This window comes from Ostrinia nubilalis, chromosome 16 (genome assembly GCF_963855985.1).
Source record: "Ostrinia nubilalis chromosome 16, ilOstNubi1.1, whole genome shotgun sequence".
Lineage (NCBI taxonomy): Eukaryota > Metazoa > Arthropoda > Insecta > Lepidoptera > Crambidae > Ostrinia > Ostrinia nubilalis.
This window is the reverse complement of record NC_087103.1, coordinates 11,631,460-11,703,548: the sequence shown is the minus strand read 5'-3', so window position 1 is coordinate 11,703,548 and position 72,089 is coordinate 11,631,460. Positions and strand designations below refer to the sequence as shown.

Below are 72,089 nucleotides of genomic sequence, written 5' to 3'. Positions count from 1 at the left end.
ACTTTATTACGACTACATAAGAGTCCACAGTGTCAAGCTCAATGTGGTAGAGCCTTTACTTAAAGATGAAATATGGCTTGTCTAGAATTCGTTAGCAAAGAAAATATTAGTCCAACTGTACCTGTAACTATCAGTAGTCACGCACATCGCTCGATTTTAACGGATATCTGTAAAACAGTTGAGAATAAACTGTTAATAGGTAGTGAAAAAAGTATAAAAATGTAAAACTGATTGGATGTATTTTGAATCCTATTTTTATTGTCACGACAGTTGAGAACTTGACAATGTTACATTTAATTTTACGATAAAATCTTGTGAAGTCGACATGAAGTCGTTATCACAGCTAATTTTTTTTTGAAAATTAGAATGAACAATGCTTCACGATTTATGAGCTGTCAAACTTTTTTCAATTTTATTAATTACCTACTTACCAATATCTAAAAGTACTCATTAGATCTTACTAATAGGTACTATGATCTGTTAAAAGAAACAAATAACAATAATATTGATAATATTATGTATAATGGAAAAACTTATTAAATATTATAGTTAACTTTCGTTGTCTAATGACTCTGGCCAGTAAACATTTTTAATAATTGCAATTTTATTGTTACCTCAATGAAAAATTTTACCTACTCGTTCTTCCTGCTATAAGTAAAAACAGCCAGCAAAACACGGTAATGATAAAACCCAAGAAGTTACGGCTTTTAAAATTTTAATTGAGCAAAAATATATTTTACCCAGTAAAAAGCGAATCTTTTTGTTTTAGTACTCATAAACAACGCGTAATAAGAGAGCAGATAGGCCTTTATACTGGCGAAGATAATGGAAATAATATTGAAGTATATTTCATTTTATTTAAGGAAATAATTCATGTTTAACGACGGGCTTTAAAATTTAATAAAGGCTACTTTAAATAAGTGCAGTAGCAGTTAAATTATTTTAATTATTTTACTCTTTTGTGTTTTCACTGACATGCATTTTCACACTACGATGTCAGCCAAATGCTTATTAAAGTCATACTTTGTTCTATAGAATAATCAAATGATACTTTACTTCGTTAGAATGATTAAAGCAAATGTCAATTTAAATTAATATTTTAAACACTCACATACACGTAAATATTTTTAAAGTATTAATTTTCAGATATGAAGAAATAAAATTGAAAAACTTAGAAAATAATGAAAATACGTAAAATGATGGTGACCCATGTTATTTATCATCCTTAGTACTTACTAAATTGATTTTTGACGTATCATGTATGTGCATAGGGTAATTCCAGGATACATGCCCCAGTGGGATAGGTGCCGCGGTTTTAAGTACACTATGTTACAAGCAACTTAGCAAAAAGTTATAGTACGTATAATAGAAAGGGACCTCCCCGTACCACTTTTCGCCTCGCAAACCATCAAAGAGTGCGTTCGTTTAGCCAGTGAGAGCAAAAATCTTCCGCGGCCAGACCTTAGCGAGCGTCGAAATAATATTAGTAAGTATTTTTTAATGGATAATTTTTTTGTCAGCTGTAAAATGAAGCAAATTTTTATATAATTTGATAGACTATCTTATAAATTATACGGGATAGATATGTTTAATTCGATTTTTAGTGTTATTATATTTTTTATTAAAAACGGCACCTATCCTATGCTAAAAGGATAGTTGCCTAATTTTTTTTGGGTATAGATGCCCTTAGGGCCATGTCCGATGCACCTAGGGGCATCTATCCTAACCTGCTCTTTTCGTCACAGGTAGCAAGTAAGAAGAAAAAAAGAATGTAATACGGCTAACCTTAGGAAAGTAATAAATAGAGTGCCCTTCTGATCGAATTACCTTTTTACCCGACTGCGCTAGAAGGAGTAGTATTATTTTTAATAAAAATATTAAATTTCATTTTTAATTCATTTAATAACAAACAATCTTAAATAATAATACTTGGCTTGTTTGCTTGGCATCTATCCTGGACTTACCCTAATAATGTAGTGTCATTCTATTGGCACCGACCTATCAACTTTATATCCTCACCAAATACCTAAAAATGTATTTAATTCCATGGAAATCACGAACAGAATCAATCATTTCATTTACCACCACAACACACACTTTCAATAACAATAATCACCGCTTAAAATAACTTTCAATGAAATAAGACATTATTTCCATTCTGTATTGTTAACCGTTGAATAAAAATTTCAAATTCGCATACACCTGAATAAACTCGTAATTAAGTATGCAGTTATTTACACTATCATTTCTTTTTCGCAGTGCAGACCAACAAAAACTGGACTTCATAAAGATTAAACTGTGGAACTCTTTAATCTTTCCCGACCAAATCTGGGGCTTGATAAAATACGTTTTACGGCTACCTACCGGTATGCAATTGTTGCGGGCGTTTTTACAGCGGTAGATACATAAATTTTGACCCTATAGGTCGGGGTTACGCTGGTGGAGAGCTAGCGGATACGATAGCGGTGTTAGACAAATCTTTTTTTACAAGCTTTTTTTTCCTCTTGTATACTTATCATTCATCGCCATAATTTTCTGAACCTACTTAAGCATTGTTCTAAATAAATATTTTAAACTTACTTATTGAAACATTCGATTCATTCCCTAATTTTCGTTCGTTTGTTTCAGCCAAACGTCGTCCATCTCTGGAAAACGAGCTCCTCTATGGATTCCAGAGGTCCTGCATTGCACGCGACTTTCACCGAATCATCTGTCCACCGAGTGGGATCGTTTTCCAGTCAATTCTTCAATTTTCACTGGTAAAAAATATTACTTAGCAAAAAAGTAGGTAAACAAAATAGGTTACAGAAAGTATTAGTAGATATTTTGTTATTATAGTGAACCTTAGATGACATCGATTGATCGATTCAATCAAAATATTCTCCATTAATGTGACACGTAAGGTAAGGTTTTAAATTAGCATAATAATAAGTATATTTAAGAATATGGTAACTCTACCTGCATTACTGCAGCATGAAATTTTAAAAGCTCTCTCCCGCACCCTCCATTGAAATTGTTCAACACACACTCATTGTTCCGCTGAAATCTTTGCGGCTTCACAAGGTAAAGTCGCAAATTTTATTCTCGTTTAAACCCGAGCTTTGTCCTAAAACATGGTCCGAGTGTTAAATAATAAAAAGGCAGAGTAACATCTCCGGGTTAATTTAGCAGTCCCAAAATAAATCTCGCAGAATTTTCATTTGTTTCTTTTTTGTTTTGGTAAACCGGATAAAAACGTGGGTGTTTGACGGCCATTTGTAAGTATGGGAGGGTGCATCTTTGTGTAAATGTTTACTTGGAGCGTTTTAGGCCTGTTTCATTTTAAAATGTACCATTGCTGGTGGCATTTTTAACTTTATTTACCTCTAGCTTTCCGCCCGCGTGGTATTTTGTCTATCACAGAAAAACTTTATCGCGCGCGTCCCTGTTTCAAAAACCGGGAAAAAAACTATCCTATGTCCTTTCTCGGGCCTCAAACTATCTATGCCAAATTTCATCAAAATCGGTTCAGTGGTTTAGGCGTGAAAGCAAGACAGACAGACAGAGTTACTTTCGAATTTATAATATTAGTATTAGAAGTATAGATTACATTTGGTCATTCAAGTTATGTGGGTAAATAGATTGTAATTTTGTTGAGTAAGTATAAAACACACATAGAAAAAGTTATAACTTCATTTATTTCTAACTACTATCAATTTCGATTATTAAAACTTACATAAATAGAAAGATATAATATTAAAATGGAGCAACTTAGAAGTGGTCAGCGATGTTCGTTCTGCGCGCGAATAAAAGGAGCAGCAATATTTTTCTTTCAACATCTGAATCACATTTCGTTTTGAATGTTTACTAAATTATAATAGGTAAAGTCGTATTTTTATTTCTACCATAATGCAAAATTTTTGAAATCCAGCAAGCTAAAATATTACGACGACAATATCACACAGCTTGAGCGCACAGCGATATGACATCGCCTAAAACTCTTCCAAGACGAAAAATCTAGCAGATGGTGCAAATATTAGACAGCTTATAAAATAAGCTCTGAAGCTGAAAGCGCATAGCCATTATCATCCACTAAACAGATAAGCTCACATCGGCACACTCATTTAACGCGTTGTCCCGGACTGTGGAAATAAAGGCTTATTTTCTCGCGGCATTTGTTCCCTTCCAGAAGATGTATTTCGGATGCGAGACTGTTTATCTCGGGAGTTAGCCGCCTTTGACACACGGTTTGGAAGGATAGCCAGCAATTTAAGATTTAGCGTTAAGTTCAAAAACTATCATTTTGAGATTTGAATTTGAACTTTAAACTACTTATACTCTGTTTTCTGTCAACAATTCTTCACAGAGATTACAGTTACAGGTGCTCATTCACAGTCAATTACTTATTAGTTACTAGCGACCGCCTGCGACTTCGTACCGGTAGACCCCGTTTTACCGCCAGGGGTTGAATTTTGCAAAATCCCGCCTTAGTGAGCACCTACGTTATAAAAGGAATTTGAGACTCCTAGCACTTGTAGTTTCTGAGATTTCGTGATAAGTGAGTGAGTCAGTCAGTGACCTATCGCTTTTATAGTTATAGATTTGTTGCTCTTATGAGAGACCAGCCCTAAATCTAAATTAACCTTATCTAATTTTCTTGGATTATTAATTTAGGGTCCATCCTGACTTTATTGACTAGTTGCGCAGCTAGAATTATGGAATGACTTTTTCATGGACTCCCTAGGTAAACTTTGCAATTTTGCAATTTGCAGAATAATTCAACATTTTGTTCTTCATTCTACACGCCCGTCTGTCTCCTAAGTTACGTATTGTCGCCAAGAGTGTTAGTAATCTGTTTTTATTGTCGCACCGCTAATGGCACGTTTTTTGATGCGGTACCTTCGACTTAATAAGTTCCTATTTGAATGAGAATAATATTATTATTGTCGCTCTTAATCATGAAGAATGTTTGTAATTTGGTCTTATTTGAAAATATGCTCTTTGTGAGACAAGTTTCATTTCGGGACGTAATTTTATAAACGTCTTTGTTCTTTCATAACGTCCATGCGAAATTGTTTTGTGTACTGCAATAAAAGGTCTTATTCAAACATAATATAAAATGAAATTACTAAAATGTGAGCTAGCTCCACTATTTGTAATACCTACGGCTTTTTATTTGCTTCATATATCATATTAGTAATCGTATTAAACTACGTTAAAAGGTATTTGTCTTTAACCTTTGTCTCTAAAATGTGAGCTAGCTCCACTATTTGTAATACCTACGGCTTTTTATTTGCTTCATATATCATATTAGTAATCGTATTAAACTACGTTAAAAGGTATTTGTCTTTAACCTTTGTCTCTAATACTTATGATGATTCCCTATTCTCTTGTAAAAATTTTTTTTGAAATATTTACACATCCAAGCAATCAGATAGGTAGCGTTTTATGGCTTAAATGCTGTAATGACTATACTATACAGGGTGGAATTTTGTAATGCCACCTGGAGGGAAAGTACTCTTAATACTGTAGATAGAAAATTTTACTGAAAGAAAACATTCCTTTATTTTTGAAAAGAAAAAGAACTGCATTCATAGATTTTCGAAAATTTTTCGAAAATTCTCTACAATACCATACAATTTTCTGTAAATAATGAAGATAATTTAAGATTTCATGGTTTTCCTTTCATTTGATTTATCAAGTTTGTTGGAGAGATTTAATCCTTATACTTAACCCTAAAGATCGATACAATAAAAATACAGGGTGTAATTTTTTACAGATTTTAGTTGGTTCGATTCCCGGGTGTAGCATGCAAATTTTTGAAAATCTTTGAATGCAGTTCTATTTCTTTTTAAAAATAAAGGAATGTTTTCTTTGAGATTTTTTTTCTATCTACAATATTAAGAGTACTTTCCCTCCAGGTGGCATTACAAAATTCCACCCTGTATAACCTAATTAATTAATTATGTACTAACGAACAGTTGCTTGGGTCATTCTGAGAAACCTTTGTTACTTATGACACAAGCTGTTCTACGTTAAATACTAATTGTTAATCATGAAACGGATGTTGAACGCAGCTAGCGCTAACTAAACGGTTAATGTATTTTATAATTTAACTAGGGCCATATTTTACGAGTGTTTGTTTGTATTCGTGTTCGTTTCAACTGAAAGACGTCCACTGCTGGACAAAGGCTTCCCCCAAGGATTTAAACAAAGACCGATCTTACGCCGCTCGCATCCAGGCACCTCCCGTGATACCCTTTTTAGGGTTCCGTAGTTCTGACAAGGAACCCTTATAGTTTCGATATGTCTGTCTGTCTGTCCGAGGTTTTTTACGAGTAATTAGAGACTATTATTGGTCAGTTACATCTTGCACTCTTTATCATTAATAGTTTATTGTATAGCTAAATACAACTAAGGTATGACTCACTGGGCAATAAACTATCTTTCTTTTAATCTACCTTTGTGATGCCATCAACTGATTACGAGCGAGATGAGCAGCTTGCGCCTGGCTATTACTGAGCTGACAGAGACAATTAAGACGCAAAATAGTCGGATTGAGCAGTTGGAGACCAGGGTGCAGGAACTGGAGAACCAAGGCATTAACCACCCAAGCATCGCAGCTCTCGAAAGCACAATAGCTGACCTGCAAGCAGAAATACATGACCGAGACCAAGTGTTACTGCTCAACGACCTGGAGATAGCTGGGTGTCCGGAGGAAGCCAACGAGAACAGCACCCACGTAGTTATCGCTCTCGCAAAAAGGATCGGGGTTGACTTGGATGAGAGGGATGTGGTGAGTGCGGAAAGAGCGGGCCCGCCGCGGACGGCGGCGCGGGGTGACGGCCCCGCCCGCCCAAGGCCCATAGCGGTACGTCTGACCCGCCGTTCCACTCGTGACGCTCTGCTGCGGGCTGCGCGCGTGCGTCGAGGTGTAACCACTGAAGGTCTGCCATCATCAGGTCCACCACGCCCATTCTACGTCAACGAGCGGCTTACCAAGTACAACCGACAGCTGCATCAAAAGGCGAGGGAACTCTCCCGTACTCATAGCTACAAATATGTTTGGACCCGAGAAGGTAAAATCTACATACGTCAGGATGACGGTAAGCCGCGCCACAGATTGCGCTCTGAAGATGACCTGAGGCGAATTTTTAGTCACCATTTGGTTTGAGCTAGTGATTGTAGCGTGGAGGTTCTTATCTTTTGATCTTTTTGATCTTTTTAACGCATGTTACTTTTTTACCATATTATTGTCCAACATTTATAGTCTTTGCCTTGAAAGATTACATTCTATTGAAATATTTAACTTTAAAAACATACTTAATCTTAACTTAGATTTTTGTTATTTAATTTTGTTAGGATGCAAAGCATTATTTTGGATGATCTACTGTCTCTTTTTGTACGTGTTTCCATTTCATGTTATACTGGATATATTTAATTTTATTGTATCGTTTTATTTACAAGAATATTGCCTTAATTTGTTAACTGTTTTGTATAAAAATACCTATAATGTCGCTAATTACTGCAGCTTTGTTATTATATCTCGCCAAATAGAGATTCAGTGCCTTAAAACGTTTTGTGTTTATCAAAACTTTTGTGTATTAAAAGGACTGTTATTGTTAAAGCTACTTAAGTCTATGTCTATGTGCAATTATTATTATTATGTGCATGAAGATGACCATGTGTCTTGCTGCATAATATTATGTTCTCTGGTCACTGCCACATCGCTGTTGTTGTATAATTACATGTTATTGTTAAGGCTACTTAAGTCTATGTCTATGTGCAATTATTATTATTATGTGCATGAAGATGACCATGTGTCTTGCTGCATAATATTATGTTCTCTGGTCACTGCCACATCGCTGTTGTTGTATAATTACATGTTATTGTTAAGGCTACTTAAGTCTATGTCTATGTGCAATTATTATTATTATGTGCATGAAGGTGACCATGTGTCTTGCTGCATAATATTATGTTCTCTGGTCACTGCCACATCGCTGTTGTTGTATAATTACATGTTACTTTATGGTAAATATTTAGAAATCAAACAATATGTCATAGATTTGCTGAAAACTTTATTGCACACAGCATACTTTCACCGTATTACAGTAGTGAGTGTTTTGAGAGCTGATAGAAATTATGCATTTAGTCGTTTCCCAGAATTTTTCACGCGCTGTCGATTGGCTTGGAGACTGTTTCTTGACATGCGGCATCTGACAATAATTAGAATTCACTTAAATAGTTCCAAATTTATTTTCATCTCGTACTCTTTTGTTTTTCAATTTATTAAAAGTAAATACTTTACAATTGGATTCCTAAACCCTGGCTCCCTAGGCACACGGCACGAGGAGTTTGTGGTTGCATTGGAGAATCGTTCAGTAGACATAATGGCCATAAATGAGACGTGGCTCAGATCGGGTGAGGAAAAACGGGCACCAGCGCCACCTGGTTATAAACTTCGCCACATACCGCGCCCCCCAGGCGTGCGCGGGCGAGGCGGAGGGGTTGGTTTTTATATTAGGGATGGTATTAGTACGCGACAAATAAAACCCCCACACTCAGACTCGGTTGAGCAAATGTGGCTAAGCATCACATTGGGGGGACTCAAACTGGCTATAGGAACAGCTTATCGCCCTCCGTGGCTTGGTGTGGACATTTTTATTGACGCTCTTACTCAGTCAGTTGGCGCTCTCTCAATGTTCGATCACATTATTCTTGTAGGGGATTTCAATATTAATATGCTTGCTATCAATGATACTAACACAAAAAAGCTCACGGATTTCTTTCGGTCCTTAAATTTGGAACAATATGTAACTCTACCAACTCATTTCACAGATCATTCCGAGACACTTATAGATATTGTCTGTAGTACCATTAAAATACCGAAAATTAACGTTGATTATATCCCTGATTTAAGCAGTCATGCCTTTATCTCGTTTAGAATACGCCTTAACAAACCTAAAACGCCTTCGAAATTTATATGTTACAGGCCTCTCAAGGATATCAATCTAGACGAGTTTGATGCGTTTGTGAATTGTATTCAATGGGAAAAATTGATTGGCGAGGATATTAATGAATCCATACTGTGTTTTAATGCCTATATACTGCACGTATTTGATGTATATGCTCCCGTAGGCCGAGCATATATTAAGAGGCCAAGCTTCCCTTGGATAACGCCAACCATAAAGCAAATGATGAGTTTGAGGGATAAAGCTCACGTCAAGTGCCGTCGTACTGGTAAAGATGCTGATATCAAATATTATAAAGAGTTGAAATCAATTGTAAATAAGGCCATGTACAGCGAAAAGGCAGGATTTTTCCGCAAAAATATTAACCAGCACACTAAGGATCCCAAGTTGCTTTGGAATAATATTAAAAGAAATATTGTGGACTTTAAAAGTAAACAATCTGTAATACCTTCTCACATTAGCGACCCAGATATTATCAATAGGCATTTTCTCCTGGTACCTGGTAATGATAACGCCACCATTTCGGATCTTACATATTTTGAATACCATCGGTTTGGTTCCTCTTCATTCAGCCTTCACACAGTTGATGAATCATACATATTAAAAATAGTCACTAGTATATCAACTAATGCAATGGGTGTCGACGGGATCTCCCGCGATATGATCATCTTAACGATGCCAAGGACACTCAAAGTAATCACTACAATGATCAATATGTCTATTCGAACTGGCATTTTTCCTGATATCTGGAAGGAGGCTCTTGTCAAGCCTATACCAAAAACCACCACCCCAAGCGAACTAAAAGACCTTAGACCGATCAGTATCCTCCCTTTTTTGTCCAAAATAATTGAGAAAGTAGTCTGTCAGCAGTTAACTGATTATTTGAATGCAAACAACATCTTGCCCTCTAAACAGTCTGGATTTCGTGCCGGTCGAAGCACAGCCACGGCCTTATTGGATGTAGTAGATGATATTTTAGCAGGACAGGATATAGGACACGGATCTATACTAACCCTTCTTGATTTTTCGCGGGCGTTTGACACTATAAACCACAATCTTTTACTGTCTAAATTGTCATTTTATGGGTTTGACAGTGGGTCACTTAGATGGTTTGCCAGCTATCTTGATGGACGATCGCAGAGGGTGGAGGTGGTTGGTGTGGATGGTACTAGCTCTTGTTCGAAGCCATCCCCAATAAGTCGTGGAGTACCGCAGGGATCCATATTGGGCCCAATTTTATTTATTTTATATAGCACTGATTTGATTGGTTCTATCAAAGACTGTAATTATCATTTGTATGCAGATGATTTGCAAATTTATCTCCAATTCAAGCCTAGTGAAACCTTAACTGCTGTCAATAAAATCAATGAAGATTTAGAGCGGATTGACAAATGGGCAAATAGAAATGGTTTAGTTCTGAACCCGCTTAAATCTAAGTTTCTCGTGCTGGGTTCTGCGACTCAGATTAGCAGCATAGAAAAGTTAAATCCTGCAATTAAGATAGGAGACACAGATGTCGAGAAAGTAACTGAAGCCCGCAACTTAGGAGTTCTCATGGATAATAGGCTACGGTTTCATAACCATGTCTTGGAAATAGTAAGAAATTGTTACTACAGGCTTAGCGTGCTATATAAGATTAGAATGTTCTTGGATGTTAATATAAGAATTAAGCTTTGTGAAGCGCTTATATTATCAAAACTGAATTATGCTGATACTGTTATGGGCGAGTGCCTCTTTGGTTATACCAAAAAGTTAATACAGAGAGTTCAAAATTCGTGTGCACGATTTTGTTTTACCATTCCTCCCAGGTCTCATATTACTCCGTTTCTAAATCACAATAATTTAATTAATATGCAATCTCGACGTTCACTGCATTATGCATGTCTTTTATTTGGTGTAATTCAAAATAAATCGCCCTCATATTTATATGACAAATTGTTATTTTCTAATCGTATCAGAACTGCTTCTCTTCTATGTTGTCCTAGCCACAGTACAGCTGCATTTCGTGGAAGTTTTCGATACTCAGCCACGAAATGTTGGAACAACATCCCTCCACCCCTTAAAAAATGTTTCTCATTGTTTTCTTTTAAATATAAATACAAAGGTTTCCTTTTAAATTTGCAAAAAGACTCATTATAGGACAGCAAACTGAAATTAATGTAAATTAAAATACACTCACTTCAAGTTCCACGTTTCATCAGTAACATGTATTGCTATGGTTGTTATGGTAACTGTGTGCTAACTTTCTTATAATTATGTAAAGAGTTATATATAAGGTGTACAATATGTAACGTATTTATGAGGTATTTATATTATTATGTATCATGATTCATAAGCAATTGTTGTGCTCAGTAGTGCTCTCCCTGTTTGGGTGTCCACGGAAGACCAGCGTCGTGGCATTATCTACTGAGATGCTACGACACCATGCTGAGTGGATACCTTTTCAGTATCATTGTAATTACCTTCTCATTAAATAATGTTAAGTATTGCAAGTGTATTGTCGATGATACTGAATAAACATTTTTTCTTTCTTTCTTTCTTTCTTTCAACTGTATGCTTCATTATTAACATTATCATCTCAACAAGTCACAAATAATCAAGATTAATCTAAAAATATTGTATCATTTCCTTGAGAATTTGGCCCAATTACGGGACTCTTATTCCCTTTTGTAAAACAAATGATTAGGCCATTATTTCCATGAAACCGGCCAATCAGTGATTGTATCGGAAATAAGTATGGAGGAAATGAACTGTTGGATTGTATAGCGAAGGTAGAATTGAAGGTACATATATATATATACACATACTTTAGAAGCTGACATACAATCAGGTTTTATTGAATCGGCTTCATTTATCTTTGCAGTATTTTTTTTTTCTATTAAAACATCCGGGCATCGAACCCAGGAGTAAAGTATGGTATTGAGTAGGTAGGTACTGGCTCAATATAGATTATAGCCACGATAGCCGAACGGTGAAGGGGTCGGAGAGGCCGACCCGAGATCCGAGGAACGCGGGTTCGAATCCCACCGCCGCTCGACTATTGTGGTGAGCCCACTCATAACACAAGCTTATTTAGCTTAACACGAGGGGCTAATGGGACTATTAGTAATTTGCGCAAATCAAATTGCTAACAATCTTTAAAAAAAATAGAGGTAAATAAAACAAAGAGTACCCGTCATAAAAACCATCGATATATTTACACTTCTCGATATTTACATATTTACATAAACGACAGTTAAGTTTACAATGGATTTATCCTATTTACATCACCGCTGAATCGACACAAGAACAAGTTTCAGTGAAATCAAATTACACTTAGATATGTCAAATTTAAATACTATTAAACACTTTAAATGACAACATTATATAGAATAAAAATAATAGAACAAGCGAAAAGATTGGGTCCCATATATTTATTTATGATCAATAGTACAGTGATTAAAATGCTAAATAAATCTAGTAGCAACAATTTAGGCATCCTTTACGAACCTATTTTATTAGCAAAGGACATTTTTTTTCTATCATGGGCATTTGATTAGTACAGTGCAATGTATTTATGAAATACAATGTAACATTTCTTCAGTATTCACATTATTGTGAAATGTAAAATTTCTGCAGTAATCAGACTCTAAATTCTAATTATGTTCATCTAACAAAAACAGAAAAGCAACTGCAGCAGAATGGCTTTGAAATAAAAGTACACAAGTTACATTACAACTTTTGTTACGTTACAACTTGCTGTGTAAGTCTAACTAAATGTTACATTACATTGCATGTAACGTTACATCAGTTTTTAACGGAATTAGAAGAGTCTAGTAAACTTCGTCTTAAAACTAAGTTATGTAACTGTAAACACTATAATCTGAGCTATTTAAACAATCATGCCACAAAGAAAGCTCTCAAAATAGATTCAGTCTCACTAAATGAATACGTGGGTAATATTTAAATTTTTATTTTTTCGAGTTCTGAAATAAAAATATTACCGGTTAAACTTGATGATCGTATTGAAAAATATAAAATGTATAATTCTTTCATTAATGCACCTGATAATAAGTATTTAAATGAATTATCTGAACATAATAAAATTGCATACAATATTCATATTAAAATAATACTGATTGGCATATTTAAATATGGTAAAATATCGTTGATTTCTGAACATAAATAAATACAATACTTGCTCACAGAGACATACATCATTCATTAATAAACATTTCTCAGGTAACTTTAATAATTTCTTACTAAATGAGATTTCGTTTTAACTTAATTAAACGACCATTATTGCGAAGTTGAATGTAAACGTGCGGCTTTTTAACATTTTCTTGTGAAAATCCTGTCATGTCAATGACAAAAATCATATTTGTCATAAGTGCCACTTGTGGTCTAAACTGAATAAATATTTTTGTATACTACTATATAAATATTTTCATTAATATTAGAGATGAAACGGATATCCGGTAACTATCCGGTAGGCCGGATATCCGGCCTAAATTTACTATCCGGCCGGATACCGGATAGTAACTCACTATCCGGCCGGATACCGGATATTAAAAAACTACGTCAATTTTCTATTAATAAAATGAAATACATTATTATATTAATCTTTGAGGTAAATATCAATAAAATGGCTTATAATAATGACGGTTTTTGTTTAAAGTCCAAAAAGTTACAAAAGCCATATTATTAAGGTCTTTCAAAAAACTAATTTCTCTTTCTGGGCTATTCACTCTAATGACGAATACATAAATAGTAAATATCTATTAGTGTCGAAATATTGCCAAATAAAAAAGGCGATCTTTTTTTCACTGATGATGGTTTGATGACATGATGCATGCAGTTCAGTCAGATTACGCAACAAGTAAACTAATTTAATTTTCGCTATTCAATCACGCACGATAGCAACCGAAATCGCCCGTTGATCTGCCCTCTAGACAAGTGGCAAAATCTGACATTCTATTCGGACGCATTCGATTTTCGAAAAGTGTGACTAGTCTATTCTACTATAAATACCCACTGATCGCCTTCGAAGCACTTGTGCGGCGCTAAACTCGTCACGACATGCAACGAGACAATGGGCCAACTATCCGGCCGCCGGATATCCGGCTATCCGGCCTAGCAGCTGGCCGGATATCCGGTATCCGGTATCCGGCCAAACAACTATCCGTTTCATCTCTAATTAATATTTCCAGTGACGCGTATAATACATTTTTAACGATAAACCTTTTCATTTAAATAAAAGCAGGTTTTGAATTTTATTATTTTTTTATTATAATTTATGTTACAAATTGACATTCTGTATTAATGCTTGCATCATAAATAATTTTTAAGAAACATTATAATTTAAATTATTAATAATTTATGAAATCAAAATTATTTTTTTAGCACTTTTTAATGTGTAACACACTTTTTACTTTTAACACGTTTGAAAATACATTAAAATGATTTTGTCTCCTCTTTTCGCATTAATTCAACAATAACACCTTCTTTTTCTCTCCTAAACTTATCTGTGGTATAATATTATGATAGATTGCGTTGGGTATTTCATTAAAATAATTACATATATTATAAAAACCAGGCTTTATTCCCAGCAATAATTGCGATACAGTATTTTATTAACTTCACAAACTCGTTTCAGCAGTAAAACAACTGTAAAATTCAACGGGTATACCAAATATATTACGCATAAATTGTATACTGAAACGTCTACATATCAGTCTGCAGTGTAAATTTTACTCTACTTACATTGACATTAGGTTCAAATTGCTATGTTGGTTCTTCGAGTTCACACAAAGTCTGTAATGAGTCGTTGACCTCACTAGTTTTGAGTGTAGTCGTTGATGTTGACAGAGCGACCAGGTCTTCGTCAACTGTCGTCAGCTGGGAGTATTCTGTCTTCGGGAACATACTCCGATGTTTGCGTTTTCTGGTTGTTATCTGAGGATAAAAATATGTTAAGGAATAGGCTAGATGACATTTCAATTATTTGTCCGTCAGACAGATAATTAGAAAATATGAGTCTCGTATTTTTTATTTTCTATTATAATTAAATAATAACAGTGCTACATCGAGTTGAAATGGCGCGTTGCGTCAGGTTAGATTTTTTACTCAAAAGTGACGTCACGCGATATTTCAACTCAATATTATAATACCGTAATTATTAAATTATGAAAAAAAAAAACAGAAAATACGTGTCCAATATTTTTTAATTATCTGTCTGACGGACTAAATAGAATTTCGATTTCATTACCCAGTCATCATTCCACATGACTCTAAAACATGATAATTTTAATAATGTCAAGGCCACCTCAATTCAACTAATAAGATACTATTATTGAGCTTTGAGCCAATCATGTTGGCTACAATCCCATTCCTTGAATACACATTCAAACTTGAGTGACGTTTCATACTACGGGCCTATGGCAACATCGTAGTAATGCTACGGCCTTACTACGCGGCTACGCGCTACGATGTGTTTCGTAGCGTACTACGGTAGTATTTGTAATACAAAAGCTTTTGTGGCTCATTCAGCTAAAATAGTTTTTCTTAGTTTCTCTATATGGAAGTTATCGTCTGAGTGTACTTATAACATAACTTGTAGTGAGTTTTATTTAGCAATATTATGCAATTTCAGTCTTTTATTATGATGGAAAGAGCAAAAAAGTTAATGTTACAAAATAATTGCAATAACAAGCACTCGTTGCACTGTGTTTTTCGTACATCAGTAACAAAGAGGTACAATTAGTACTGTTATTGATTCACTCTCAACAGGTGATTAATAGGCCCGTAAAACAAAACGGCTACCAAAACTCAATTCAAAGTCAAGCATAGATTCAAATCAGTGATTTGATAAAGTTAAGTAAATAAATCACAGATTTTAATCTTTTGAGTGTAGATTAAAATTTGTACTTACCTATTCATTCATAATATTAGGTCATTCTTAAGGTCTAAGAGCCTTATTAAACTAATGTATGGATTGGGCTATATGTAAACTTTGCATGCATTGTCATTTCCTAATCACACTTTAGTGTTTGTTTTCCAATGTGACGTAGGGACTATTCGTCGGAATAAGTAAAGGTTCGGCCAAACCAACGCGATCACGATCAGCCGGCGTGCAGCGATGGCGATCAGACTTAAATGCTTTGATCGCCATCGCTGCACGCTGGCTAATCGAGTGTGATTGCGTTGGTTTGGCTGAACCTTAAGAGAAAACATTCAAAAAAAGAATACCAGAAAAAAATACTTCAAAGAAACAAAACACTACCTTCACAATAACGATAAGCGTGATGACCCCGAACGCGGTCGCCGCTACGCTCCACGCCACCAAAGTACGGTCGGAGCTCGCCGCACCCGCCGCACCCGCCGCGTCGTCAACGAATAAAGATGCGGTTACGTGCGAGCGAATGTTCTCCGCGATTCGCCGCTTCCCAGCTGACGAGCCGTTCAGACAGCCCCCTGGAAACGACACTTTTGTTTACGAAAGAAACGGAGAGAACACTATTATGTGGTGGAATTCTTAAAAGGAGCAAAGCTTTGCTTTTTAAAACACCGCTTTGGAATTAGACGCGGAAAAAATGTTTTGAAAGTAAAAGAGGTTAAGGCTGTCTATTTTTACATTATTTTAGGGTTATCAGGATACCTTCCGTGATGAAAACGTTTTAATGATCTTTTGAATAATGTAATGAAATGATAGCGCTTTCAAAAGCCTATTCGCAGAAAATACATGACTTTTGTGATGAAAAATTAATCTCTCATTTTAAACTAATAGTATCATTAGCTTAAAAGTAAGACACAAACCAAACAATAAAATATTCTTACCAATGTCTTTGTCGCAATGACAACAGTCTGTAGTCTGATTCGTACTCAAATAAAATGAGAGCATACTTTCTGTACAACACGGCAAACATTTGTGGTTTACCCTGAAAATTGAAAGCTCAGTTATGTACACACAAACTATTGTACTCCTAATGGCATCTCTCCTTCTTTGTGTCATTTTAATAATTGATCGCTCTATCAACATCAAACGGAATTTGAAATTGAGATGCTGTAATGGAATGTTTATGTTTTCTTACCTATCTAAACGAAGAGGATGGGCACAAGTGACGCAGCTGGTCGGTCCAGGCCCCGAGCAAGATCTGCACGAATCATGGCACGGCTCACAGGTTCTCGACCTGGGCTCGTAGTATTGAGAACTAAGGCACTCCACGCATAGGCCACCTTCCAAGGAAAAGTGAGGCGGGCATGACGTACAACGCTGCGGCCCAGCGCCACGGCAGTCTTGACAGTAGTGGTGGCATCTTCTACAACTCTCCTGCCATGGAAAGAAGTTCTGAGGACACTCTGGCCTGCACTCCCCAGCTGCGAGTCTCCAATCAGGAGGACAGGACGCGCACTGATCTCTTCTCGGACCTGTACAAGTCTCACATGATAGGTAGCATTTTGAACACGTCCCTTCATCAGGGTAGTAGCCAGGAGCACACGTCACTCGGCACGTCCCAGATTGCAACCTTAAGGCACCAGCACAAGACGTGCAATTCAACCTCGAAACGCACGCCGCACATGTATGTGGACAGCGCGTACAACGCCCTGCCGTTTGGTAAAACCCCTGACCGCATTCTGCGACACACCTAGAAACAAACATCCCATGTATATTTTCTCTCGCATAAGGAAAGGTCCGGCTTAATAAAGTGCCATTACCTCGATCCCTGTAATAACAACGGGCTCGAACAAGACAAACAGTCCCACTCATTTGGTCCGCTACATTTGTCGCAAGTGGAATGGCAATTTTTACAGCGCCCTCCCTCATAATACTCGTCGTCTGTGAAAAAAATACGGATTACAATTTCAATGGAGCGATTGAGAACGGATCTTTGTTTATTGAACATTACTCACTGGTGTCGCATTTGTCATTGCCATCCGGGAAACAATTTCCGCCTTTGGTAAGAATCCATTTCTCTTTGCAAACGGAGCAGACGGCATACGTGCAAATCGTGCATCCTATTGGACACCTAAGACAACAGAAAATTGTTTCCTGTTTTATAAGGGTAATTTGAAGGAAACGATTTAGGTCAGAATATTCATTTATACTTACGAGAGACATTCCCTCCTTTGTGCGTCGGCGTAATAGCCTAAAGGACATTTTGGGACGCAGCGGTTTTTTAATGCATAATCGCCGAGACGACAGGAAACACACTCCGTCTCGCTCGGCCCGGAACACGATTCGCACGACTCGTGGCAAGGCGTGCAACTAAAATCATCTTTTTGATATGTACCGGGCGGGCAAGCTGCTAAGCAAGAGCCGTTATACAGAAAGTAATTATGTGCACAAGATGAACACATGTCGGCCTTTTCGGAGCAGGTGTAACAGTGTTCGGCGCACGGAAAGCAAGCACTCGCGTCGGGGTCTTCATAATAGCCATCTGGGCATTGTTGTAGGCAAACTGCTAAATCAATAACTAACAGGTGTGCGGGTGCACAAGTTAGGCAAGAGTCTTGGCCGGCCCCGGCACAAGTTTCACACGACTCGTGACACGGCCAACACACGCCTCCTTGATTCACGAAGCTTCTCGGCGGGCACCTCGAGACGCAAGAATTATCCAAACGATAATGTTTGCACGCGACGCACTGGGTCGGACCCTTGCCATAACAGCCCTGCGAATCACATTCCGGGTCGCATAATCTTTGTACCTGTTTATCATTGGCATCTGCCAATACATTTTTTCGCTGAGCCGACGGAATGTTCTTGGGATAACTATGCCTATCAGAAATACCAAGCTCGATCTCGTTGAGAAATTGAGAATATTCAGATGCGTCATAAACATCGTTTATGTGATAGGTTTTTTCCTCCTGGTACACATTATTTGAATTATAGTAACCCTTATTTCGCAGCCGGATAGGATTTGTGGCGGTCCCGTAAAAAATCAACTGCCACTTTTTCAGTACTCCAGGTTGAGTTACGTGATTATTCCCGGCATTTATTATTTGGAGAGTCCACCGGCCCTCTGCGTTCTCGCCCCAGAAGTGTACGCTTAAAAAAGGCCAGTCATCGAAGTTGGAACTAGTTGCGTCATGTGTTCTTTCGAATAAAAGGGTGGACGTCGTCCCCATCGGCGACGTAAGCAGTATCCGTAAATTACCTCTTGGGAAAAAGCTCAGTGAAATTTTACATTGAACGTGTTCCAAAAACCTGACCTCGTTCATAGTGCCGCTGCAGCCATTTACATCCATATGCACTGATATCGTATAACCGAAAGATGTTTCAATGGACTTGTCTTCGTTTATTTCTTGTGACTTACAAATGTGTTGCGGCGGAGCGCTGGACCATTGTTCTGCTAATGTGACCATTTGAGCCGCATCCATTAGCCCGTAACCGAACTTATGACTGACTTTTCTCTTAACGCCATTAACTATCCATCCTTCTTCCTTTTCTAATGGCTGGGATCTCGAAGTAATGACTATTAGATGTTGCATGTCTCGCCATGTCAACAAAGGGTTTGCTTCTAGTGCTAATGCGCATATTCCAGCTGCTAATGGGGCCGATGCCGATGTCCCTGTATGGTCTACAGTACAAATGTGATCTGGCCTTAATTGGACGTCCATATCTACGGTAGCGACACTCTTATCCCGCCCCGGCGTCCCAGAACTATAAGTCGACGCTAAAGTCGACGAGCATTCTTCTAAATACCAAGGCTTATACCCCCCTTGGGTTGCGCTAGAAACTGATATAGTGAAAATGCTGTTTGCATAACCGTCGCAATTGCAGGAGTCGGTGTGTCTCCCCCCGTTTCCTGACGCCCATATAAAAATGGATCCTTTGCCCCCTCGGCCGTTTGTGACTCCGTTTATAAATGCCCTGGAACAAAGCAGTTTTTAATGAGCTAGCCGCGAGGTAGTGCTAAATAATCGTATGCATTTAGACAATAGGTACCTTCTAGCGAGGGGGCCTGGTCCGTCGACGGTTTTTCCGTCGTCTTCTGGCCCCCAGGAGGCGCTGTAGATATCTATGTGGTGTGTGTTGAAGCTGAGGGCTTGTGCTTCGACTGCGTCATTAACTAGGCCGTCTAGCATCCTGACTCCGCCGATGCTGGCGTTGTAAGCTATTCCAACGCCGCAGTACCTATTGTAAGCGACCGCGGCGACCTCTCCCGCGCATCGGGTGCCATGTTTATTGTCGCCATTGTCCTGCGGGGTGGGATCGGTGTCGTTCCCGTTTATGTCTGTTGATGCGGCTGGATCCTAGAAAAATGCTCAGTTTTATCGCTTGGTCGTGTTAAAGCCAATATTTTATACGTTTAATCTTGTGAGTTGATTCAAGCAACATTTACAGAATCATTGAAATGTTAATAAACGTAAAAAAGCTTTAGTTTTAATAACAGAGAGCGAATAAATTTACAAACATTCAAATTAATTTAAGCAAAAAGTAGATAAAGTTTTTTCGTTACATAGCAGAATAAATATTAAGGTCTCGTATAAAATTAATTAGGGAGGATATTTTCATGTTGAATTTCATTATATGAATTTTCAAGGCAAGCTTATTTTATAAAAGCTCTCTGAGATATTACCAAAAAAGCGCGTATTTAAGGCTATCCTTAATTCAAAAACACATTATAATGTCACAAACTAAAGCGTTCTAAAACAAAAATAAAGGAGTAATTACGTAATTCTGCGACAGATCCGGATGGTTTGGCTGGATGCCATCGTCTAAAATTGTTATAACTACCCCCTTCCCCGTATATCCTTTCCTCCAAGCGTACCCGACGTTCATGTCGAGACCGTCTGCAGCGCCACCATTCTAAAAAGAATAATACTAATTGAAAAAACGTTTAGACACAATACAGGTTGGTAGAGAAGACTCAAGTCAAATACGCTCTTTGCGAAGTTTAAGCCTAGGCGCAGGCCACCGACTTTTAGTTGGCCGATAATTGGGTCAGGCTGTTAATCAGTATGGAGATGTATGGAAGCGCGCACGCACATTATACCGATTTGGTATCGGCCGATTCTTCATACGAATTAGAATCGGGCCCAACTAAATCGGCCGACTAAAAGTCGGTGGTCTGCGACTAGGCTAAAGAGAGCTACGGAATAATGGACTTTAGTGTTGAGTTACGTAGAAGCTCTAGATAACGGGTAAACGAGGTAGGTAATTAAATTATAAGCTACGAGCAAATACAATAAATGAATATACATAAATGTTTTGAGAACATCATATCGGTCAATAAAATCACTAATTTCATTAAATATAATAACAGGCAGGAATGAAATTAAAAAAAAAAAAAAAAAAAAACATTTTATTTAACCTTTCAAGCCTCGCGAATAGACACAATAGAAATCAATTTGTTACGCGCTCTTATGCGACCACTTGGGGTTTAATGGGTTAATGACAGAAATTTCCAACTGTTTCATGACAGTTACAATACGGTAGTTTTTAAAAACAAAAGATTTCAGCAGACTAAGCTTAGCTAAATTAAATAGTAGTCCCCAAACTAGTTGGCATTATCGTATTTACTTACAAATATCCTTATAAACTCTACACAAAAACGTTCCTTTCATGTATGAGGATTCACAATATTCCTACTTTCTTAAAACTCATTCACTCCGCTCCCAAATAAGATCAATTTAATTTCTTTTTATCACGAACCCCACTAAAGAAAATTGCTTATCAAAATGCAAAGTCGATTGATATCGCTGGTATATTCTCTAAAAGGTTCGATCTAGATGTTTTACGACGCATCCTACCCACAAGTTGGAATAACCGTTCTGAGAAGTATCAGTTCATAAGAGAAATGGATTCAGTAAAACTTATTCCATTTTAGATAATTTTACTGAACTGTCAGCGCCGAAAAAAAGAAATAACAGTGTGCTTATCATGAGTTTACGTTAAGGTGTGCTCGCTAGCGAGTAGGTCAAAAAAATCTAAGAAGTTTTTTTTATTTCTTGAAAGTAGCCGCTAGGGGTGCTGTACAATATGTCATATATTTTAATGTAATTCTTTTACGCAGTCGCTAGCGATCACACCTAACGTAAACTTATGGTATCAAGGCAACGCAGGACCGTTCACAAAGCCTTGGGAGAGGCCTTTGTCCAGCTGTGGACGTCATTTGGCTGAAACGAACGAACGATAATCAAGCATAATCAAGTGTTGTTTAGGTACATTTGATTAAGAATTTAGTTCACCTTTTACATTAACTAGTTTTTATAACACAAATGGCCTAACCAACTGCCATTAACTTAGCTAGCGTGGAATACTTTTGTCGACTATATTGTAGAGTAGCAAATGTTGAACTGATTTTCGTATTCTAAAATTACTAAAGGGCATGTGCCGATTTACGGATCGCTGAGCCCCTCCTTAACACAAGGGAACAAATAGTTATTATTTATCTTGTGTTACGATTCCATTCTGTGTCTATTTTAGTCTTTAAAGAACTTTAAATACGCACAAACTTAAAAATAAATACAAATAACCTATGTATAATCAACAAAAGTATGTAAAACCTACTGCACATGAGCGCTGTTCAACTTTCTAGACCGCGTATTTTCGTAAGCATTTCTCTAATTTGCTTACAGATTGGCACGTTTCACTCGGTTTGTAGCAGTAAATTTACGTACATTTACTTTAAATGTCAGTATTAAATTAAGAGTGTTTTCAAAAGTTTCCTACATCATAACGCGCAATAGCTCCGAGATTTTCTTTGAAATAATTTTTATTCTGAGCAGTTAAGAGACAGAGAGAGATAATAAATGTGTATAAATAAACTCTACATAAATCATCATCATCATCATAGGACGGGCACTGCTGAACATAGGCCTCCCCCAATGCTTTCCATGTTGCCCGGTTGGTAGCGGCCTGGGTCCAGAGCCTTCCTGCTACCTTTATGCATAACTCTATTAATATTTAGATTTTCCAGTGTCTTGAACTCGACTATTTTTTGTTCCGTGCTAAGTATGTACTAAGTGCTAAAAATAAAATGTTGCATTTATGTCAATAGCAATGCTGCAAAGTTGCTGGTATTTAAAAAATAACCCTGTATAAAATTGTAGAGTTTAATCAAATGCCATTTACTAATTTTTACGTGAAAAAGTGGTACTTAACAAACATTCATTCACAAAATTTGGCACTATAAAAATAAAATTTTCAAAATGTTCAATTGATGAAACTCCGAAAATAACAGACGATGGCACATCAAGGTAAAAACTGATAATTTATGTTATTAGGATAGATGCTATTTTGAAACTAAAATGTATGGTTTAATTTACCGTTGTCTAGAATTTAGGTACCTACAAAATTATAATTCCCGTCACCCTAAGTGACTTACATTGGCTAAAAGACTAAGGGTGGGTTGCACTTTTGTCAAACTCCATACAAAAACCACCGGTTATCGTGATAGTTACTGTTAAAGTTATGTTGTGCAACTCAGCCTAAGGTGTTTACCTAACTAACCTAACGATAACCGGTATTTTTTGTATGGAGATTGACAGACTTTTGAAGTTTGTCAAAGTTAAAGTAAGATGGTGCAACCCAGCCTATATTTTACGTAGCTTAGACATGTTCCTTCAGAAAATTGGATCTCTTAACTAAAAGCTGGATCGGTAGTCTTGTTTGAAGAACTCAATTAAAGGTACCATCTGGGAATACTCCCTTTATTGCTGTACTTAAGCTCTCCACTTTTAAGTATTACGACTAGAGATGGCCCACGCTATTTTTTGAGTATCGATGAAATTATTGACACCATTTTATACAAATCGGCACGTAAAAACGTTGGAAAAACTTATCAACCGGAAAATGTTGTAACGAGCAACAGTATTACAAATTGTTGTGTCCGTAAAAAGTTGTATTATCTGATATTGGAACGATAAAAATTCAACAGTATTGTATTGCTAAGTAACAAGAATTATTATGGAAGTAACTAAGTAACCACACATGTAATGCAATAAATTATTTGATTTGATTTGATTAATTACTCGTACTAACTTTTTGTCTGTTCTTGATAGCAAGATGGGTTAGTAAACTTCGGAGATACGATACGTATTAACATGTGATCTAATCCGTAGTTTAGTCAAAACGATGTGACTAACTAAGCCATGTTAGACATATTTTATAGCGGGTCATAAATCTGACATAAAGGTCTAATCTCTGTTATAACAATCAATGAACGCAAGATTGACGTAAAAGTAATGATGACATTTGGGTATTATCTCAGTTTATTAGAACCCATACGATAGTAGCACGATCGATATGAAATAAATAAATAAATATCCTTGGACATTTCACACTGCGCCTCTAGTGCTAAACTAAGCAAAGCTTGTACTATGGGTAGGTACTAGACAACGGATATAAACATACTTAATACTTTTTTTTGTAAATACATACATATTATACATAGTAGTACCCAGACCCGTCACAGAAATTAAAATTCATCATTTCAATTTCTGCCCAGCCGGGAATCGAATCCGGGACCTCTCGGCATAGTAGTCCGTTCTGAACCACACCAAACGGCCGACGAAATATCGATAAAAATAGTGTTTTAGGACATCCCTAGTAACGAGGCTCGAGTTTTTTGTTTCCTCATTAAGCGAAGTATCGGTTTTCTGCTAAGCATATTGTTTCATTAAATTTACGCGATCACTTGGCAGTTTACTGCTTTTAAAACATTTCGATTAGCAAAACAATCGAGCGGGGCTAATCTTTATTTCATCTGATAAAGTTATGGCATGGAAAGAAAGAAAGAAAAAAGAAAGAAAAATGTTTATTTGGCCCAAAACAATTATTACAATTTTACAGTTCAAAGTATTTGTACATGTTTGAACCAAAATGGCTTCCGCTCAGCATTGTGTCCTGCTCTAAGGCAGACCCCAGAACAGGATGCTGTTATTCTGCATAAAATATTCAGTTACTCATTACTGATAAAGCGGCTATTAAAAGGATTAATTGGTGTGTAACTTTGAAGTTTTAATAACAGTGAATAGCTAAGTAAGACATCGTGATACCTTTCAATAAGTAACAAAACCGACAAAGAATATTCATGAAAATTGTTTTATTATACTTCTAGCGGCCGCCTGCGACTTCGTACGCGTGAATCCCGTTTTACCCCCATAGGAGTTGAATTTTGCAAAATCCCGTCTTAGTGAGCGCCTACGATCTAAAACGGAAAAATTTGAGACTCCTAGATTGTAGTTTTTGAGATTGTGAGTGAGTGAGTCAGTCAATCAGTACGCTTTTATAGATATAAAATAATAAATCGGCACACAATAGACGTCTTTTTGTAAATAGAAAGGGAAAAGATTTTTTTTTTAAATATTTTTCCAGTGTACGTACATCTCTTTAAGAACCTTATTTGTTCAGATTGTAATAATGAAAATTTAAGAAAAAGAGTTCTTGAGTGTGTTTACTTTACCCATTATCTAGATACCATACTGTAGAGCTTTTTCTATGCAAAAAAACTGTACATTTTTTAGCCTTCTTTAATCGGCTAATATTGTTCATTTGTATGTTAAATAAATTCTTACCAAGTACCACTGTTCCTTGAAGAGTGGGTCGGGGAAAGAAGGCGCACTGGACTGCCGCATCACGTGGCGCGGCCACTCTGCCCTGTGGTCCCTCTTGGTCCGCCTCACTTCCCTCTGCTGCATCGCCCATCTCACCTGCCGTTAGAGAATACGTATTAATTTCCAAAAGTAGGTACCTAATTAAATACGAGTAATCCTAGGCAGAGTTGCACCATCTTACTTTAACTTTGACAAACGTCAAAAATCTGTCAAATTCCATACAAAAAACACCGGTTATCGTTATAGTTACGGTCAAAGTTAGGTGGTGCAACTCAGTCTAAGAATTCTTGGACTATAACAAAATAGATAAAATAACTAAAATGTTGTCGCAGCGCTTTCTAAAGCGTGGAAAACAAAGTATTTTCCATCTAGAAAGCATATCCTCGTTTCAATTCTGCATTACTTTAAAGGCTTGAGACTTGAACTACAATCTCATGCTGGACATGATATTATTATGTCTGTTATATTTTTATTTTATTTTCAATCATATTTACACACTCCTTTATTATATGAAATGTCTTGCAAAGATGTAAAGGCTCCCGGTACATCGGGGCTGTTAATACAAAATATCTTTATTTACATTGCTTTAACCAAAATTTATGGCTCAACAAACTGCCTTAACTACCCATAGTTATTCATATTTAAATTCAACGACTATATAAACCTAAACCTAAAAACACATGGCAGACAGTCAATTGTCAAAATTGACCACTAATGGGTTAATCCACGAAAGTTTTCGAGGTCGTATCAAATATCCACTTCAGATAGAATTTGTTATTGAGAATAGCCCTCCACTTAACTTTGATAAGTTCTAAAGGTTGTCCAAGGACAGCTCTATTTCATTTGTACTAAAAACTTGGTTTGATTATTGTTTAATGGATCTGAAGGTAATCCGACATTTTGTTTCGTATGGACTGTGAGTACCTTGAAGTCAAGATTAAGGTTTTTGATATGCTGATATTATAATATAAGCATAACTTAATGGAACCCACACATACTGAAACTGTAAAAATGCCAAACTTATTTTTCAGTTATAAAATCAGCCTTAAAATGGGTTTTATTTATCACCCTGACCTAGACAAAGTCACATAGTCCAGCTTGGCAATTTTTCCAGTATCTATACTACTGAAGAGTTTGTTTGTTCTATCACAGAATAATAATAAGTACTACGTACAGAAGTTTTACTTCGCGAAGGTATTTAAAAATATGTATGCTCAATGTCATTAACAATATGGTGTAATTTAGCCTGTCTCAAGAGTCAAGCACCATTTTGTTGACAAACGTCAGTGATCGGCACTGCGCCGAAGCTATAGGGCTGACTTCGGTAAAATGATGTGACGTGAGGTGCCAAACTGCGGAAATTGGCGGAGGAAATACATGATTTAGCATGAATTATCATGAATAATATTAACTACTTATTTACCTCTCAGTGTCTTGAGGCAACTAAAAAAAGTACATTCTGTGTTTTTATTATTATTTAGGCAGTTAAATACTGCACATTATTTAGTACACCATTTTCTTAATTTTCTTCCATCATACACAAGAATACGCGTGCGTGAGTCAATGTTCGCTCGTATGTGAGGCCTTGTTGAATAGTATCCTGTAGGTGGGCCATCGTGCGTGTTTTGTTTTCGATGTAAACTCGCGGAGATGAACAGGCCTGGTTCTATTCCGATTTGAAAAAATATTTTTGTGTTGGATAGCCTTATCAAGGAAGGCTTTAGGCTATAACATCACCCTACAGCCAATAGGGGCGGAGCAGTAAAGAAAAATGTTGCAACAACTAACATTACACATGAGTGTACACTCGCGAGCAAAAATATGGAATCGCCCTATTTGTTTCGAGCGATCACAAAAACTAAATGACTAATATAGAAGACAAATAAAAATGGTACCATTTTAAAGGATAACACAGATACATACAAAGTCATTCAGTTCTTAAGATCGCTCGGAACAAAACACATGTTGGTGATTCCATACTTTTGCTCGTAAGTATATTTTCACGCGTAGGTACGAGTCGCGGGCTCACCTAGTTTGGGCATGAAACGCGACTTGCACAGGTTTCCAAGTAAACACATACACACAAATATTTGCGGCACCAGCATCCCGCACTACGTTCGATTGCTTCTCTTTCAACTCCATCTCGGGACTGTCCACTCGGAAATTGAATCCAGGGATGGTATCCTCTCCAATATTCCAGCATGAATAGACTTTTGAATACAAAATAAATCTAAATCAATGAATGGTAATGACTGACGGTATAAAAGCTTTTTTAATGGCCCGATTCAATTACACGAAAATGTAAATGTGAAGCAAAACTTTTTATTCCAATTTGAATTTGTTCTCAAATAAAGAGAGTAAAAAAGAAAATTTTGCTTGGAAACAATTATAGTAAATATGATTTCCATTTTATTTCGTTCTTTGATACGCGAGTTTTTTGGCTTATTAGCCACTTGGTATTTTAAATATCTCGCCGTAGGTACCTCCTAATTGTTTACCAAATACGTTAAAGTATGGCTTTAACTTTGATTAAATAAGCATTCTTCTTTCAGTGAAGTAATTACAATTAGTAAGCTGCAATCTTTTTGTATAACAAAGCTGTTAACATTCCAGCTGTTTTAAATATAATTGCATCCGTTGCTTTTATAGTAATTAGCTTTAATTTTAATTAAAACGAAATTGCGATAGAGATGAGCTTAAGTGGAAACAAAACAATGAAAGAAATTGCAACGCTGCGAATTGTTTGTTGAGAAATGTTTTCGTTGAAACTTAACAGATTTACTTATTATTACTGCAAAATCGTACTTCGACTACGACTAATTTCTAGAAAGTTCTACAATATCTGTAAGTACCTAAGTAATATTAATTATTTTTAACATGTGTGTGTAAGTGTGTGTGTAAGTTTTAATACATCGCCTACGCTAATTTTCAGTTTGGCATTACTGTTCAACGTTGAATGTAAGATAAATCCATAAGTTAGCCTCTCCACTCTTAATTTTATAATGTTACAGTAAAGTTTTAAATAAATATAGTTTCCTTTTTTTATTACATAATAACATGAATAAATCTTTGAATGTTGATTTCTCCAGATATGAAATATAGGTTTAGGTACTTGTCAAAATTTGTCTTAACCGCCAACTTAAACAAAAAAAGCAGGCCATTAAACTGTATTAAATCCCTACACGTACAGAATATTCCATTCGATACGACAAAATTGTTTACAACGTACACGTTCGTACATTAATCAATGCCACACAAGCACTGAGCCTCTAATCTGAAACCTATACAATTTTAATATCGTCTATCTGCCGCTACTTCGAAGGCGGATCTTGTATTTCAATTTTCAAACCAGTCTAGGTTTATACGAGCACTCATATAATAATTTATTCCTTCGCCTTTTAGAGATAGGTTTTTGAAAGACAACATTGATTGATGAGACTACACAACACATGGCTCGCAGAATTGCTAAAATCAAGTGGCAGTGGGCGGTGCACATAGCTTGTAGAGACGATGGCCTTTGAGGCAGAAAAGTTCTCGAGTGGCGACCACGGGCCGGAAGACGTAGCGTGGGCAGGTTTCCCACTAGGTGGACCGACAATCTGGTGAAGGTCGCGGGAAGAGCCTGGATGCGCGGACCGCGCAGAACGGGTCATCATGGAAATCCTTGGGGGAGGCCTTCGTCCGGCAGTGGACGTCCTTTGGAACGATTCTCGCACTCAGTGCATGCATGTTGCTTCATGGTATCTATGAATGATGTATCTATGGTGCTATCATTAAAATGTATGTATGTATCTTGTCCCATAATCGACTAGTTTTGTGAAAGCTAGATTATATAAAGATTTTTTTGAGTTTTAGAGTTTTTATAATATTTGTCTTTTCCTCTCCTGACCTCCAGACGTTCGTTCATAAAAAAGTTAATTAGACTTAATGGAGCGAGAGCGCAAATTACTGTTTTCTCTTCAAAATTGAAATTCATAGCATTGTTTACTTAAAATGGAAACAAAAGCGTGACAAATTGCGTTAGAACGATCAGACTACATTACAACTGCAATTTTTTGGAACTTTTTGACAACATCGAGCGAGTGCTCCTTAATCATGTATCTACTACTGCTATATCTATCTATTTATTTACATCAAGCGGCAAACAGTGGTGACTGAGTTTGTCGCGGCGCTTCTTCTCAGCACTTGCCAAATGATGATCTCGAAGCGCTGGTTTTAATTTTTAGTTTTGAGCTAGAAAATGCACGCTGTTGCAAGCTCACTGATTAGTTAATAGGTTTCCAAAAATCGGCAATATGTGCCATTAGCAGAATAACGCAGATTCCTAAATCTGCGTTATAACTGCGCTTACGTACGAAAGCATGCTACTATTGAGCAATTGCTACTTAATAGCATTGTGTGTCGAAACATTGCTTCATGCTAATTTTACTACTATTTTTTTTTTATTTTCTATGAAAAAATAAAACCATTTCACTCTATAAATGTCTTGCTGGGCGATGATAAAGCATTTCAGCCTAAGTATTTAGAAGTGTGCTCAAAAATGCTGAACAAAAGCAAAAGTGTCAGTTTTAATTGCACGCTTGTTTTAAGCATCCTAATAATGCATGTGTAACTGTACCTTAACTGTAACATAATATGTTACAGTTAAGGTACAGTTCATGTTCAATGTTATTCGCAATCGGACGTTAAATATCCGTTCAAAATTCACAAATTTCGTGTGCAACTAATCCCAATGATACTAGTTGACCGCGACACGGTTGCGGACGCGGGTATGTCAACATCGGACGTGTTAAACTACCGTCATTTGCTAATAAACATCGCTTTAATCATGATAAAGTAGGCAATTGCGATGAAACGTTAAAAGCGGATGAATTTTCAGAGTTAATTAAATTCTAATAACATCACACTGGTCGTTTATAATTCAAGGGCTCTTTATTATGTGCGCGTTATTATGGGAACACAAGGTGACTATTAATAATTCAGACGTTCTTAGCAGATTGCCGACGTGAATTAGTTACTTCTGAATGAAAAAGAGACGAAAACTAAACAAAGTTGAGAAAGTCTCCTAGACCATTCAAGAATGATTCTAAAGCACAACGTTTTTTAACACTTCATTCTACTCTTAAAAACTCAATTAATTTTAAATAAACTGTAATTCATTAATTTTAAATAAGTTATTATTTCTTAGCGATTATATACTCAACATCAAATAAACCGCACCTTCCGCAACGCGAACTTTAACGATTTTCTTCTGACACAATCATGGTGCCCTAACAATATTGGTGTTATTTGAAAGCCCAATAAATATCCTTAAAGAAAAACACATTTAATTTCTTAATAAATTATTAGCATATACCATAAATGTGACTTGAAAAAATACCTCATTTTGGGCCCACCTATGGGATCAATTAGACCAATTTTTATGGTTATAAAACCAAATAATGATTTCACGTGTCCTCTTTAACAGATGGATAGCAATTAAACCCAACTTAACAGTTTTATAGCCATAAAAGTTGGCTCTAGCGTAACTACCTATTTTTTGAAGAAGTGACTCTGGATCCTTCTAAAGACACATTTTTGGGGTAAAAACCTTTCCTTTAATGAAATGAAGGTTAGAACTAGGCTTTTAAATGGTACCAATATTGGTGGGAAGTGGGGATGCATACGTTTGAAAATGCTTGTCGCGGGAGGTGCGATTTATTTGACGTCGAGTGTAGTTGCTTATTAATCTATTGTTTTTAGTGCTTGTAATTGAGAAAAAGTTACGTAAAAAATCTATGAAGATTTTAGCTTTAGTTCTTGAAAGTGGCCGCTAGGGGAGCTGTACCATATGTCACACATTTAATGTCATTTTTTACGCAGTCGCTAGCGAGCACACGTAACGTAAACTCATGGTAAGCACACAATGCTTTTTGTATGGAGTTTGACAGATTTTTGACGTTTGTCAAAGTTAAAGCCATCTTACATCTAGGTGCAACTCAGCCGAAGGCAAGGCTAAGGCGCCTTAAGTTTTGAACTCGGTTTGCTTCTACGATTTCATGTCACCGTTCATTTTTCATACATTAATAAAAGTAGTGTCGTGTACTGCAAGTGTAATTTTCCAATTAAGTCGGGTGGCGTGCCCAAGGCGTGCCACGGCATCTTCTGAATAATGGTCAGCGGTTTCAAAGTAAACACCGCAAAATGCTTGTTTATTCAAACAAAAATTGGTATAGTTAATGTATTAAAACAAACAACTATGTATTTTGGCAGGATCCCAATTTATTTTACTGGAATGCGTTAAGGAGGGTAATTTTTGTGCTTTGCTTTTGGGACCGTGAAAGTTCTAGGAATAACGTTTGTTCTACTATAAGATAATTTTATTCTTGGAAGCGAATTCGATGGTTGACATGAACATATAAAACAGCTTGTAGTAGCAATTCAGTTGAAATAAAATAGATTATTTCAAAGAGCCAACGATACATATAAAATACTCTACAATATTTCAAATTGTTCGATAAGTCAACATGTTGTTGTCAACATGTTAATTTTCGTAAAAATAAAAAAAATAATTACGCATTGTAACGTTTTTTTATAGAAAATGGATAGACAATATTTACCTGCATTCATGGTAAATAACGGATATCGTTAAAAAAATAACAATAAAATATACGAGATATTTTTAAACCTAGCAAAAAATTTCCGCAGTCATTTGTTTTTGGCGTAAATTGTTTACCCAGAGAGCTTCTTTTGTTTTCCAATTGTATTTTTATTTTATTTTTTACACACAATTGTATGTACACAGATGTGTCTTAAGTAAGCGCCAAGTAACGGGCCTAATGCCCGTATTCACAAACATTACTATGAGGTCTCACAGTGCGCGTAGATGCACAGGGACACACGAACCAATCACAAAGCTTTATTCAACGCTGTGCGTTCGATTTGCTGCTTCACTTAAGCAAGAATCGTTTGTGAATACGGGCGTAAGTACTGAATAAAAACTTTAACTTTGACTTACCTGTGGGTCATTTTTGAGCCTAGTGACGTGGTCTGTGCTGGCATTTGGCGACCTTTTACTGACGTGAGGGTGTGACAGAAGGTAGAAGTGCTTCAAGTTGCCAATCTGGGGACAAAATAAACAGCATTAGTGTATTCGTTTGCTACATTTCAGCAACAATCTTGTAATTTTAAACTTTAATACAATTTCAGGTTAAATTGGTAGTAATACATAATTATGAACATGGTGCCTACATTAACATTTTCTACTTAAATTCTCACATCATCCTAGACCTATCACATATATGTATACAGGGTGTCCCGTAATGTAACGTCAAGCCGGAACTGGGTGTTGAGGCAAGTTATGCTGGTTATCAGAAAAATATAAAAAAAAATCTATGTGGCATTTTGTCAAAATAATAGGCATTTAAAAAAAATCAAAAGATTCTACTCCCGGTGACGGTCTTTTTACTCGTGTTGCCACAAATCTTCACTTTTTCCAAATTTTTTTTTTTGTTATGTAACCCTGAATAATGCTTCTCTAAATTGTTATCAAAATTACAAAACCAGCTGCTCCAACTTGGATGAAAAAAATACATTATTCCCAAAAAAAATATCAAAATAAAAATTTTGCCTAGTTTAAACTGACTGTACTGAAAAAAAAATGTACTACGCGAGTGTGGCAAGTGACGTCATAATTTGGCGCATCTAGTAAGGATTCCAAAATGGTATAACACTTTGTAAAATCTTGGTGTAATTGTCGACAATTGTTGTTTGAAAATAATCCCGTTTTTAACTTTATCTACCTTGGTTAAAAATATTATTCTAATGTGCCCAAAATTCAAGTTTCTGGCTTAAGTGAGGTGGAGAAGCCATTTTAAAAGGTATGAGCGGGACGGAGAGGGCCATCTTACCAAGCAGGGATGTTATGGATATCCGTAACCGTAACCGTAACCGAAACTATCGGATATCCGAAATAAAAAAATATCCATAACCGTAACCGAAACTGATTCAAAAGTTACGGATAGTTTCGGATAAAGGCGGAGTCTAAGGGTACAATTCCAAACTGCAAAACTCTATGAAATCTGCAGTATACACGCCGCAGCTGCAATGCCGCGCTGCCGATTTCATAGTTTTGCAGTTTGCGGTTGCAGTTTGCGGTCTGCGGCCCGTCTTGGAATTGTACCTTAAATCTTAATATTTGTTACCAACTTGTCTGGCATTCGCTGGCACCATCTAATATGCCAGCCTGTTTTACCTTTATCATACATAGGTGTCGTCTTAGTTGGTACATAAAGTAGCTATGTGGGTATTGCTATTTGTATTATACCTACATTTTTGAAATTCTAATAATTTCGGATAATCTGAAATGATTTCATATCCGTGACCGTAACCGAAACCGGTATAATATTATTCTAATATCCGTAACCGTATCCATAACCGAAACTTCATATCCTTATTATCCTTATTATCCCTGTTACCAAGTACAAGTGCAGGCAGAGCAGGTAGTACCTAAAGGCGCGCGCACGGGTGACTTTTGTCACAGTATGTCAACTACTTATTACTGTCATGGTGACAAAAGTTTCTGTACGGTAGTCAGTCACAGAAACTTGAATTTTGGGCACATTAGAATAATAATTTTTAACCAAGGTAGATAAAGTTAAAAACGGGACTATTTCCAAAAAACCAAAAATTGTCGACAATTACAGCAAAAATTTACCAAGTGTTATACCATTTTGGAATCCTTACTAAATGCGTCAAATTATGACGTCACTTGCCACACTCGCGTAGTACATTTTTTTTTTTCAGTACAGTCAGTTTAAACTAGGCAAAATTTTTATTTTGAAATTTTTTTCGGGAATAATGTATTTTTTTCATCCAAGCTGGAGCAGCTGGTTTTGTAATTTTGATAACAATTTAGAGAAGCATTATTCAGGGTTACATAACAAAAAAAAAATTTGGAAAAAGTGAAGATTTGTGGCAACACGAGTAAAAGGACCGTCACCTGGAGTAGAATTTTTAGATTTTTTTTAAATGCCTATTATTTTGAAAATATGCCACATAGATTTTTTTTTGTATTTTTCTGATAACCAGCACAACTTGCCTCAACACCCAGTTCCGGCTTGACGTTACATTACGGGACACCCTGTATAATCATAATTTAAAAGAATTAATTTCGTACTTAGCATTAATTTAAACAAAGAAATTAATTCTTTTAAAATATGATGAAGTAGTAATATAAGTAGGCAATTACATAATGAATAATGAATTATTATAATAGTTCATTAAAAATTAAATCCCAGTTAATATTCACTTCAGACCAAATAATATCAATAAAATATGTATAGTTAATGCCTGAAACTTAATCTACACAACAAATTAGATGAGAAATATATGTAACTAGCTTTCCGCCCGCGGCTTCGCCCGCGTGGAATTTTGTCTGTCACAGAAAAACTTTATCGCGCGCGTCCCTGTTTAAAAAACCGGGATAAAAACTATCCTATGTTCTTTCCCGGGACTCAAACTATCTCTATGCCAAATTTCATCAAAATCGGTTGCGAGGTTTAAGCGGGAAAGCGTAACAGACAGACAGACAGACAGACAGACAGACAGAGTTACTTTCGCATTTATAATATTATATATAATATATATATATTAGTTGGGATCAAACACGTAGTTACGTAATGAAAATACGAGTAGGTATAACTTACCTAATCTACTACATCCATCATAATAATTAAGCATCGAAAAGGTAATTAAACTCTGTGATTAATAACAATCGAATTCAGAAACAAATTGAAACGCAAAGTTGCCGATCGAAAAAAGATGGCCGTCAATTATTCGTCGCTGAAGAACCAGCGACTGCAAGTGATCGGACGAGTTCGGAAAACGGACCGCGTTTGGACTTTTCCCGCCTTTTTTCAACCGCTTGAATGGACAATAGAATGGTGGGCTGCAGTCATTTGTTCGAAAGCGTTTGTTCTAGGGTTCGTATTTCGAATGGAAAAGGAACCTTTACGGAATATTCTTTTTTCGCCTCTTTCATTACTTAGTACAAATTAAGTGCGTTTTAACTGACTTCAAAAAGGAGGAGGTTCTCAATTCGGTTGATAATTATGTTTCTTCTTAATCGTTGACTGTATTATTTTGGGATCTATGAACAAGTAGGGGAGACCTGTACAAAACCGTATACCGGGGTAAAACCGTACTGTATAGATTTCTCCGTTATTATTTCAAAATATGCCGCGCATATACTACTCACAGCTAGCAACCAATAGGATCAATCTGTCAACAGACACTTGCTGCTGCAGGCACGAACGTTAACGCATTATCAAAATTTATTTGTTTTTTGGTTGTTTGATCTAATTTTTTGAAATGAATATAACTAACAAGTAAGTGTGCTTTATTTTATATTGAATTGTGTGTATTTACGAATTTGTTGCAATATTTTTACCGGCAAGTATCGTGTGTGTGTGTGCAGTATTTGATAAATGTATTTACTGTGTTCATAGGGGTAAAAGCGTACGGGGTAAAATCGGCCAATATACGGTTTTGACTTTGTTTACAGAATTTACAAATTTGCCGCGCAATTGGCTGAATTTACAAATTTGACAAAGCTGGGATGCCGAAACAATGAAAAAAGCTGTGAAAAGTGTTATCGAAGAAGGAATGGGATATTTAAAAGCGTCGACTACATATTATGGCATCCCAAAATCTACTTTGCAGGACCGCGTATTTACGCGGTTAAGTTCAGGTCATCTGGTGAAAATCTTTCTACAAACAAAGGATTAGGGCGTTTCAAACCCGTATTTTCATCATCTGGGGATATCCTATAATATGTATACGGTTTTGTCCAGTCCCCGGGTCAAAACCGGAAATACTAGAGGTTTTGTTTTTGTTTAAAAAATAATATTTCTGTTAAATTTAAGTGTTATTTCATTGTTGATTTTTCTAGCTAATGAGAACCCTTAATAAAGAAGTAAATTACAAATACGTAGTTTTCTTTGTTTCTATTCTATGGGTATTTATTCTTAGCTATACGGCTTTACCCCGGTCTCCCCTACTTTATTTATCCTAAAGAATACATTTCACCTTTGATCTTGTTCTAAAGCCGTATAATAAATTATGTTGGTTTGGTTGGTAGTTTAATGAATTGAATCTAATTCATTTCAAAACTAATGATTGGAACATTTTCTCATTTAGAAACTAATTCGAGACTTCAGTAAAGTTATTAATATAATTCTAGGCCTAGTTCAAGCAGCTGCCTCAATAAATTCTAACATTTAAATTAATGACGTGCCTAATATCTAGACTGCTAAATTAATGGAAATACTAGACTCAATCAAATCACGTTTATAGACGAAATTCATTTTATATAAGCTGTAAGAGCCAGATAAATATATAATAAGCTGTAAGGACAAAATTAGTCCCAATTATCTGAGTTTTCACCATTCACTGTTAAAATAATTTCAGTTAGTGACCCAATGTCTCAATGTCTCAATCCAAGACTTATATATTAACATTTAAAATACTTAGGTATCATAAGTTACGTTTTCGATAAACATTTAAATACGTGTTTTGTAGTTCAAATAACTTTTAGTTCAAAAGAAAATAAAGTGACACATTCACGCTCACCAAAGAGCCAACTTTAACATTGTCGTGAACATAAACTTCAATGGTATTCGATTTCAAATAGAATACAAAGTTTCAAATCTCGTAGAAGCGCCATATATCCCAATATTCCCGATACAAAGTTACATCTCAAGGAAAAATCTACTTTAACTCAATAAGATAGAGCTGAATATTGACTAACCTAAAGCCTCAACCTCAAAGTTAGACAGCCTGAAAAAGGTCGTTAAAGGTTTAGGTCAATTCACAAATTATGTTATTTAATTTTCAACCGACTTCAAAAAAAAGGAGGAGGTTCTCAATTCGACCCGTATGTTTTTTTTTTTTTTTTTTTTCTATGTTTGTTACGCGATAACTCCGCCAATTATGAACCGATTTGAACAAATCTTTTTTCGGCGTATAGGTAATACCTCAAGGGTGGTCCCATTTAAATTTAATAATAGAAAAAACAACCCCCAAGGGTGGAAAATTGGGGATGAACTTTTTTATACGCAATATCTCCGCCGATTATAAATCAATTTGAACGATTATTTTTTTGTTGAATAGGTATTATCAAAAGGGTGGTTTCATGCGAATTTGAAGAAAATATTTCACCCCCAAGGGTGGAAAATTGGGGATGAACTTTTTTATACGCAATATTTTTAATTTTTAGTTTTTTTTTGTGTTCACGCATTTGAAGTCGGTTTTATTTTTTTAAAAAGTTAATTATCTAAACCCAAATAAACAAAATACTTTTTTCTTTTGTTGTCCATTTAGTTAGTTAGGGTGTTCTAAAAATAAACAGAAACATTATTTATTTATCAGACAGACGCGTTCAAATACATTTTCGTTGTTAAATATTTTATAGGTAATTTTATCATTTTTAAAGTGACCTTCGTATAAAGCCTCTGACACAAAGTTGGCGTGAAAAAGACGCGATGAAACCACAAAGTGACATCCAAATCAATATTTATCTAAAGGTAGCACATATCTATAAATAGTTGAGTTGTAATCTGATGGTTATCAAATTGTATAACGGGACTATTTCCACCTCTCTTTCCCACCGCTGCAACTCCTGTTTCGTCGCGGGTCCAATGACAGTTTAACTTTCCCCGGGATAAACTTGGCCTTCACTGGTTAGATTTTTAATGGCAGTCAAGCTGTAGATCCCTAAACAGGAGTTGCAGCAGTGGTAACGAGAGGTGGGAATAGTCCCGTGTACCTATAGTCTAAATTGCTATCCCATAAGTAGGTAGTAGGTAGTACTTATTATTATTCTGTAGCCTAGTAGTAATAAACGAACAATAGAGAAACAAAATGGCGCCCACCATCAATACACGCTTCAATAAGCGACTATAAAACATAATTATCCCCAACATCCGCGGAAGTACAACTGAACTGTCCTCAAAAAGCCGAAGTTAGAGAAATTAATTAAATCCCGACCAGATGAATGAGAATTTTCTGTGGGAGGCATAAATATGACAATGGCGAGAAAACGGGACAAAAGCCGTGGTAATTGAAAACTCGCTTCAACGCACTAATTAATTAATATGATGCACGCCTCGGTTAGAGCACTAAGCATAGTGCGGACTGCCGTTAGTGCATATGAAGATGAATTACGTTTTGAGCTCGCAAGTCGCTCGGAAGATAATTTGCTTCGCAGTGTATTTTGATTACGCGCGACTCGACGGCAGATGAGGTCGGAAGGGGATTAGAGTTTGGAGTAGCTAACCAGCTAATGATACTGCATGTTGCTTCAAAGTGATTTTCTGTTTTGATGAAAGGTTAACCGCAATGTTAGTAGTCGTTAAAAACTTAGATAACACCTCATTTAAATATAGCGCATAGAAAATCCTAAAAGTTTCTAATTAATCTACAAAATAGATTTTGTTTTAGATTTTCTATACGTGACTGAGACCTGTCGAAACCGCTTCGGTGACACGTACATTACTTTATTTAGTTTTAGTTTTGTTTCAATTTCTTGATATTGTTTTGTGTCGCTGAATAAAACATTTCATTATAAATCATTCTTCAGTCTCTATTAAAGTACCTTGATTTTTATAATTTTAACGTACAATTAAAATTAAAGTTAATATTATTTAAAGCAAAACCTTCTCAGTAGCAATGCAACTAGCTGTGTTCTTTCGTTGCATTGTCTTCAATATCAATAGTGTGTCCCTATTCAAAGAGTTAATTTAGGTAATTGAAATGCCGCTCCAACGCACTCACCGGGTCGACTATTAGCAAGATGAATTCACCTTAGCTTTTAGTGCATATGAAGATGAAATGCTTAAGCGGCAATCTACAAATGTACAAGGGAGTGGTCGGAGAGAATCTTGAATGTAACATTCTGGCTGAAGCCCTAATGAGGCATTTGTCTTATGTGATCAACGTGGCACTGTATCCTTCTAGAATACAAATTGCCTTTTGACACCGCTCCACTCGCTTCGATTTTGTTCCTTCGTGTGAAGAACTCTCGACCCCTGGGAATGGCCCGAGGTAAGTCTGTTACTTTTATATTATTTTTCTAAATAACGAAATTCAAGTAAGAAACTAAAACAGTTCTATTGATGTAAGTTGTTCAAGCAAATGTCTGTTGAGAAATTAATTTAGATTTACTAGGCTCTAAAGTTGCAACTATACCAAACCAAACAAGTAAGTAGCTATATTAATTTAATATGAGTATAATGTGTTCAAAACTTTGCCAATGCCATACTTGGTATTGTTCCCAGTTTCTAAGTTCCCTGCTTATTAGCAAACTCAGAATATTCTAATTATATTCAACTGTTCGACCAACTTCAAACGCAGAATCTAGAATCTACAATTGAGATCTGTAACTAACCCATACCAGATGCTCCTTATAACAAAGCTGTGATATTACCCACCGAACGAAAGTCAAAGGACCGAATTTCGACCGCAAAGTAAGTTAGTGGAGCAAATAGACTTAAGTTACGACTCAAGGCGACATCTGCCGGGCGCCGGCGAAACTACAGTTCGATGGGAATTGAAATGAGGGGTTTGGGGCATGCATGGGAAAAAGTGTAGAAACTAGAGCACGTTGCAGCAATGTCTTCAGTTATGGAGGGTATATTGATATTTTATTTGGAAATATCCAAAAGAAAACATCAAATTCTATGTTCGGTTTCGGATATCGTATTACGTAGCCAATAATTTAATTTCGTGGAATCTCAAAGCTTGACGAGCTTGACCTTCGAATGAAATACAGTAATTCAGTTCTTTGATGTAAGTATCTCCGAATATTTGGGCAAATTAGTGTCAGATGATAATATAATATGGAATACTCGTATAATGTGAGGGCATATTTTTGGCGCACTAGAATCATTTCGCGCATGATTTACATAAATTAGATTGGAGCCCATAAATAATGTTCTAATCAAGTTTAAAATTTTGCTGGCTTTTTTTAATCATATTGAGGATACCTATTTCAGTGATCATAAACTTTTTCGCTAATACGAAATTACATAGAAAATACAAAGGATATTTTCCGACAACAAAATACAAAACTATAGCGAAGAGTTAACCTCAAACAGAAATACTTTTACTAAAGTTAATAATAATAGGATCTTTTCAATCAACCTACTTCTAACATTAACAAAAGCCAAAATATACTTATCTCTAAACAAGTTTTATTTTTGGAAGGATTTTTATCTTACCAATAGCGAAAGAAAGGAATAACAATGTTCTAAGAAAACACTTCCAATTATACTCACTCTTCAAACTCGATGTTGTGAGATTTATTTAGGGAATTTACCTTGGGAACTAGGAACAAGTTTATTATTTCAAAAGGAAGGTTCTGGTTGCTTCTAACTATCTAACTATAGTTCTTGTTGTAAAATAACACGGAATATTACAAATAGTACATAAATCTAGCGCTTGACTCAGTCAGTTATGGAAGCGGCACGGGAGGATTTTTAGGGTTCCGTAGCCAAATGGCAAAAAACGGAACCCTTATAGATTCGTCATGTCTGTCTGTCCGTCCGTCCGTCCGTCTGTCCGTCCGTATGTCACAGCCATTTTTTTCCGAAACTATAAGAGCTATACTGTTGAAACTTGGTAGGTAGATGTATTCTGTGAACCGCATTAAGATTTTGATGCAAAAATAAAAAAATAATAATAAATATTGGGGGCTCCCCCCCATACTTAGAACTGAAACTCACAAATTTTTTTTTTCATCAAACACATACGTGTGGGGTATCTATAGATAGGTCTTCAAAAATGATATCGAGGTTTTCAAAATACTTTTTTTCTAAACCGAATAGTTTGCGTGACAGACGCTTCCAAAGTGGAAAAAAGTTGGTCCCCCCCCCCCCCCTCTAACTTCTAAAATAAGAAAATGAAAAATCTAAAAAAAACATGATGTACATTACTATAGTAGTTTTGGTCACTTGGCCGGTTTTTTTGTAACGTCAAACGTCAGCGAGACTTCAGATCTCTCTGTCACGTCATATTATTATGTCAATGTCACCTCTCACGTGCCGCTCCCATACCACAGGCACTGACTGAGTTAAACCTATATGACCCCCATTTTGCCATAGTGTTATATTTGAGGTGTCATCATCGTTAGGTAATGACTAATGAGTGAGTACAGTCGCGCACACTGCAATACTTCGGACATGTCTCGAGGCGGGATGACAACTCCATAGAACGACTGGTCGTCCAGGGAAAAGTCGAAGGAACCCGATCGCGTGGCAGGTCACCAATGCGCTGGACCGCCAAGTGAAAGCAGCAGTGGGAGACGGCTTATGTGACTGCACTAGACAGTCTGCCAATAGAGAGAGATGGAGGGAGATCGTGCGGAGAGTTGTATCCGCCTCTACAACCGATGTGAACAACGCCTCAACGTGACCACGACCGCTCTGTCAAGAGCGTAACGAATAAGAAGAAGAAGAATGAGTGAATATTTTTCAAATACCAATTCATTACACAATATTAGAGCCCTGCATATGCATCGTGATATGCAATTTACACGTTGTGCCGTCGATTCTATGTAACCAATTAGATGGCTCATAGAATCTCATCAAGTTTGTGACTCAAGTGTCACAATAAAAAGAATAATAGGTGCCCCTTTTGGGAACTCACAAATTACGATTTAAACTATAGAGCTAATGATTTATGACTGAAACGTTTAAACTTTAATATTTACAAACGGTTAGTTTAGTTTTAATGCGATACTAAATGAGCTGTAAATTACAAATTATCTCAACTATTGTTGCTTTAAATTGGGCAGGTAATTTAGTTTCATTATTGCAATTTGTTGTTTTGTACCTAAAAATCTGGCATGTAATGTAATGTTCTAGACAAAGAGCAAAATGTCTGTCTTAAACTGGTTAAAAACACAAAAGAATCACCTAGTAGGTAATTTAAGCCAAACATCTTACGTAATTTTTGTAATATATTCTGATGTGCTGTTAAAATTGTACGTTACTAAAATCATATATTACTTTCATACTACTACAATATATAATATACAATTAGTACTTTCATAGAGTTTGTTATTAATTAGGTAAAATTCTGTTCCGTGTTGTAAAAACCTTTCCCTGAATAGGGCGATGAATATAATGAATGAGTACTTTGCACGATTAAAAAAAGCGAAACGCATCGTTATTCTAATGGATTATTTTATTGCCGCCATTTTCACGCTTTGTGCGTAAAATGTGCTATAATATTCCATGTTTTAAGAAATAACTTCCATTTTATTACCAATTCAGAATAGAGGTTTTTAAATAAATACGATTATATTTTGGATTTACGTAATTATTACCCATTTTAATAAATATCATGAGCCAAAACTGACGATAAATTGTCGAGGATTATTTAACTTTAAGAATTGGTTAATTGGTTTCATCTTTCGAATATGAGGTTCTAGTTTCTATAAAATGGGACACACAAAGTGTGAAACTAGAGGAAAAATGCCCATGGATTTACCAGTAGAGCTTCATAGAACTCCAAGGTATGCCTTTGACTTAAACTTCATCATCATCATCATCATCATCTCAGCCATAGGACGTCCACTGCTGAACATAGGCCTCCCCCAATGCTTTCCATGTTACCCGGTTGGTAGCGGCCTGCGTCAAGCGGTTTCCTGCTACCTTTATGATGTCGTCGGTCTAAACTAACTATAGGTACATAAACCATCTTGCATGTCAATCTGTGACAAACATCTCTGATTAAAATAGACAAAATGTGTCAACACATTTTGTCAATATTCACCCCCATTTAGGAGAGTAATCGAATAAGTCGAAAGCTCTTATGGGGTGTTTTCCATGGGGGTTGAAATCTCACATTTAATGTTACTTCAACAAATTGCTTCTCTCTTATGTTTGTATGTATACTTGTATTATTTTGTTCCCAATGGACAATTTGACACCATTCTTCAATAATTCGAAATCACAACTTTTCTAAAAAGACACTACATTCTGGTCTTAAAAACCTTATTAATTTTAAATTACCTGTAAATTACGATTTTTGGTCGCATTGTAATTACAAAAAGTAGTTTATTTGAGTTGACAAAATAGTGACGTCACTTGCTTGTAGTGCCATACAAAATCTATGGGAGAGTTTCGTTTTGACAGTTTTAAAAAGTACGTCAATTGATTGACCAACATGTCTATTAAGGATTATTTTGACGTGACCTTAATTAAACCTTTGACCTGTAAAATCTAAATTAACACTATTCGAAGTTCACTCTAATAATTCCTACAAAGTAAATACATCAGAAACTTCTGTATTGGAATTCCAGCTAAAAGTCGGTAATATAAGTAGTTCGAATGGTAAAAAGATACCTACGGAACTACCCGACAGCAGTTAATTGATGGATCGGGGGTAGGTAAAACTTGACCGGACCATTTATTTTGCCTTTGTTGAGGCTGACCGGGCTGTTAGGTTGACCAGCTAAATACGTACGTCGATATATTTGGACCATTAATCAATTATGCGCAAGTAGAGCAGTCAAGGAACACGCTCGAAAATACTTTTGTTTGAGATTAGACACGAATTACAAAGTTGATCGAAGGATCTTTTTAGGGGGCAGAACTGGTTAACTTGAGTTGACTCTTGATCGACATGTTTAATTACTTGATTTATGTTATCATTTGTACACAAATTGGGACCTTAAAAACACAATATTTAATCAACAAGAAAATCGTTTGTAGCTTTAACAAAACTAAATACAACAAATTAATCATAGTTCATTACGACCACTCTGTCAAGAATGTAAAGCTCAGAAGAAGAAACTAAATACAGCTTGTGCCTATTAGGTAAACGAACTTATAAGCGCCTATGACTCCAAACGTGGCAATGCCTAACTCTCTAACATTTTCCCCCTGCCACTGTAGTCTGCAGCTTTGATAATTTTTAATCAAAGGGTTGTACTCATGTGAGTGCACTAGGCCTTAGCATGGGACTTTATCATCCCTACTCACGCAACTCCTGTTTAGCCAGGATCTACAACTCAGTCACCATAAGGCCTCAGCCTCGAATGTAGCGGGCAGCGGGGCGGCGGCGGTTGCGGCGCGGGAGCGGCAGGATCTTATAAGGGTTCTTACACACGAACAGCATTTTGCTGTCGACGCATGTAACTGCAGTCGACGTCAGAAGGCGACGGCTAGCTGTCGACATGCTGCCGACGTGCTGTCGACGCGTTCGCGGCTGCCGCCGGCTGGTGGCGACAGCTAGCCGCCTCCGCCATTTTGAAGGTCAACTGTCAGTAGTCCAGGAGCTTACACGCACACCTAATGAGTTCCGAACAAATTGATTCGGAATTGCTAAAAAATTAGTGCTGTCAAAAACAATGAAATAATATGGAACTCGAATTTAGAAGGCTACCATAATAAAACATTAAAAAATAGAGCATGGGCGTCGGTGTGTGTAGTCTCGTTCTCTATTCAATAACATTTCTTAAACCCACAATGACCGGTTCTTTCTCTTTCGTCGACGACGACGGAGTAAATGCAACAACAGTGTTTCTTCAATGAAATCCATTTTCAACTGGCTGGCTCCTGTACAAAGACGTACGCCGACACGGTCGTCGCAGCAAGCTGTCGACTCGTCGACGGCAGACGTCGACGTGTCGACAGCTTGCTGCGGGCACGTCGACGGCTAGCTGCCGACAAGTGACGGCGACTGCGGTCGCCTTTGCTGTCGTCAATGTGCTGCTCGTGTGTAAGAGCTCTAAAATCAAATAGACCAGTTCTCGAAAACAGCGGCGCGGGAGCGGGCAACGAGCGGGCAGCGCACTCCTTCTTTTGCCCCCAGTAAATCGAGCGTTAGGAATAAATTTGAATCGAAACAAAATTGTCGCCGTTGTTCAGACATTTAGTTTGCGAATAAAAACAAATATCTCGACAACACAACCCCGAACACAACACTTCGCCGCTAAAGCGCCGCGCGAGCTGCCCGCTTGTTTCGAGAACGGGTCTGCGTTGCCCGCCCCGCTCCCGCGCCGCTGCCCGCTAAATTCGAGGCTGAGGCCTTAAGCCTAGGCGCAGACCACCGACTTTTAGTTGGCCGTTAAGTAGTTGGGTCCGATTCTAATTTGTATGAAGAATCGGCCGATACCAAATCGGCGTAGTGTGCGCATGTTCGCTCCATACTGATTGATTAACAGCCCAACTCAACTATCAGTCAACTAAAAGTTGAGGGTCTGCACCTAGGCTTAAAACCCAACCAGAGGTGGAATTGTGTAAAGCAATCGTTATCGTTTGGCAGTTCATAACGTTCGATTGTTCTGTCAAACGCTTTGTATAACTGACTTTAACGTAGTACGTTATGAACTGTCAAATGATAACGATTGCTTTACACAATTCCACCTCTGATTTGCTAAGTTTGTCCCAAGGATGTTATGTAAATAAACTTTCAATTCATAGAGGAGATAACTCCTCTGTATGTGTCTATTGATTGTCAAATTAGGGTTCTATTTACTTTACAGTATAATAGAGAACGCGAATCTAACTAGTTATTCCATGTTCTGGTATCCCACATTAAGTCAATGTTCGGTTCGAGAAAGAATTTAGTTGCGCTAGAAATGCTCGCTCGACGAAAAATCATATTTTTTTATTCTTTAGTAAAGCTCGTTTATTAGATTGCGACATAAAATATTTTTTATAAGTAACGTACTAAAATGATATCCTTACTAATTACAATATGTAAAGCATGAACAAACATAATTAGGACCGAAATACCCGAAAGTAAGATGCCTAATCAGTTATTAGTATGTCATGAATAAGTGGAGCTTATTTATCAGATGTCTAAAAATAACGTTTTGACTCGTTGTTTGATGGATTATGGAGTCGAATCAGAAATGAGGAGATCCGTAAACGAACTAAAGTCGCTGACATAGCCCGACGGATTAGCAAGCTCAAGTGGCAATGGGCAGGGCACATAGTGCGCAGAACTGACGGCCGATGGGGCAGCAAGGTCCTGGAATGGAGGCCGCGTACCGGAAAACGTTGCGTGGGACGTCCACCCACAAGGTGGACCGACGACATCATAAAGGTAGCAGGGAAGCGCTGGACGCAGGCCGCTACCAATCGATCAACATGGAAAGCATTAGGGGAGGCCTATGTTCAGCAGTGGAAGTTCTATGGCTGAAATGATGATGATGATGTTTGATGGATTAGGTGACATAAAACAAGGCTTCTTGCCTATCTAGTTCACTTTACAGATGACAACACATCAAGGTAAATATAATGGCATCTTACGTAGTCGTAATAAGAACGATTTTGCAGTAAAATTATAGTTTATGCTGTCGAGTGTACCTATGAGGAAAACGAGTTGATTTTATTTTCTACGGCTTGCAAGATACAGTTCAAAGACAAAAGGAGTCTTTTATATTATTACGAAAGAATTTTGGCAAACATGGCGGGGCACACTCCACTCGAGACCTTGTGTACATACTCGTAGATATCAAACAGTAGGCTCACGATGTTAAATTAACATTACAATTGACGTCACATAAATCATTTAGACACCACGGATCGGAAAACGTGGTTAGTGTAGGGTAGGTCTTGTACCTAAATGGTTGCGGCAAGCATCTATATGTGGGCAGTGCAGAACCGGTGGTTGTGGAAATTCTTGCGGGAGGCATTTATTCAGTAGTGGACGTCCTTCTGAGCGAAGTTTCACCAAAAGATTTAACAGACTTATCCCACAAAATAACGATGAAGTAAACCGCTCGTTTCAACCAAATGACGTCCACTGCTGGACAAAGGGCTCCTCCAAGAATTTCCTTAACGACCCATCGTGCGCTGCCCGCATCCAGGTACTTCCCGCAACCTTCACAAGATCGTCGGTCCACCCTGCCCACACTACATCTTCCGGCCCGTGATCCCCACTCGAGAACTTTTCTGCAGGCAAAATCCGATTATAGAATTGGTAGATATCTGCGATTAATTAGTAACGACCCTTACAAATATAATAAAATACAACACAATATACTGTTTATTTAGTATATTGTGTTGTATGCGTAACCCGATGTAACTGGAGGTATTTTAAAGGCTTTAGCTAATTGTGTTTCTTTCCATAGCACGAAATTACCGCGTATGTTTCCACGTTTCGCTTTTTTCTTTGCATCCTTGATTAAGTTAAAAAAATAAGATTAACATTGCCAACCTTTTTTTATTGTTGTTTTCTGAAAAAGAACACCCATTAGCGAATGTATGTGTGCGCGTTTATTGAGTGGCCTTTTACTTTTATTTAATTTATTAGGCCATTTTCATAACAATGCTTTGCTTATTAAGGCAGAGTCGCCTTGATGTTGGTTTTTTTTTTTTTTGCAAAAAACTATAGAGAAAACTTTTTATTTGTATAGAGAACAATAGTGTCTAGACAAACCTAAAGAGGATTTAGGACGCTATCTGGATCAAATATGTAATTGCTCAATAATGAATAATAAATAAATGAAATGAAATGAAACTGAGTGAGTTATAAATTATAGCTTATACTTAACAAAGCAAAGGGATATGAAGTTTTTGACTACTTTACAGAAAAACTGTAAGTATGACGTTATTGATTGAATTTTACAATAGTTTACTTAAGTATCTTAATTTATTTGTAAACGACATAATCTATAAAGTTGGCAAAAATATTTAAAAATACAAACAAATAAACACTTCTTATAATGGGGAAATCATCAAAAATAAATAATGTTAGCAGTTTTGGTCAATAAAATAGTCAAAGCAATCACAAAAGTTCGTTCCTACTAATTGAATACTTATTGTTCTTTAATATTAATTTGTACTGACTTCCAAACTCATTATAATATTTGATGTTGTGTTGTGATAATGAGAAGGCATTACAAACAAAAAAACACTCCGATTTATATCAGAAATGTTTGTATTTGCTCAAATAGAGTTATTATAAAGCTTGCTCGATTAGAACTCGACTCGACTCGATATTTTATTCCGATTGTATCAACAAATATCGAATATGTTAGTGACATGTTTCATTTTTTGCTGTTTTGATTTTGTTCGTCAAAAAAATCATATTACCACGTCCATTTTCGCGTAAACTTATAAACTTAAAAAAGACGGTTTTTCATATATATGTATAATTTATTTAACAACAAATATCCTTTTTGACAGCCAAACAATTGTAAATGAATGAATATTTATCGAAAACGTATTTAATAATTGACTCGTTTCTAGTGTCGTAATTATTCGTAGCGTAATTTTTTTTTTTATTGTCAAAGTCAAAATTTCTTTATTTGTTTGGACTAATAAATAGTTCTTACAAATCGTCATTTTGCTCTTAAGGAGCCTCTACATGTCTCATAATCTTTTTACCCTACCAGCGCTTCGAGACCAACATTTGGCAAGTGCTGAGAAGAAGCGCCGCATCAAACTCAGTCACCACTGTCTGCCGGTTAATATAAATAAATAGAAATAGTAGTAGTAGGTACATTCGATTCAGGAGCAGTTCACTGAATTTACCATGCATTCTTGTATGGTGTATCTTATAAGAATGGGTATACAAGATTGCGTGGTATATTAAACAAGGTAGTGACGTGCTAATATCTAGACTTACATATTAAGATACTAGTAGAAATGACTCGCATACATAAATTTGAATAACTTGGATTGACCAGTCCCCGAAAGCAGCGCCTGTTCACAGACATGACGAGTGAACCAGCCATTGAGTTTCCGTATCCCTTGTTTATTTCCTTATTAGTTCAGACATCACAGACTTTAATTAACCATAATTAAAAAAATAAAGAAAATTTTGTTCTCTGGAAAACAATAAAAACGATTACGTACTATATAGTTTGAGGCAGTTCCTAATCCATCCATTATTTCATCAAAACACTACGTTTATAAATGATAACAAAAACAGTCTCTCCAAACCAAAGTAAACATAAACAGGCACAAAACGAAAAGTTGGGCTAATGTTATAACTCCAAATGTCTTTAATGAAGGGCGGATGCCTGTAACGAGCTTTTTCACGAGTTGCCCGTTATATGTGAGCTTTTTCCGTCTTTGTAAGTAAAATCTAATTCACCCAATAGCCTTTACCATCTGAATCTAATAAGCTTTAGGGAGACTGGTAGTTTTATTATTTGAGGCAGAAATAACTTGTGACGTGTATACTTATTAAATAAAATAAAAATTTAATATTCTATCTCTACTAATCTAATCTAATCTAATAAACTAACTCTAAGCTACTCATAGTTAATTGTCAATATCTTTAATGAACCATGAAGTAATTAATACATATTTCAGTAATGTAATTAGTTAGGTTTACTTGCCTATGAATAGAATGCATAATGTAGGTACACAATGTATTTATGTATCTTACTTAATGCAGTTTAGATACACACCTAACCCGCGGACCTGCCGACATGTCATGTCAAAAGTTATAGAAATTATAGAAAGTACAAGTTTATCGACATTCTTTTGAAATGAAGTAATTAATACATATTTCAGTAATGTAATTAGTTAGGTTTACTTGCCTATGAATAGAATGCATAATGTAGGTACACAATGTATTTATGTATCTTACTTAATGCAGTTTAGATACACACCTAACCCGCGGACCTGCCGACATGTCATGTCAAAAGTTATAGAAATTATAGAAAGTACAAGTTTATCGACATTCTTCCCAACTAATCTCTCTCTGTCTGTCTGTCTGTTACGCTTTCCCGCTTAAACCTCGCAACCGATTTTGATAAAATTTGGCATAGAGATAGTTTGAGTCCCGGGAAAGAACATAGGATAGTTTTTATCCCGGTTTTTGAAACAGGGACGCGCGCGATAAAGTTTTTCTGTGACAGACAAAATTCCACGCGGGCGAAGCCGCGGGCGGAAAGCTAGTTTGAAATAAAGCCACCAACATCATGCCGCCGGGTGGTGTGTAGAGTTACTAAGAAGGTTTTTAGATCCACCTCAGTACTCTAAGATCTGTTTACAAAGTAAACTTACAATTCTAGTTTATTTAAATATTTATACCTCGAGCTAAAGCCTTCCTTATTGCATTACTAAATTACGGCTAACAAACTGTCGAATTACCGGACAAATCTCAACAAAATCCCCAACAAATTGTGGGCACGCTGTCCGGTTGCGAATAAATCGTCATCGCGCAAGTTTGTGCAAGTAATCCGGCTATCCGGAGTTATTTATACCGGAGTACAGGTCACGCCCTGTAGGGATGCCCTGAACCGGTACAGGGAAAACTAATACTTAAGATAGTCTTAGTAGACACTAAAAGGGCCTTATCCCAGCCAGGATCTACAACTTGATCGCCAATAAAAAACAACCAGTGAAGGTCAACTTTTTCCCGAGGGGGACACTAATAGGTGTAACACACTAATACCTACTACATAATATGGGTACTACATTTATAATGGTAAAGTACAGACGACGCACATCAAGCAACATCTTATGCCGTTGTAATTTGTGCTATTTTGCTACAAAAATATATGGTTTGATGTGTTTAGTCCACTGTACCTATTCTGGAATAATATTTTGAAAATGTTGATCATCATCATCATCATCATGAGGTCATTTAGTCTCTACTAAAGGAGGACAAGCCTGTCCTATTAACCAAAGGCACAAGGCAGGATTAAGCCTACACTCCCTAAGTTGGCCAAACGGGTTGGGTTTCAAAATGTTACTAAAGATTTTTACATCTAAGTATTTATAGCTTTTACCCTTCTTTGCATCGCGGAGGCGGGTAAAAATAGATTCATGTTCGGACAATGACATGTTAAGTAATAAGCATATTATTATGTATGCAGTTGTATTATGTGTGATAACAGGCCTGTTCATCTCCGCGAGTTTGCATCGAAAACAAAACGCGCGCGATGGCACTTCCTGAGATATTTAATCGACAGGACACTAACGAACAAACATTGACGCACGCACGCGTATTCTTCACCCATTAGCATTGTAAAGACAACAAACTATGAATGATGGAAAAAAAAAAAGGTGGTGTACAGTAATTAATACTGTGCAGTATTTTAACTGCCTGAATAATAAATAGAAACACAAAATATAATTCATGCTTCATGTACATTTCACACTTGGCACTTCAAGTCACACATTATTTTACCGAAGTCAGCCCTATAGCTTCGGTGCAGGGCCGATCACTGACGTTTGTCAACAAAAAGGTGCTCGACTCTTGAGACAAGCCAAATTACACCATATTATTGACGACATTGAGCAATTTTTTTTTAAAATACCTTCGCGAAGAAAACCTTCTGTACGTATAGTACTTATTATTATTCTGTGGTAATACTTATTATTAAGCTGTGGTGATAATAGCAACAAAAAAGTATAGCTAATGTACTGTCGACTATACTACACAGGGGAACACAGATTCGGATAGCCCTAGTGATGCTCTACTTCTGAGCTTCAGCTTGACACTACTTTTTGGGACACCCTGTATAATACTCGTGTAATTGTGTACATTAGCTAGAAAAAGAAAAGTTTGATAACAATATTAGGGCCGTCCGATTTCGGCTTATAACATTTTAATTTTGTTTTCATTGTTCGATGGAAAATAATCTAGTCTGGCTGGAGTACCTTTTAGTAACGTGGATCCTTGATTCGATGTAATCCAATATAATGAAAGGCCGCGGTTCATTGGCAAACGATTTCCACGAATCCGAAATTTCAGAACATGTCGGCAGGTTTCTCAATATTAGACGATATTTCTAGTAATACTATACATATAAATATTTCAAGACTTAAAAGTGTGCTTTTATATTATTTGGCACCTGAATGGAAAGCTCTTGAATGAAATGTCTTTTTTCTAAACTTATATTTCTTCAATGTTATTTCTTTTTTACTTTAGGGTAAATAAATACGTGTAAAAACGTCGCATTAAGCTGATCTAAGAAACACTTAGCTAATTTCGTCATATAGAGAAAACCTCAATAGTTTATATGTACTATTTTTATACTAATTGTTAAAATAAACTACAACGGTGTCTTCTTTTTATGATTTTCATTCGAACAGAGCGGAGTATTTTTATTTTTAGCCTGCTCTACGAGCCGGATGAAAAATGACCGCACTGTGATCCCATTTTTCTCTTTCCCGTGCATTCCCGTTACTGCATTCCCTACCTGGCTATCATTACTCTTTTGGAAATGATTGACCTGTCCGTTAATAGACTGTATATATCAATGATGGTTGGATATTAAATAAAAATCCGTTTTCGTTAAAACGTGAAATATTTGACTCGTGAAAATCCAATGGCGCTGTGGCCTGGTGATTCAAAATGAAAATTGATTGACATTTCCAAATCTTATTAAAATTTTGTGTTCTTCAATATCCATTTTTGCGCATCATAATAAGTACCTACCATCACACTAATGCTAATATAGAAAATTAGCAACCTGTTTGAGTCGTGTGAGGACTAGTACTATATTTTTTGGATTCACTTTTTTATTACTTTCAAAATCCATCTCCCTCTCCCTCATCAAAAAAGATATAACTGCATTATCCACATCACTATAATCATAAATCATACGCAGCATCTAGGTATAAAGCTTACTAAAGTTCACCTAAAAATCAGACTTCACCCCATCATCCGGTTACTAACAGTATATCCGGCTAACCCGATAGTAATGCCACGCGTACGTAAATTTTCACAGCCAGTTACCCTAACCCCGTTCGATGGCTGGCACCCCTACGATTTTCCCACTTTTTCCCACCTTCCCACCTATCTAAAACTAAGTTCGTGGTGCCACCGCAAATATTCCACTTTATCTTTATAGCTTCTTTGATGATCAACTAAAACCAGGTAAAACTTGCCCCACGTTTATGCGGCAGTATTTTTATATGGGACAAGTTTTCTGCGAGATTGACCGGGAAATATTTGTAGATGGAGATAATATAAGTTGATGTTTGTGTGCCACTTCTGATGTTTTGAACACTCCGTTATACAGGGTCACTTGGAAATAAGAGCATAATCTTGTAAGGGGTATAATAAGTGAAGGTCACTTGCGACATTTTTGTATGTGGGCGTCCCAAAAAACATTTTTTTTTTCAATAATGGTTCACATTTTCATATGAGTTTCCAAATACAAAAATGTCGCAAATGGCCTGTACTATAACTGTTACAATATTAAACATTGAAAGTGGGCCCAGTGACCGGAAGAAAAAATATTTAAAAATTCAAGTCACTGGAAGACTCTAATGCGTATCGTTTTTTTCACCTGAATCACTACATTAATTTTGGTGAATTTTCTTTCTCAGTAAATTCAAATTATCTATTAGTATGTAGGCTCTTTACACAGCACTTTTCTAAACACGGCCCTAGTATAGTTTGCTCCACCACCACTTCAGGACAACATATTGGCTGGTGCTGAGAAGAAGTGGCGGAAGAAACTCAAACCTTTGTCAGCTTCTTATTTTATTAGATGAAATACTTTCATGTAATGTGGATTATAAAAATAAATGATAATTTTCTTTAAAACATCGGACCTGACAAAACCGTAAAAAGGTCACATAAATCTGTGTACCGAAATTTAATTAATTTTGAAGAGGTTTTGCTATTAAATAAACATTGGGCCTAGAAGGACCTAGGTTACAACATCCCTTTCTATACCAAAATTAATCAGAATTGGCTTATTCGGCTTAGGCCTGAAAACGTGTCAGATAGACGTAATATACAGGATGTCCCAAAAAGTAGTGCCAAGCCGAAGCCCAGAGGTAGAGCATCACTAGGGTTACCCAAATCATCCCCGTTTATGTTCCATGATTTCTGATAGTTTTCGAGTTATGATTGTTTTAAACTTCAGTGCTTAGACACTTTTTTGGTCACCGTGACACGAATAGTTAAAGTACAAGCCTGAGTTTTTTTTATTATTATGCGATTGAATTGAATTTGAATTTAATACTAGGCCTCGCTGATTTAGAAGTTTTTACAGCCATCAGGAATGTAAACTAAAAAAGTCATTCGCGCCTCTGCGCTTCCGTTTAACACAATTTTTTAGGACAACCTGTATAATTTCAGTCACATTTATAATTTAAGTAAACAATGGATTGGGAAAAAAGTTTCACGTGAATATGTTTACAAGAAATTACCTACAATGTGAGGAAAAATATTTATGACATGGAAAAATACAGAAAGGAAATAATATAGAGGCTATAAATACTACTGATATGGTTTATGTATGCAATAAATATAGCAACAGTAACCGGTAACTCCTCAATTTATCGAACAGGGTAAAAATGTTATAAAGAAAAAAGATCGGTCTTCATTTATGTTTGTCACGGATGAACCTTGGAAGTTTGTTTGGATGTAATGTCAAATTAAATTGCTTTTCAGGTAAAATATTCTTTCCCTTTTCCGGCAAAAAAATCTTTTTGACGATGTAAAATCCAACTTTTGTATCGTTATTTATATAAAACAAACATGGAATAATTGAGGTCATCCTTTTCTGTGAGTGGGTAAAAATAAATAGGGAATAATGTATTGTAGCAATAATGTATTTTATCATGCAATGTTGCAGCAATTGCCTGCTAAATAGTGTGTAAAGCTAATTTGAACCTTAGGTACTAACAAATTACAAAGCCGATTAGATGTAATTGCTATAACCTCCCTGAATTTAGTTAGCAATTTTAGGTTTTGCTTACAATTATATGTAGGTATACTTGTCAGTGTTTGTTAACGTATACTTAATGTTTACATTTTCTTATTTTTCAAATTATGAGCTACCCGATTAGCATATAGAACCAAATTCTAGTACAATCATTTATTGTTTATTATAAACTTATCTCTCTGATAAATTACAACTTTTAGTTAGGGTCTTGATTTGATTTAGTCTTGATTCCGACTCTACTCTCCGACATTTGAAGTCACCGGTAACCAGCTACCTTTATTTTAGTGTAATAACTGTAATAGGTTATCTGAAACTTATCAAGAACCGATAAAGGTTCTAAAACTACTCAAAGGGAAGATTATTATCAAAGGTGGTTCTTATAGCGTCCTAAGACCCAGACTTAAAATAACACGGTAGTCGTCAAAACCCACTGTACAAAATTATGCACAAATTAATTTATTGCTGTCAGACCCAGAGACTTTCTTCTAGCATGAGGCCGCGGCATGCAAAACGTCATATTTCCTCGTTCGTCACAGCTGGTTTTGACAGTTTTTACCTTTTTTTGGTTGGCGGCATTGGTGCCATAGGCAATATAGAGTAATCAAGTAATTTTGAGTAAAGCTAGTCGCGGGAAGATTTGAAAAACAATAGAAAACTTTAAAGAATTATGTACAATAAATTGCACAGTGGGCCGTTAATACTACAACATTATTACAAAGCTGTGACTGACAAATTTTGTACGCGGGATCTTAGGAGAGGGTTGGTTATTGGAATAGAAATGTACACTTGATGTGCTGTCACTGCACCACCAGATAGCAACAAAGCGGTATAGTAATCCAGCCAGTTAACATATTGTCGCTAATTAATACCTCGTGTTGGCGGATAACATGAGACATGTCGCGAGTTGCAAATGGCCGCCTTGCTATACTTGATCGATTCGGAATAGTGGTGATTATTCATTACTATTGTAAATTAGTGGTAAAACTAAAGTCACAACAATTATTTTTAGTCTTTGAACCGCCATTGGTGTTTGATTCATTGGGAGAACGGCTTAAGCCAAGGAATCATGTTTATCTTGCTATAAAATGTATAGTGCCTATAAGCTATCACAATTCATGAGTCCATCCTTCAAGACTTCAATTCCATATCCAAGCCAGTAAAATTTAAAAAACTAGTTTTATTTTTGTTTTTATGGACAAACAATAAGAAGGTTGTATATTCTAACAGATTATGGAGACAGTCACATAGTTACTTAAGTATAGGATGAGGCTATGTTAGTAATGAAAATAAATACAATAAAAAATTTCAAAACCCTATTTTCTTGTCATCTATAAAAAGCCGATGTTTCCTCGTATTTTCCGCTACCTTTTACCTATATCAACTCATTCAGGCTATGAAGGCCGTGACATTGAAGGCATAAAAACTGAAGTATTACGAAAAACCCACGACCAGCCTTCAATTTAGCTGACCTATCGAAAATTCTTCGTAATGATCCAGGAAAGTCCGTCCAGTTTTTGTTAATTACGCCTTCTCATAATGAGCTCTCGACTCAATCATGAAAATGACTTGGATTTTACGATATTCAAAAAAGCGTGTTTTTCCATTGTCTTCTGTAATTTATCAAAATCAGATGGAGAATCATTTTTCCTATTAAAGGAATAAAATATCGTGAATTCAATAAAAATCTAGTTACGTAAGCATAAAGACTAAAAATAAGACATTGCATTAAGCAATAAGTAGTCTAAAAATGAAATAAGATCAATTACTTGTACCTACAAGGAGTCTATGTCCAGAGATAGCGAAAAAACATTCAGATTTAAATTATTTCAGTAAAACTAGCTGACCCGGCGAACTTCATACGGCCATAATATTATATGAAAAAATAACTTTAAAACGATTCTTCCATATTTTTTAGCATTTTCCTTGTATACACTACGATTTATTATTTCAAAACCAAAATCAGCTAAATCGGCTCTGCCACTCTCGAGTTTTAGCGAGACAAACCAACGGCAATTCATATTTATAAACGAACTAAAGATTACATTTCAGCGTTCTTTTATTACAATTACTTATTGACCAAATTAGAATGTTGAGTCTATTTTTATAAATGAATTTACAGTTTTCGCTCAAATGAAAAATTTTACTAAATATATTTACAACACTACCTATATCACGAAAACATGATTTCCTTATACAATACGGCTCACAGCGAACAATACGAGTGGCCGTTTCGGCCTGTTTTGGCCTGTCATCCTGACATCACTATTTGACCGTATAAGGAAGTACGGTCGGGAGACAAGTAGGCAATAATTTCCTCAATTAATTAGTTTTTCCCGTTCTTATAGCTTCATTTGTGCAGGTTACTTTTATAAATTAATTAGTTAAGTTTACTATTTACAAATAATGGAGGAAGCTTTTTTTCATTCTATCTATCTCATATTTATCTGTCTATAAACACGCTAATTATGAAAACAAAGGATTTATTTAATATATTATATTGATCTCACTGTAGATACCCAATTAAAGTGTTTATTATTTAATGCAATTATTTTTTAAACTCTGCATAATGAAAGATAACTTTACTTCAGGAGTAAATAAACATGTAAATAAATGTGAAAATAACTCATACAGAATCTACTTTAAGTAAGATAATTATGTAAACATAAACTATTTTACATAGAATCGCAGACAGAATATATTTCTCCATTTTTTCAACCTTTACCAACGTTCTAGAGTTACTTGAAGAATTAATAATATACAATTTATTATACGTTTCATTAAAACCCTATTACGAATTCCGCACACGAAATCTATCGATCTACGAGAGCACGAAAAAGGTTTTCGATCGTGTTTTTGATTGCTGTTATTATTCATTCGCATTTTTTATGTTTTGTGATTTGTCGGTCTAAGTTTGAATGGATTTCGATGAAATGTGGTTCTTCGAGTAATAATAATATCTACTTTATGTCACGAAAAACAGATTAATAAAGATCTAGTACCTACTCAATGTACAGTCACGGAATGAAAAGGTTCGTCAGTTTTCAAATTGATTCCTTCAACGAATCGCGAGCACATAATATTACCTTTTGAAACTATGTTACAGAATAATCTCGAGTTAGAGAAAATAATCTTTAACTGTTCGTCAGTAAAGTTCAAAATTATTCAGATCAAAGTTGTTTGACGATTTAACTTGTCAAGAAGATTATTATGATTGACAAACTAATACCTTCTTGTTGGTTCAACCTGCCATTATCTATTAAAAAAAAAACTACATTTTGTAACATTGCACTGATGGGATAGAAAAATAAACAAGCAAAACCTTATTCGTTAGCAAAGACGTCATATTTATTTAAATGTTAGCAGCACTGTTTCTTGCACGGTTATGTTGGCAGGTTTGACTCTTACAGTACCTAGTGCAAGCGAAAACCGTCATTAAGGTGACGAACCTTTTCATTCCGCGACTGTACTTAGACATATTTTTTTTCATAATATAAGTAAAATCTTAAGAGCTACTCTGATCATCATCATCATCATCATATAGCATAGTACGTCCACTGCTGAACATAGGCCTCCCCCAATGCTTTCCATGTTGCCCGGTTGGTACTCCATCCATATCACGGGAAAACAAATACATGAAAAACAGGGTCTCATGTACCTATTGGCCTAGTTGTAAAATATATTTTCTCAGGCTTTACAAAATGACACTGGCTTAATCTTATAAAAGTAATCAACAAGAAACATAATTAAGGTCTCATTGAAATCACAAGAAACCTCTCAGTCTCATTGAAACCACAATTTCAAGGATTAACTCTAAGTCTCTTCATTATTTGTATCGTGACTAAAGGTCCTTTTGTACTAGTTCTAATTGGCTATTGTACAAAAATTCGTCAAAATAGTTTAGGTAGGTAGCATATTTAATATTGTTTTCGCATTTATACATAAGATACTCCTGAATTTCTTACTTGTCATACATTTCTGCACATTTTATATTTTGTGATTGATTTTTATTATGACATCAAACCCGATTAGATTTCAGAACCCCCCAAAACTTTTCATTAATATCCATTAAGGCGTAATAATTAAGTTACGAGTAAGTTATGCGAACGTTCAACAACGGCCCGGAGGTTCACAATAAACGTCAGAAACACTTAAAACTGAGTATTTTACGTCCCCAAGACCGTTTTTCCCCGCTAAAAATCTCGATAAGCCCAGCACTTTCGTTGGGATTTCTTTTAAAATACTCCCCCACAATGTTACCCTGATTAATTTCCGGGGAGTTAAAATCTCTGCGCGCCAATTTCCTATAGGAAAAAATTCGCTCCTTTGAACATAATGTTTTAAGCCTTTAAGACGCTGTATGTGTAATAACACTTCAGTGACGTAATAATTGCTAAAGATCGGAACGACAAAAAATAGGCCAAGTTTCGGCCAACAAAAGTAATAAGAGCTACGCAATTAATGTTGCTTCCAACGAATCTCATTATGCGTAACTTCATCAAGAAGTTTCCTGACTAACGAAGTTAGCTAAATTTTATTTTTGGTAAGTCCCGAAAGATTAGATGTTACTGAAGTCTACAAGACCCAAGATTAGGATCAAACTTACCTGTCCATGGTTGATGAAGCCATGCTTATGGGCAATCTCGTCGGCGGACCCTGGCCCGCCGGGGACGTGAACGGCGAACTGATGATGGTAGAACGGTACACAATAGTCCAACACTGTCAGAAAAAACACGCCGAGGGCGAGCATTCCGCTCTTCGCGCATTGCACGTCCCTAGCTCCCTAATGCTCCAACATCCATGTCCACCAATGGGGTAACTCTACTGGCACTCGCGGTAATCTGATTTTAATAGCGATCGTGTTGTGTTTCGCGGTTGGAGCGACGTCGGGCCCGTGTGACGTCCTCGCGAGAACTGACTCCTCGTGGCCGCCAGTTCAGCAAGAGATGCCCACGCATGCGCCCAACTTGGCGCCCTTTCTTCATATATCTATTGTGTGCATGCCATCAATTGACTTGTATACTTACTTGGATCGAGGATCGAATGATGTTCCGGTGCCTATTGTTGTTTCGTAATGCTATTTTTTATCGGCATATGCATTAAAGTAAAACCTTTTTGATGTTCCGCGCCGGCCGATACAAAATCCAATGGGAGCGAGCCCCTGATATTTTATAGCCGGGTTTTGGATGACGCGGCGTTCGAAATTCGGCGATAAAAGTATTCGGATGGAAATTATACATTATTTTGTAAAACGCACAAATAATTCTTAAAATAAAATTAGGCAAATAAATGGATAAATAAAAAAGAACCCGTCAAATATAACCGTAGAAAGAAAGTGACAAAAAAGTTTCTATCGGTATTTCAGTATTACTTCAGAGTGTGTGATCTAAAACTTCAGCTTCAACTTTTCATGTCCACAAGACGTGGTGCGGTAAACCACCCTCAACTACACCATTTTACCCAACTCTTTTTCACATCCATTAAAGTATGTGTAGGTATCGCTAAAGAATAAATAGTACCGTCTACGTCCTAGGCCAGGTGCAATTCGTGCGGGTGCATTTGAGCGGGTGCTCTAAGTGGACTACGTCTACAAATCTGCCATAGTGACGGTTCTTGAATTCATTCACTTCCAAGGGCTTCACGATTAAATAGATACCTACTCGTATCTTCCTGAAATACCTTCTCGTTCCAGTATGAAATATCCCATTTTCATTATTATTCTACATCATTAAAACTATTTTATAACAGTTTTACATTACTTTAACCCTTTTCCTACGGGCACTTGGAAACCAAAGTGCGCCTCCCAATACAAGAAAATATACGCTGTCAAAATTTTTGCTTCACTTTGCCTCAAGACATTTTAAAAAGTATGAGACTTACGGTATTGAGGAGTTGTCCTCAATACCGTAAGTCTCATACTTTTTAAAATGTGCATGAAATTATGAAACTACATAATATACAATTATATTCTGCAACTAATGTAGTTTCATAATTACATGCTCATTTTCCACTTTATTTGCAATTTTTTTTTTTTGCCAAAACAACGATAGATACCTCACGCATTTTGAGAAGTGACTTTTGACTTGGCATCAATTGGTGCTTAACGTGGGAAAAAGGTTAAAAGGTCTGAAAGTGTGAGGATTTAATTAAGTATAAAATGTAGATTTAAACCAATGCAACTCAAGTTGCAAACCTCACACGTAGCATAAAGCCAACAAAAAGTCCTTATAAGCTTGAAAACTGGAGCAAAAAAGAAGCATACTTAAAAACTACATTTATGCGAGACCACACAACCGCAGCCGCTTCAAAGAAAAATTCCACGTAACAAAACAGCACTATTCAAGCAAAGTTGTAAGTAAAAGTATAAGAGTGTCATGAATATTCAGCAATAAGGTAGTGCTGTGTACGCAACATCATGTTTGTTCGCAACAACCGCAACCGCGACTTGGCAACTTACTCCCTAAGACAAACACTGGGGCACAGTGTAAGGAGAACGGGCAGCTAATTATGGTATGTAAGGCTATTCTTGACTAGGGGGGGTCAAGTCATACCCAGCTACTTGCCTAAAGTGACTCTACGAGATTTCCAGGGGGTGGCATCTTTCGTTCTCACCGCTGCAACTCCTGTGTAGCCAGGATTTTACAGATTGACTGCTTGAAAAACTTCTGACCCTGTTTCCCCACGCCTACACCATCTGCAATAATATGTACCTACTGCACGCGCTGGCAGGGCGTAAAGTTAGTATGTAAGACTTTTGGAAGCATATCGTTGCTTTAAAAAGCCTAACTAAACTTTACGTGACGAATCTCATTTTATGCAAGCCTTGGTCGTGGTGACACATAATAATAAAGGACTTTCATGCCGGGTATGGGTGATGTGGATAATTAGTAGCGGGTTCTCTCTTTAGAAAGCACATTGAAAGTGGGTTCTGTCTATTCATTTTAACTTATTAAGTTTAATATTAATTAAAGAGGGAAGGTTCGAAATGATACAATTAGATTACAAGAAGTTTCCTCGCTCTCCTTTGCTATAATTCCAATAATTGATAAATCTTTATCAAATAATTTAACATCCATACAGCTGCAAATTAAATTCTAAGAAGAAATTCTAAGAAGAATTGATATCGTAATTTTGAAACTAATAACGCCGAATAATGTCTAACATATTTTTGTATTTGGTATTTGTACAAAATGAGCTGGCTGTTACATTCGACCTGTGGACCCAGATGCCAATAAAATGCGTACAGTACATAAGCCTCATATAACTTCGTACGTTCTAAAGTTATGTATTAGTCTATCTTATTGTTTCTCAAACGCTTACAACGAGTTTTGTTGGTTGAAGAGTAGGTAAGTCCTAGTTCTTATAAAAGAGCTTCTAGAATATAAAAAAGATGTTAGATTTTGAACATGCAACATACTAGTACTAACACTAATTTTAATATTCCTAACTAAGGGTGGATTCGACAAAACAAGAGTAAATATTAATCTCTGAATAAGTCATCAGTTATTCGACATTTTGACATATTTCCCATACTGAAACTGTCAATGTGCCAGTTATACCAGGAGTTATTCCCGGATAATAGTTTGGTCGAATCGGGTCTAAACCCTTGTTTATGAAAAACTATTATTACTCTAAAATAATATAGAAAAGCCATAGCTATGGTTAGGTCTTTTATTAAATTGAATTGATAATCTAGCCTACGTTTAATAGAATAACTCGTAGTTTTAAGATCTAGAAACACAGAACAGTCGCTGTGATTCAAACTATTAAGTACTGATTAAATCTAGTCAGTAAAAAGTTCGTCTACATTTTGCTACCTTTAAAAGATCTCAACCAAAATTACACTTTAGAACCGTTTCGTTTTGCGACGGTTTTAACATGAGAATTAAATAAAAATACTATATTCCAGCGACCGTACTCCCAACTTTTTTACTACTTCAAAATTAGACAAATAAAAGTGCGTCTTCTTAAATTCGTTCTGACAGTTATACCTACTCCGGATCGTTACCCGGTTTTGTGATATAAATCGGAGGACCAATAAATCTTCGTTTTCATAAATGGGTTCCATTTGAGTGAGACTTAAAAATGGCAGACATTCTTCTTGTCTTGTCCTTAATCAATATCACATTTAAGACATTTTGGTCGGTAACAATTTCTTCTTGTTTAGTACGATGTGGCAAGAGGTCAGAACTCTGGTCCCTATGAGACTTTATAAACCTGGTACCACAACCGGACTAGTCAACGTAGGGAGTGCGGTCCAAAAACTCTATTTGGCTCTGGTAAATCAGAAGAGGTCATGCTCCTTTAGTTAAGACTAAATGAATTGATGATAGTGAGATGTCTGTTGAGGCTCTCTGACTGAGGCTGAGTTGCACCAACTAACTTTAACGGCAACTACATATAACGATAACCGGTGTATTTTGTATAGAGTTTGTCAGATTTTTGACGTTTATTTAAGTCAAAGTAAGATGGTGCAACCCAGTCAAACTATTGACTGACTACTTAGGGTTGGATTTCACCTATTTTTCTGGCCATGAACTAGACAAAAGTAAAATAATAGGGCGTGAATAATAATATCGTACATTGGCCTGTTAAATTAGGAAAGTGCCTTATTTATCCTGCCTGCCTGAATATTATTTATTTTCGGATGTTGATTCCAACCTACACTAAAGTTACATAAAGACACATTTGTGTCTAGATATTTATCTAAGTATACAAATTGATATTATCATAGTCTGAAACTGTCATCTCTCTGACCAGTGGACTATAGAGACGTTTCTAAATGTTTCGCACAACATTCAAATGAGTACATTTGACGCCGTAAGAGTCAAAACTTTTGTGCGAGGAGCAAAGGTTCCCAAGCTTTATATTAATAGCCACGAATAATGAGTAAGAAATACATCCCAAATTTACCAGCCGTGCTTAACATTCTCATTTCCATTCTGAATATACTTCATTGCGCTCGCCCATAAAACTATTGAGTACAGAAGCCAAGGTAAGTTAACTTATTCCGAGTAGCCGTAGATATACTTAGTTGTTTCAACTTCATAGCGTGCACTTAAAGTTGGGAGTTTCAAACAAATAAGGCATTGGAGTTCGCGGTTCACTCAGGATTGAATAAGGCCTGGTTTCCACCAAGCGGAGCGGTGAGACGAGAGATGTGCGGCAAAGCACGCTATTTCCACCAAAGCGGAGCGGAGAAGAGCGGAGCGGCGCCGAGGCGAAAGATGTGTGAGCTGTGCGTAGCTGTCAGCTGTCAGTCTAAGGCAGGGTACTCAGCCATGTAGCACGTAACGTAGCATGTAACGTAACCAACCTTCAAGTGAGTACGGCTCGTCCACGGTCATCGCGTATCTGACTGCGAGCTCCTGAATCCTACTGCGAGCCGCCTTTGTGCTAGCAGTGATACCGCCACTCCGCGGGTCGTTGCGATCTTCCTTCGAACCACGCGCGAGCAGCTCGCAGCGGGCTCGTGCCTATGTACTCACTTGATACAGTATCTGATACATTACATGCTACACGGCTAGATGAGTACCCTGCTTATTGCTAGCTATGAAACACCGCACCACTCCGCACATCTCTGCACCGCTCCGCTCTTCTCCGCATCGCGCCGCTGTCAAATTCTATAGAAAAACAAGTGCGCCCGGCACTTCTCCGCTATTCTCTGCTCGATCTATTTCCACCAAAGCGAGGCAGAGTGGAGAAGGAGATGTGCAAATAAGGGAATCTGATTGGTTATTAGAGATGTGCATTGTGTAAATAAGGAAATCTGATTGGTTATTCAGAAAATTTCTCTGCTCCGCTCCGCACCGCTCCGTCTTGGTGGAAACCCGGCCTCAGAATTGAATAAGGCCCTCTGTTTTAAAAAGTAATGTTTTAGAAGTGGCCGATCGCTTTGAATTCAAGCCTTTTCGGTGAAAACTGCTGAGAATTTGAAACGTTTGATAGCGATTTTCAATGGAATTGTATTTGAATGACTAGTTTTAGTAGGAAAGTTTTACTTATTTAAGGGAATAACGCACTGCTTCTGAATTCGAGTTAACAAATGCTCTATCGAACAACTTAGGCTGGGTTGCTGCACCATCTCACTTTGACTTTAACAAACGTCAAAAATATGTCAAACTCCATACAAAAAGAACAGTGGGTCTAGACAAAGTGCAAATTATAATCGCAAACCAGTCGATAAGTGGTCGAAAAGCCCCTTTTTTGTATGGAGTTTTGACGGATTCGATTTTCGATTCGATCAAAAAGTGCGTTTTGTCTAGGGGGGCTGGTTATCGTTATAGTTACTGTTAAAGTTAGGTGGTGCATCTCAGCCTTATTCTTTAAATACGTAGCATAAAAATAAGTTTATAGGTGTTTATAGAAATATTTTTTTTATTCCAAAGAGCTCTAGATCTTAACTATTTAAATATTTTAGTATAAAAAGATTATTTAGAAGACAAGAATAAAGAAATAATGGCAAACATTATTTTTTGCAAATAGCATTGCTCGAAATAGCACACAAAATTACTTGTTTACTACAGCAAAAATGATGTTATAGGGATTAAAAACTAAATACATTTGAATAAGATGTTAAATAAAGGTGGTTGTGTCACGGGGACAATTTTTGGAAGCATCTACCGGTGGCACAACTAGTGATCATAGGGACGACGGGATTAATACAAAACCAAACAGTTTATGCCTTAATACAATGTCAATAAAATACAATTTACACAATTAACCACCGATAATAAGTGGCAGTTAAAATAATACGTGCGCAATATAAAGCTTTACAACGTTTTAACAATTATTATCTGGGATTTACTTTCATCATGCTTTTCAATAAACTGGTTTAAATATTTAACTGGGCTTTTATTTCATGCGTTTTGTAAAATCAGAATATTATTAGTTGACAAAAGGCTAGATCACATGAAACTACGCTGTATAGTACTAATAAGTTCGCCTTTTGCACCCTGTATTACAGATATGCAATAAAGTTTTAATTAATAAATAAAGTTATACAGGGTTATTTGTAAAACACCAGTAATCTCGCAGGGGTATAAATAGCTGACATCATCAGGAAATGAATCATCATCAATACCCTGTATCTTTTGTTTGTCTATCCTATCTAGATAAAATGCTTAAACACTCTTAATTTAAAAAACCTTAGTACTTACTTCAAATTGAAGCTGTACCTTTTCCAAATTAAATTAAATATTCTAAAAATCTTTTTTCTTTATATTCACAGTTGACAGCCCTATTTGCAATATCAAAATGCTAATTAGCAGTCACGTATTGAACTAATGCATCGCACGCTCTTCGCGCCATGACAGCTGTGTGATTAATTAAATTTCGCACAGCGAAATAACTAACGCATTTATACAGGGTGTCAAGCAAACATTTCAACAGTGAATTCTTAATAAAATGGAATGTCAGCTGTCCTCAGTTAATAGCTAGCCTGGGATAAATCATAGTGAAATGCAAAGTGTGGGACTTCAGTTAGTAAAACTCATAGAGTAGAAAAAACTTGAGCTATTTTAGAGGAAATAATCGGTAATGTTAATAGTCTTACCTACTATCAAAATCTCTCCATTGCATGACGATTGTGATGTAAAAATACGGTAAAGCAATCCACTGAATTTTACCATAAAATGGAAATGTAAGTCTTCAAATGTTAAACGCTCAAAAATATTTTATTTATTGCTCTACAAACTAGAGTGTAGATTGAGTGCCAAAATAACTAATAAAGTTTAAAAAATAATAGCCTGTTATTATTAATATGGTATTATTTTTTAATTTTGTGACAATAAAGCATGATTTTTTTCTACGTATTGTGGACAAAATACAAATTAATAACGTTTTTAGTGTATTTTCATTTTAATACTCAATCTCTATTGTTTTACATATCGATGGACACCCTATATGATGAGCTTATAACGCCATAGTTCCATTAGATACTTGAATTATGGTAAACGGATTGTATTAGTTGACGTACGACTGAAACTCTAGAGACATGTTGAGTAAGGCTCGGTTAACTTGTTTGGATGTCAAAGTTATAAATATACTAATTTCTATGTGCGGCCTCGCCCACGTGGATTTTGGTTAATACCTATGTGTTTGAAACTTTTGAAAATTCTTTATTTTATACCAAAGCGCATAAAAATGCTCTTTCTTTGTGCCGTTAACCCTTTAACCCCACGTGGTAAGCTAATTATATCCTTCTTCTTCTTTTCGTGTTGACAACAAACCTACACTGTGTAGTCAGCCCAAAACTCTCAGCAGAAACTCAAACTTGTCAGCAGCACTCATCAAATCATCCTGAGTGCAGTTGCTTGGGCACTCAGGGCACGACATCAGGTGCTTCATCGACTAGGGAACAAAACCGCACCTGCACTCCATGTTTAAGCCATCCAAGAATCCCCACCTGACCAGATTGTCCTTACTACGGCCAACCTGCGTCCGAAGTTTATTTAAAGACTTCCATTATTTCAAGAATTATATGCTTATGTTACGAGTTACTACAACAGTCCAGTAGTCGAACCCGTGTTCCTTGGATCACGAGTCAGCCAGTCTGACACCTTTGCCGTTCGGCTATTGTCGTTTATATTATAAATTTCTAGTAGGCTTTTAAGGCAGCTAAGTTATTTAAAATAATATATAAAATTCATGCGAATTTTCGTAGGAGTAGAAACACCGGAAAATTATTTGTTAAAAATATCTTGCCCGACTGACGTTAAACCGCGCACTTGCGTTTCACACTCTTTTCAGGGCAGACATAATTCCATCTACATACCACCGCGTAACCTGAACGATTGTCACTTACGTTCCGGAGATTCGTTCGAGTTTCACGCGCGTAAGGCTAAGAACTCACGGCGCGATTTTCACCCGCGCCCGCGGTGGTTGTGGAATTGCGGTTTTATTTCAAAACTCACGGGAGCGGTTATTTGTGCGGTTAAGAACTCACGGCGCGGGTAAAAATCGCGCCAATCTAGTCACTGGTACAAAATGTTCACCTGCCAATCGATCGCAGAGCGCGCGGGCGAAAACCGCCGAGGCAGCGTTTTCCGCGGCCCGCGTGATTCTACTAGTTGCTCGCCGGTGCCGCGGGACCCGCATACAACCGCGCACGCTGCGGGCGAAAACCGCGTCGTGAGTTGTGCATTAGTTTTTACATAAGTATCTGCATTCTACAGAAGCTGCGGGCCGCAACCGCAGCGGGCGCGGGTGAAAATGGCGCCATGAGTTCTTAGCCTAACAGCGAAAAGGAATGCGTGAATAGAACGTGGAAACACTTTTGGCCCATCCAAGAGCCATTTAGCACCGTTTATGGGCGCAGCGGCCGTTGTCACGTTATTGTGTTATACGACGTTCATTCGCCTCATATAGGCTATAAATGCTATTTGTTTTCATATTCTCGAATTTATCCGTCAGATAAGCATTGTCAGAATGACCCCATTCGCAGTTTGTATTACAATAGTGACAGTAAAGTTTTACGTGACTCCGGACGGTGGGGAATTTTTGTATGGAAAAATGTGTCTAATAAAAAGTTGTAATCTAATAAATTAGTAAAAAATATTTAATTGTCAAGTGATTTTTGTCTCTCTTTCTCTCTCTGAATAGAAAAACCCAAATACAAATGTACAAAATTATTTTCCATAACAGATCTATTACGATGAAGTGGAAGAAATAGAAAAAGTTTTCGAAATACGAAATTGACTATTTTTTTTTCTTGACTACGTTTTCAAATTAAAAGTTAAAGATTTCTAAAATAATTTCGTAACGTTAAACTTAAGTTTCGGATACGAAGACAAACCTATTCTCTAGATACGGACCAGAAATGACTACCTCCATCCAGCCCACTAATTTAAATGGTCCCATTGTAGACCACACTGTGATCCAAGGTAAATGATGTCATAATGGGCCCTCACAATAGAACATCTGAATAGCATTATAATGAATTGATATAGAGCAGTTCATTTTACTCTAAGAAATCCTCTGAAAGCACACGTCTTGAATGGGACTTTATAGATCCGCCGATATTGTATTGTGAGTGAATAGAACTCATTATCCAAAAGATATCTACTTCAAAGTTATATTTCACTGGATCCAGGATAAAGCATTGTTAGTGCAATTCAATTAATTGTTGAGGCCGGAGGTTTCCATTTTTGTTTTTCAAGAGAAACAGACGGGGAAACGGGTTTTTTGTCATTTAGCTAAATGAAAAGTTGCACAAACGATCTATCGCCGCGTTGTGGTGAGAAATACAATTTGTTATTTCAATTTGTTTCACCGGACATTTGATTTCCTGATTTCTGAGAAGTCAATTTTCAGTAAATTGAATTCATATTTTGTGTGTTTGTAGAGCTGTGAAACTACTTTTCATATTTATAAATTGCCGATACCATTTTTTGTTGTTTGCCTGTCTTTCAACATTTTTACTCAATATCTTTATTGCTTCCAAGTATCTTACAATATTGATCAGTTGTATGACAGTGTGAAAAATAAAAATACACGTGTAGAAGTGAAAAGGAAACCAAATGCTAATTATTGAAACAACAAACATGTTCACAATAATATAAATAAATAAATTTTCACAATTTCACTAATTAATTGTTTGAAATAAAGTAAGCCTTCGATTGTGCGACGACTGTAAAGTACTAAGTACTTAACAAAAGTTCCGTACGAATTTTAATTGAGTTAAGTTGATATAAACTCTTTGAGATGTTCAAGTAAGTGGTACAGATTTCTGCGTCAGGTCAAGAGTTTCAAACATCAATAGAACCCTTTCTAATGACCAAATTGACCCTTCGAATTATTACTGGAATGGCTTTAAGAAAATAACCGAGTTTCTGAAGCGTGAAACTGGGTTTTAAAAATAAATAACCGAATGTCATTGTTTGGGAAGGAGTTTCACTTTATTGTAGAGTCTGTTGTCTTTGACTTTGGTTTGTTTGGTTCATATACTATTATGGAGTTGAGGGCACTTTATTTTTGGAAGACTAAAAAGAACGGATTTTGTAATAATTCTGTTAATATGCGGACCGTTATATGACCTGAATAATTATATTTTATGTACGCGTGTATCCCGTTTTACCCCCATAGGGTCTGAATTTTGCAACATACCGTCTTAGTGTGCATCTACGTTCTAAAAGGAACCCCCATGCGAAATTTGAAACTCCTAGCACTTGTAGTTTCTGAGATTTCGTGATAAGTGAGTGAGTGAGTAAGTCAGTCAGTCAGTCAGTGACGTGAGTGATGGAAATACAACCTGTATACCTTGTATGTAAATCTGGTGGAAATGCGAGTCAACGCTAGTCTTTTATATGTATTTAATATTTTTATGTAAGTGATATCTTTTTCTATGTGGAACGGAATAGGTCCTCAATGGAAATGCATAATCTTATAAAACGCAAATAGAACCTATCTGAAGCGAAATACATTAATATTATCGTATAGGTAGTATAATCTTGAAAATAATCTACAAAAGATTTGGTTCCGGGAACTCTGGCATGGGATTATTTTTATTCCTGGAATATTCCAATATTTCCAGGGGATTTTGCATTATGGGGATTTCTGTGAAAACCACCACTGATGAATTTACAGGTAAATTTAATTTTAACACTTAAGGACTCGCGCCTTAACTTGTAACATTCATACTCGCTACCGGGTGCGCTGGACCCAGTATATAAAATCCTATGTATTTTTCAAAAACATTTAATAAAAGTGAAAACTACTTTATTAGAAGGATAATATGCTATAAAACAAAGACAATTAGTAAACCAAATAATAATATTTATCGACTTTTTCTAAAATAACAACTTATTTAAGAAATTGAAGGTTTTTTGGTAAAATGAAGGTTATTTTTGAATATTTCTGTATTTAATTATTTTGAAAAATGCCTTGTATATTTTCGTAAAGTACTATGATTTGCCTACTTATACTACTTAACAATTAATGAGAAATTAGTATAGAACATTAAAAAAAACACTTTATTTACCGGGTCCAGCGGACTCAAAAACACCTTTTTCGTCTGTAGCACTCACATGCAGTGGGCTATTTGTCGAGTACGACCGCTATTGGACGTGCTACAATGTCGAAGAAAGGTACTTATAAAAGCGACAACATCGCAAACGTCAAAACTTAAAAGTTATTACACAAAAATTGAAGGACTGGGTCCGTTAGACCCATTAGCGAGTCCTTAATCCTTCAAGCTCCGCGAATCTAGACACAATAGATAAATCAATTGTTATGACATTAATTAATGCCGTCTGGGACTCAATCGGTTAAGTGTTAATGCAGGTATTTATAAAATCAATTTAACTTAATCTGAAATTTTGAAAGTAATCCATGAAAGGAATACCTACTTAAACGTTGTTTATAATACGTACTAATTAATAAAATACTTAGTCGGGTCATAAGTTCTGTCACATGTTTATAGTGAAATAATTTATACTAAATTTATTTTTACGGTATCATTTATATACCAATTGAAAGGTACTAAAAGAAAGATTTTATGCTTATAAAAATAATTTAATTTTTTTCTCGCAATTATGAATACAAGGGTTCAAACTGCGTGGTCAGTGGTCTCTAGAAACACGAGCGAGTTTCGTATCAATATCGGCGGCTGGTTTAATACAGGATGCCTTGAGGGACTTCAAATCAGTATGAGGCATAGAGCAGGCCTTCCTCTCCAAATGTTGCTATATTTTGTAATCCAACGGATTAGAGTCTGGACTGGATGAAGGCCAGATTTCGTGCCGGCTGAGGTCAATTTTACGCCCTACGAGCGGGTTTTGCGCGCTTTTCGCTCTATGAACTGGCTCAGAATCCTGCTGGAACTCCTAGTGTTTGTTATTGGGCATGATATGTGAAAAAGGTTCCATAAACTGAGAACTGAATTTTGATACAGAAAGGCATTCGTTTTTATGCCTTTCATGCAAAAAATACCTCAAAAAAGCCCAAAGGACATCATCCAT

The 72,089-nt window shown here is 36.4% G+C and overlaps 1 protein-coding gene across 1 annotated transcript; it reads right to left on the bottom strand.

Annotated features, from left to right (window-relative positions):
• Positions 1-14,328: 14,328 nt before the first annotated feature.
• LOC135079481 (furin-like protease 2) lies at positions 14,329-60,020 on the bottom strand. The gene is made up of 12 exons (XM_063974139.1): positions 59,738-60,020; positions 32,488-32,592; positions 25,452-25,586; positions 20,605-20,739; positions 19,876-20,183; positions 18,040-19,800; positions 17,841-17,956; positions 17,646-17,766; positions 17,021-17,575; positions 16,767-16,867; positions 16,213-16,403; positions 14,329-14,885 (listed from the first exon to the last, which is right to left on the bottom strand). Exons 1-12 carry the CDS (start codon positions 59,879-59,881, stop codon positions 14,715-14,717), a joined length of 3,843 nt encoding a protein of 1,280 aa, XP_063830209.1. The 5' UTR covers positions 59,882-60,020; the 3' UTR covers positions 14,329-14,714.
• Positions 60,021-72,089: the final 12,069 nt, after the last annotated feature.

Excerpts from the sequence above, each read along its gene's own strand:
- LOC135079481 (XM_063974139.1), bottom strand. The coding sequence starts at position 59,881 with ATGCTCGCCCTCGGCGTGTTTTTTCTGACAGTGTTGGACTATTGTGTA. Across the intron at positions 20,740-25,451 it reads TCAAGGAACAGTGGTACTTG|AATGGTGGCGCTGCAGACGG; the intron begins GTAAGAATTTAT and ends TATTCTTTTTAG. Across the intron at positions 19,801-19,875 it reads CCAGGCCCCCTCGCTAGAAG|GGCATTTATAAACGGAGTCA; the intron begins GTACCTATTGTC and ends GCTTTGTTCCAG.